We start from the raw sequence: 72,089 nt of genomic DNA, 5'->3' as shown, positions 1-72,089 counted from the left end.
CCCCATGACCACCCAGGCAATGCATGAAGAGGCCGTAGGCTTCTCCAGGATTGCGGGCTTCCCAAAGGTGCAGGGTTGCATTGATTGTACCCACATTGCCTTGCGGGCATCTTTGGAGGATTCCGAGATGTACAGGAACAGAAAAGGCTTCCACTCCATTAATGTGCAAATCCTGTGTGACGACATGCATTGCATCATATCAGTTGATGGGGGGGGGGGGGTGCGGCTGGGAGGCGTGGCAGTGGGAGTGGCAGTTGATTCTGTCAATAGGCGCGGGGTCTGGGCGTGTTAACTTATTGCAGCAGCTAACTCTGACATTGCCTCCTTCATGTGCCCTGACAGTGTCTTAGCTACCTGAAACATTCCCTTCCTCATGTTCACTGACAGCACATCAGCTGCCTGAGACATTCCCTCCCTCATGTTCCTGGGCAATGTTCCCATTTCTCGTGAGCGTGTTGTTACTTCTCCCGGCAGTCCCGATACCTCATCACCCACCCCAATGATGGTATCCAGCAGTGCTGCCCCCTGAGCCACAGCTGACACTGTGGGACAGTTTATTTGAATACTCTGTCCTTTGAATGATGAAGGAGACGAGCTTGGATGCATGTCAGGACAGGTTGTACAAGGTTAATACATGGAGGAGGTAAAGGAAGGGTGGATTTATATAGCATTGTATCATGTCTCTTGTATATCCCAGGGCAGTTCCCATACAATCAGTTACTTGACGCAAACAGCAAAGAGATACTCTGCAGTCATTGCCATCATCTGAACCACATCTGTTAGATCCTGAACCTCAGGAGAGTGCTATCAAGCTCTCCTTCCTCTTCTTACCCTGTGTGGCTTGCTGCATCCCACTGGGACCCGCAGCCTCTTATGGTGGGGCCTTGGGTGTGCCTCGCTGCACCCCACTGAGCCCTGCAGCCTCGGTCAGCGGAACCCTAGGTGTGCCTCGCTGCACCCCACTGGAATCCCCAGCCTCGGACTGTAGGAAACCATGCAATGTCCCAGCAACACTCGTTCCTCTCAGGAAGACAGAACCAAAGTATTTGTTCAATTGGTCTGCCATTTCTTTGTTCCCCATTATTAATTCACCTGAGTCCTACTGCAAGAGACCTACGTTCATCTTCACTAATCTTTTTCTCTTCACATATCGATAGAAGCTTTTGCAGACAGTTTTTATGCTCCCGGCAAGCTTCCTCTCGTACTCTATTTTCTCCCTCCTAATTAAATCCTTTGTCCTCCTCTGCTGTATTCCAACTTTCTCCCAGTCCTCAGGTTTGCTGCTTTTTCTGGCCAATTTATATGCCTCTTCTTTGGATCTAACACTATCCTTAATTTCCCTTGTTAGCCACGGTTGAGCCATCTTCCCTGTTTTATTTTTTACTGCAGACAGGGATGTACAACTGTTGAAGTTCATCCATGTGATCTATAAATGTTTGCCATTGCCTATCCACCGTCAACCCTTTAAGTAACATTTGCCAGTCTATCCTAGCCAATTTGCGCCTCATGCTGTCGAAGTTAGCTTTCCTTAAGTTTAGGACCCTAGTTTCTGAATTAACTGTGTCACTCTCCATCTTAATAAAGAATTCTACCATATTATGGTCACTCTTTCCCAAGGAGCCTCGCACAACAAGATTGCTAATTAGTCCCTTCTCATCACACATCACCCAGTCTAGGATGGCCAGCTCTCTAGTTGGTTCCTCGACATATTGGTCAAGAAAACCATCTCTAATACACTCCAGGAAATACTCCTCCACCGCATTGCTGCCAGTTTGGTTAGCCCAATCTATATGTAAATTAAAGTCGCCCATGATAACTGCCGTACCTTTATTGCACACATCCCTTATTTCTTGTTTGATGCTGTCCCCAACCTCTCTACTACTATTTGGTGGCCTGTACACAACTCCCACCAGCGTTTTCAGCCCTTTGGTATTCCACAGCTCCACCCATACCGATTCCACATCATCCAAGCCAAAGTCTTTCCTTACTATTGCATTAATTTCCTCTTTAACCAGCATTGTGTCCCTTTTATTGTGTGTCACCTTCCTTTGCAAAGATGAAAATATAACTTTTTAGAGAGGGTGACTTTCTACTGGGTGGGAAATATACAGATGGTCACATTTACAATTGAATTCCATTGAATAAATGAAAATATTACTTACATTAACTACTTGACCAAGGTCCTGCCAATTCTTTTTGCACTGACCTCCAGACCTCAGGGTGGTCACCATTGCACAGTAATCTTCTGCAAGTTGGTTCCCGCGTTTCTTCATTTCTTTTGGTGAAACTTTTATGTGCCTTCTGGTGGTGTCCAGCTCGTGCCATCTGGCCTTAATTACAGTAACCAGTGCCTCCACTTCATCCTGCAAGAAATTCTTGGTCCTTGAGCCGCGTTGCATCTTGTATTGCAGCTCCGATTTTTCCAATGAGAATTAAAGTTCTCACACACAACTGGCTCTTTAAACATGACCGAATGCAGACCGGGAGCTGCACTGGGCATGTGTGCCCATAGCAATCACATCAAAAACGTCTTTTTTTTCACATATGCGCCGAAGCGGGGGGCCGTCATTTTTTCAGCGCAGACATTAGGCTTCACCCACCGGAGCCACAGGACAGGCTGCGTGGCGTCAATTTCAAAAAATAGAATGGGGAAACTTGCTACTTATATTTTTGGAGTAGTTGTGGTCAAAGAATACTGGCGTAACTCTGGCAATACTCCAAAAAATGGCACTAGGGAAAATTGAGCCCTATAACTTGGAACTTGGAGCACCACAGATGAGTTTTTTCCACATGTCTTCCAATGCTGCTCGATGGCCGGATATGGCTGAATAGAAGGTGCACCAGAGCAGCTCAGCATGACACACCTTGAGATTTGCTTCCCTCTCTGGGTGGGTGCGAGGTAGAGGGAGGTGACACATGGCTTGTATTGGTACATTATCCACCCCCTCTTTACACAACTACTTTATCCAACTGCGACTTAAGGATGTTGGAGCGGATTTTTGGACATATATTTGATTGTATACGGGACCAAACATTTATTTTATTTTCCCCTTTAAATGAATTTTGTAAGGGACAATACTGATGCATTATGCTTTAAACAGTTAGACTTTAAGGCATGCTGGCCTTGAGTTAATGGAGATTGGAAAGTGAGATAATGAACACTGGAGAGTTAAGTACTAGGTATGTTTGTTTATACCGGTGTCAAAAGCCTGCACTTGTTTATACTGCCCTGACACAATGCAGGATGGGTTATATATCAAAAGCTTAGCCTTCGATAAGTCAAAGCTTTGTAGTGCTAAAGCATGTGTTGTAAAGTGACGTAATTTGTAAGATAAAAGGACTTCACTGCAGATACCAATTTGAGAAGATGGTTCAAAGACAGGGGTCTTTAACACTTCTCCCAAAGCTTTGTCTCCGATTTAATAAACCTCTCTTTATATATATTATACAGTCTCGGAAATATTTTTCCACAACAAAATGGCGTAGTCGGCAGGATACTGTCTGATCAGACATGATTACTTAAGACAGTATCTGGAATCTGGTGTTAGAGACTGAAAAGAGAGGTGTACGGGCACGACGGGATAGTGTATAAGATACGAATAAACAGATAGCGGGAAGAAGCTGACTAACCAATTTGAGTTGTTCCTTTAGTAAATAAGGTTGGTGCGGAAGGGAACTGATCGATCCAACCTAGAGCCGAAACTCCGGTGGTAAGGAAACACGCTAGCTTTGTTGCGAAGACAAAGGGTCTCCACAGAGTAGTCGTGGCCATGAGTATTACAGAAACAAAGGGAAACGTCCGAGACTGGCGAACATGGAAGGTAAGGAAGGGAATGTAAAACGCGGGCTGCCCGGGTCATTAATTAATTCCTATCATTAATTGTAACTTGTGTAATTACGTAATGCCATAAAAAAAGCTGATAGTGACTATCTTAAGTGACATATGGATCCAGACATAAGCTTTGTTGAATGAAGAGAGACTTTTGAGTGTCTATTTTGAATGAAGAGAGTACTCGAGTAATTTTGACTGTGGAATGAATGAAAGCCTGTTTTAAGAAGGTGTGGAGTTGCCTGCCTGTTTTAGCTCCACCCACTCTTTCCAAACAGAGTGAAATGTTTTTTTTTTAACCCTTCGTCGTGTTGTCCTGTATGTGGGAAGTTTAAGAAACTGTGAACCTTATGGTATTACATTTTAAGTTAGAAACGAAGGTGTGGATATATTTGGATGATAAGTTACGGAGCTAGGAAATGCACAAAGGATAGGTTTGTTGAGTAAAAGATAAAAATACATGGTCCCGGTAGTAAAAAAAAAGACACGCTCACTTACTTGTCGAAAGAAAACATGCACTTGGGTTGAAAGACATAAATTTAGTTCAGGAATGAGATAAAGAATGCCTTTTAAAACGCTCCCATTTTCCTTTGTGCAAAAGCTTGACACGAAAGCTTCTAGCTCAGTAAAAAAAAAGTTTTAAATTTAGAAATACCTTCAGGGATTAGGTCAAACTCCTGGGCGAGTGGTGAGCTATCTGTGAAGATGTAAAAGTGACTTTTGAAAAAGGCTAAAACAGTAAGCTTTAGCAGTTTAGAAAAGAAAAAGATAAAGCAGGAAAAGGTCTCTGCCACGGGAACAGGAGGAGGGCAGAAAAGGGGGACTTGCCACAATACCCTATAAAACCTGAAGCTAGAACAGCGGTTGTAGAAATAGTAAAAGGGTTAGTGGAAAAGAGTATCTCAAAAGAAACAGTTAGCACCATTAACTCCCCAAAAAGGCCCAGGTAGGGAAATCCCAGGTCCTGTACCTAGGGTACTGCCTCTCAAGGGGCTGAAAGAAATGCTCTTGGATAGGAAAAAGGCTGTCAAGGACATGCCTAGACCAGTAACGGTAAGGCGGGTGAGGAAGGTACTGGGCCTCTTTAATTACAGCCAGAACTTTATCCCTGATAAAAGGAGACCTATAGCCTATTACTCTACCACTGAAAGCTCGGTGGTGACTGGGTTATCCAGATGTATAGCCGCGCTAGATTGCGCAGCTTGGGTGGTAAAAATTAAACGAGCCTGTGGTGATGACTGGAAACATCATTCTCCACACTAAACACACATTGGTAGAAATGTTAAACACAGGAAAACTGAGAACCGTATCTAATATGAGACGGGCAAAGTGGGAAGCAGTCTCTTAACACCCAACAAAGCGGTAACCATAATTAGGGATGTAGGAAACAACCCTGCAGAAGGTATGATGGGTGAAGGGGAACCCCACTTTTGCGAAGAGGTATGTGAGGATATGGAAGAGGATAGAATAAAAGACGCCCCCCTTCAAACCGCAGAACAAACCTTGTTTGTGGACGGCTCACGAAAATACGTAGAGGGACTACCCCGTACCGGATGGGCCGTAGTTAACCAGGATCTAGAGACAGTTGAATCAGGGCGAATTAATGGGGGGTCGTCAGCTCAAGTGGCAGAACTGGTAGCCCTCACCCGGGCACTGGAATTATCGGAAAATATGATTGTTAATATCTATACGGACAGTAGATATGCATTCGGGATAGTACACGATTATATGACAGCATGGGGGAGAAGAGGTGTTTGCGATTGAAAAAAAAAAGAATTTGAAGAGGTAAAAAAAACCACTCTCCATTGATAATGATTTTAAATTATTAAAATTAAGTCAGTGCCGCTGGGGCCCGAGACGAACTGATAAGTATTGAGAAACTACACCAGGACACTTCTGAGGAAGAAATAGGTATGTGGACAAAGCAGGGCGCAACGCAAGGGAAGGATAACGTTTGGAGACGAAACGACAAGGTAATGGTGCCTGAATGCATACAGAATACATTATTGGAGTTGCATCATGGCCTGTCTCATTCAGGATGAGAGGCCATGACCGGGAGTCTTGGGAGAGATTGGTGGTGGAAAGGGATGGGGAGAGATATAATCCAGGCAGGCCCATTAAAATTAAAATGGGACACCAGCCCCGTCCACGGGGGCCATGGAAACACGTACAAATTGATTTCACAGGTCCTTTGCCCCCATCCCATGGAAAAAGATATTGCCCAGTGATTATAGATCAATTTACCCGGTGGGTGGAAGCTTTCCCCGCACGTGATTGCACTGCCTCAACAGTGGCAAGGATATTGACTGAGCAGGTGATTCCCCGATGGGGAGTACCTCTTCAAATAGATTCCGACCAAGGCACCCACTTCACGGAAAAAAATTGTAAAAACAATATGCCAGCTGATGGGCATAAAACAAAAATTCCACATCCCCTATCACCCGCAGAGTTCTGGGATCGTAGAGCGCATGAACCGTACCCTTAAGAACGCCCTGGCAAAGGCCATGCAAACGTCAGGAAAAACGTGGACAGAAGTATTACCCATTATATTGATGAAGTTAAGAGCCACGACAAACCGGACAACCGGATTAACTCCTTGTGAACTAATTACCAGAGAACATCATAATAGGGGGGGCCGATGTAGGCCCATTAAAAGACAAAATAAAACGGTATGTTTTGGAACTAAGAACTCAATTAAAAGGGATGCGTAAATTAGTTAGGGACAATCAGGAAGAAAGAGACGCGGAAGCAGAGCTTACAAAGCTCCCTGAAGTCCCGTTGGCGGGAAGTCGAGTTATGGTAAGGGTCCTCCCGGGAAAACCGGGGTTTGCCCCAAAAAGGACCGTATGAGGTTATAATCAGCAAGGACACTTGTGCCTGCATCGATGTTAAAGGGAACGGACAATGGAAGCATCGGACCCAGCTTAAGGTTTTTGAACCAGCCGTTTAGCACACGTATTAGTTGTTGTTGTTTGTCTATTTACAGATTGACAGCGAGAGATTCTTCAAACAAGCCATACGGCCATTTTGCCTTTGACTATTTGTTAATTATAGAGTAATAAGATGAAACTATATATTGCGATCGGTGCGATTATCATAGTTCGTGTTAGGTCCGGCCTGCTAGCTAGACCGAAACGAGAGTTACATGTAAATACCTTTTGTACATCTCCCTTAACATCTCGGAAGTAGCAGAGTGGGTAACGTGACAAAACGGTACAGGGGAAGTAAATGATACTTGGAACCAGAGTGGGGATAAAGAACCGTGGAGATTGGGGGGGTTACCTTTTGGATGCATTGACGGATGGTACCAGCCGGAATACAATAGGTCAGTACGACCCCCGTTCCTGGTTTTGACCAACACCTCAGAAGTTGGAAGGCCCACCACTGACATTTGTTTCACTAGAAACCTGACCGGTGAGGAAACAGGTTTTGTAGCAGGATACTTTAACCGCGCCAGGTGGAACATAATAGCCAGCGAAACAACAAACCAGGGGTTCTTTGAAATAGAGGGTTTGAAGAATCAGACACGTAGCCAGGACTGGGACCCTAAGATTAGGTGGTGACGGGGGCTGAGAGAGAGATTGGGATCGAATCTAACAGCATACAATGGCACTTATTTTGTGTGCGGGCATAAGGCCTACCCCTGGTTGCCTCAGAACTGGAGGGGGTCCTGTTATTTGGGATATGTGGTCCCTTTTGTCAGACGGGTACGTACTTTAGCAGAAGTACAGACACCAGGTCGATTAAGACGAGATCTTACCCCGGTAGAGAGGCTATTTGGGGTCATGATGCTCCCATTCGGGATAGGACGCACCATGGATGAATTACGTAACCTCGAGAGGGTACTGGAACAGATAGTTAACGACACTGCTGAAGCAATGGAGGGCATAACGGCTGAAATGGTAGCCATACGCACAATGTGCCTTAATTGGAGCTGAATGTTGCACTTACATTCCCGATAATTCAGAAAACATAACCAACCTCGCTGATCACATAAGAAGGGAGGTAAAGAAGTTATCCATAACAGCAGGAGGATCTGGCTGGTTTGACTGGCTGTTAGGGGGATCCTGGGGGTCCTATCTTATGCATGGCGTAATTATTCTGGTTGTAATAATACTTACTTGCTGTCTGATTATCGGGTGTTTTAATATCTGCTGTTAAGTTATGATGGCTCGACTGATGCCAGTAGCCAGTGTAATCGCCGAAGAAGAAGCACACCTGATGGAAATACCTGAAGACACCAAGGATGAAGAAACAGACGACAATGACACCGACCACTATCTTTGAAGGGTAGCCTAGAGCTACAGGCAAGGTGGACATACGGAACATCAGGGAAGTAACATACCCCAAAGGACGAATATATGCTCCTATCATTGTGGTCATCTGGATTTCGTAAACATCCTCCAGGACCAAAAGGGGGAATATTGTTGGAGCGGATTTTTGGACATATATTTGATTGTATACGGGACCAAACATTTGTTTTATTTTCCCCTTTAAATTAATTTTGTAAGGGACAATACTGATGCATTATGCTTTAAACAGTTAGACTTTAAGGCATGCTGGCCTTGAGTTAATGGAGATTGGAAAGTGAGATAATGAACACTGGAGAGTTAAGTACTAGGTATGTTTGTTTATACCGGTGTCAAAAGCCTGCACTTGTTTATACTGCTCTGTCAAAATGCAGGATGGGTTATATATCAAAAGCTTAGCCTTCGATAAGTCAAAGCTTTGTAGTGCTAAAGCATGTGTTGTAAAGTGACGTAATTTGTAAGATAAAAGGACTTCACTGCAGATACCAATTTGAGAAGATGGTTCAAAGACAGGGGTCTTTAACACTTCTCCCAAAGCTTTGTCTCCAATTTAATAAACCTCTCTTTATATATATTATACAGTCTCGGAAATATTTTTCCATAACAAGGATATCTGAAGATTGAACTAATTAGGCAACATTCATAACTTTAGACGCTTCAAGATTGCACTTGAGCAAACTATTAGCAAACGTTTTCCTGCTTAGTAAGATAAGGGTATTTAACTTCCAGTGGTTCAGTAAACCAATCTTATCTTAGTCACACAACTCTGGAAAGTGACTTAGAAGGACAGAGGCCATTCAGAGTGTTTCAGATTCTGTTGCACCTTTCTTTTTTATTGAGCCTTGGAACTTGCACCATTGGCACAACGTATGATTAAATTGAATTATCAGGTTGCCAGATGATGGGCTTATTCCAAAAAAGTGCTCACCAAAAGCATTTTAAAACTAAGATGATGTCATAATTTATGTGTAAAGACTCAACAGTTTTAAAAGAAATCAGAAACATTTACACAAACATCATACCCGGATGTCTTTATCTCCTGAATTGCAAAAACGTCAAGATAGCAAGTATAGTAAACAATGCTCCAAAAATGACAGACTGTTGGGAGAACCTTATTCATTTTCTCTTCAGTTGGGCGATGATAATTAGGTACATCCAAGACTGGAACTGAACATTTGGGGAAATGAAACTTAATTTTAAATTCCAGCTTCAACCTTTATATGCACAATAATGTCATTCATTTCTATTCTCTACGACTGCATTAATTAGCAATAGATATGTTGAAGTTCAAACAACACTGTGAGGAAAATGACTGCAACAGTTTAAAAATAGGCTTCACACCCTTCTCAGGGCAAATAGTTATGAGTATTAATTACGGCCTTGCAACATTGCCCACATCTTGTGAACAAATAGAAACAAAACCAATTTTTTAAACAGCCATTTTCTGAGATTGTTTTGAATAAATACTATGAACTTACTTGGAAAGTGTTTCTGCACCTCATATTTCTGCTCTTCCTCATTCCACACGGCACAAGTATAATAACCTTCCAGAGCACTTTCTGCTATTCTGATTGGAAGAGTGCTAGTGATCTTGAACAGCTCCTGTGGTGTTGTCACATTATTAGTTTCAGCCTCCAATGTGAGATTCTTTTTATCATAGACAAACCAGTGAATCTGAGCTAGTGGGTATCCAGTCGTTTCACAAGAGAGGTTTGTTCTCCTCATTGTTCTTGTGAGATTTGGGAATAAGGTCACTTCTGGCAGCTAAAAAAAAAAAATTATATTATTAATAATATAATGTGAGCTGCAGAATAACATAGGGGCAGCTTTAACACTGCTGTGTCCCACCCAGTAAAAAATAACACCACTTCTTGGTAAACAATAATTCCCATATTTATGACGTTAGTCTGGTTATATTTAGGTTAGCTTAGGTTAGGGCTGTGTTAGAGGAAAACATATCATGGTACCAATTTGCCATTTTGATTTGATTTCTGAATACCTGAATTTGAAACTGTTCAGGGAGCTTCAGATTCTGCTGCACCTTTCTTTTTATTTTTTTTGTCTAATTTAGAAAGTAGCTTGTACATACATCTTGCATATTTTTCTGGAGTACATCTGTGCCCTCTGCCAATCTAGTGCTTGATTTACACTAATCTTATTGCTTATTTAGTATGGATAGGTAAGGAATGAAGCAGGATTTTATAAATACCCAAATCTACCGCAATCTAATCTGGTTCACTCTAATGCCCACGTTAACTGACACCATTGCAATGTTTGAACAACTTTAAAAATGGAGAATAAGAAATTGACTTCTTAAACTGCAGTGCCCAGAGTAACAACAATTCATCAAAAATATACTATATAATCAGTTTCCATAGCACTGTTTAGCACCATTAAAAATCTCATATGATTGAAAGGGAGTTTATCACATTTTTATGTTGCTGCTGATTGAAAATATATAAAAGTGTTAGTTTGGCTCAGTTCAGACCAAGCCCACTTCTGAGTGGGTTCAAGTCCCACAATGCACTGAGACCGTCTTATCACCAGGCACTTCAATGCAGCAATAAAGGATCATGTTTTGTTGGAAATGTCGTCTTTCAAATGAGACATTAAATTGAGACACCTATCTACCTGCTCAGGTGGATAGGAACATGGCATTTTTCAGGGTGTTCTCCAGGTATCTTGGCCAACATTTGTTGTTCAAGCATCACCTGTTGTTCAAAAAACAAGTGAGCTGATCATTCATTCAGTTATTTGATGATTGTGAAACTTTTCTATATGCAAGTTGGCTGTTGTAATTGATTACAGAAGAGCATTGGCTGCACTTCAAAGTAATCAGTGGATGTAATAGGTTTTGGGATGTTCTGAGGATGTGAAAGGTGCTATATAAATGTATGATCATTATTTTTATCCTCCCTAAACATGATCCACATTATAACATGCCGTTGCCAAACTCACACATCAAGGTTTTATAGGATTAGAATAAAACTGGAATTTGTTGACAATTAGAGGCAACCGATATTCTAGAATGAAGAATAGCAGAGAAAATATAATTTTACCCACCTTTAACCTTCAGTTTGATGTACTGACTGCAAAGACCGGCAGAGGTTTCCGAATAATATTGATAGGTCCCACTATCTGACAGTTGTGTTTTCTGAATTACAGTGATATGTCGTGTGAATCTTGATGAAGTAATTTAATTCGACCCTGAGCTCCTCTGAAACTTTCATCTGAGTTAAAAACAAGTGTTGTTTCTCCACCTTCTGCATATTTACTCAGTGCGATGAGACTAAATGTTTTCCCCTTTATTGATTCGAATATGCATGGTAGTGTAGTGTCTTCATTAAATATTCCTGTCACTGAATGGTTACACTTTAAAGTCACAAACTCTGAAAATCAATAATTTTCATTAACTCAGATTACCTCAATGACAATCAGTGATGAATGAGTTATATACTGAGAAGCATTTCAGTACTTACTTTGTGCAGAGGATGTGCTTGTGTATAAGATGACATAAAGCAGACTTATTCTATGGTATCAACCCATTTCCGGACCTCAGTTCACCTGGTCATACAAGGACAATACAGAAAATTCATTAAACACTCAGGGATCTAACCAAACCTGATTTCACTTTTCTTGTGTATCCTAGGTTTTGTCAGGAATCCCAAGTAACCATATATCACTGAACTAAAAATCACATAAGATACATTTGCATTGCTAGAAATCTTTTAATTATCAGAATTATTTTACAAGTTACTGTTAAAACTAACATACATTTTATAGTGTTTTCCTACAATTCTCACAGCAAGATACCCAGAATCTGTGAACTGACAACAGTATAAAAACAAAATCATAATAATGCCTTACTTCATTTATTATTAGGACTTCTTTTCTTGCTAATGTTCTCCCCTGCCCCTCTCCTCTGTAGCCATTGGCTTATCGAGAGACAGAGAGAAAGAGAGAGAGAGAGAGGATACAGTTCTCCTGGTACAGATTTGTTTCTGACACTTCATGCAAATGGCCTTTATTCATGGTGCGAGCCCTGATGTAAAATGGCAGAATTTCCATGGATATTTCCCAATCCCTGACTGTAACTTCCGTGGAAGTTCTGTGGAAATCCGGGAGAAACAGTGTAAATTCCAGGATTGAGTTATTCCATCAGAGGGTTCATCACAACTAACTTGTCAGGACAATTCTAGTGCTCCATAATCAGGGATTAAACCCCAGACTTTCCTTGTCTCTCTACAGCTCAGCAAGTACTGGATAAACACATTGAACAATCAAGAAAGACATATTTAATTATCCTAATACTTTTCTTGTTTATCTCGAATGTTTCCACGCATACAACATTTTCCTTTCGTCCATTCTTTCAGCATGATAACCACAATTTACACTGACACGATGTCTAATGTTCCACATACTAGCATAGCAATCTTGAAAATGGGTTAATGCTCCAGGCAATTTTTAAAAATCCTTCCCAGAAAGTTTTGCTTTCGTTTGGCAATCTCCTCCAAAATCAGAAATTACAAACAATTCAGGTAAAGAATTAAAATTACATATCTTTGGAAGTAACTTAAATATATTTTTATATTATATTGTGTGGCTAGATCGCAGTATAATAGGAGGTTTCTGTTTCCTTACAATTGTAGAATCATAGGACTCTATTTTCCTCTTTGCCGATTTTTGGCGCCCAGGAGGATGTACAGATGATTATTTTGTGCCCGTTTGCACAATTTTCGCCAAAGTAAAATTTAATTTGGATGCTGCGGTACCTAAATTTAAATCTGGAGGTGGAGCTTCAAGTGTGCGCCAAAAAGTCAGTGAACATGCGCCGGAAAGAAAAACTTATTCCATGTGGCGGGTGTGTCCATGCATCCGCAGTAAACTTCCTGGTCTGGATCAAGAGCTTGTGAGAACACATCGGGATCACAGCTCGATCTGGACATTTAAATTTTTGCTGCAAAAGATGTGCAGACTATAGATATACTCTCTGTGTAGTCACTCTATAGTTGCATAAGATGGAGACTTGTTTACCTGATGTAGTATCAATAAGGTTTACACTGTGTATATACTATGCTGGCACCACTAGAGGGTGCAACTGGTAGAGACTGGGGTTTCCTGCCCTGGTGGCAGGGGTTGTATAAAAGGTAGCCACCATGCAGCTGCCTCACTCTGGAGTTACGAATAAAGGACCAAGGTCACTACAGTTTGAGTACAACACACTGCCTCGTGGAGTCATTCATAGGTACATTACAGACATAACAACTGACGACGAGAATACGGACTTTCACGCGATTATAGCTACCTTTGGCACATGATTGGGATGCCTTCAGGGAAAGGCTCGAGCTATATTTTGTGGCAAACGATCTGGCAGGGGAGATGGATGCATCAGTGGGGAAACGCAAGGCTATATTGCTGACCAGTTGTGGGCCCGAGATCTACCGCCTCATCAGGGACTTGCTAGCACCCATGAAGGCCAAGGATAGGACATACGATGAGCTGACTGAACTAATCCACGACCAACTAAAACTAAAAAAGAGCATCCTCATGGCGAGGCACAGATTCTACACAGACCTGAGAACCAGGAGATTGCAAAATATGCTGCCGACCTCAGGAGACTTGCGGCACCGTGTGATTTTGGCACGCATCTCAACGAAGCATTGCGAGATATCTTCGTTGTGGGAATTGGCCAAGAGGGCCTCCTTCACAAGCTATTATTTGCCGACACCACAGTCAACCTGCAGAAGGCCATCAGCATCAGTCAGGCGTTCATGATCTCGATCTGCAGCACCAAACAAATTCTTCATCCTGTGGACTCAAACCCGGCAAATACTGTACACAGAATGGTGCCTTTCACAGGCAAGACTGTAGAACGTGGCTCTGCCCAGGGCAGAGAGCACAGACCTCAGGGTTCCAGAACTCAGAGTTTGCCGAGGGGTGCTAATCGAGTAGCACTATGCTGGCATTGCAGAGGAAACCATCGGGCTCACCAGTGTCGGTTTGCTGAGTATGTATGCAAAGCCTGTAACATGAAGGGCCACCCCCAGCATATGTTTAAAAGAAATACGACTCACCGTCCAGCAGAGGAGTTGGTAGATGACTTTGAATCCAGCGGGGAGTATGATGAATAGGCCAGAGAGGCAGCTCAACCCCAAGAAGAAGTGTATGGAGTGTATACCTGCACCACCGATTGTCCTCCAGTGAAGATGGAAGTCGAGATAAATGACGTTCCAATCTTCATGGAAGTGGACATGGGAGCGTGCCAGTCAGTGATGAGCCAGGATGCCGTTGAGAGGATATGGAACAAAAAACGACCCGAGCTGATTCCAGTACAGGAAAAGTTGCGCACCTACACCAAGGAGCTGATCCCAGTCCTTGGTAGTGCGGATGTAAGTGTAATCCATAATGGCATGGTGCACAAGTTATCTCTGTGGATTGTTGCAGGTGATGATCCAACGCTACTCGGAAGAAAGTGGATGGGGAAGAGCCAGTGGAAATGGGAAGACCTCTTCACTCCAGCAATCGATGTCCCCCGTGCTCAGAGGCAGAGCTAAACCTCACCTTCACTTGGGCCAGACACCAGAGAACAAACCGGCGCAGCACCTGAGGCACAGACCGTTCATCGTGACTGCATGGCAATGATCCGACCGGAATGACCTAAAATGACCTTCTCGGCTCCTGTGGCAGGACTCCTGGGGAGGAAGATCGAATTCACAGGCACTCTTCCAGCTTTTGTGGCAGAATCACGGGAGAGAAGGATCAAGGCAGTTGACCTTGAGGACAGAGGCAAGATGCAGCGTGGGGTGGCACAGTTCTCTTAAAGGAGACCTGCAACCAACTGAACTTAAAGAGACATTGTATGCATGGCAATCAATGTAACGAACCAATTAAGAATGTAAAGAACAAAATGTTGCGAGATGTCGGGAATAGAGTGTCCCCAAAAGTAGCAAGCCAGCGAATTAGAGAGGGTAAAGGCACAGATCCTGATACCCTGCTCAAGGTCTATCCCACGCCACAGGCACCCGATAGAAATGAAAACAGCAGCAATACGCGCAGTCGGCCACCGTTGCCCACCCCCCGGGTGAAGATGGTGCAGCCCCCAGACCCAGTCGCTACCTCGGCCATGTCCAGGAGCGAAAGGTCAGAACCAACGAGTTTCCCAAACGGGACCTGGAACAGCCAGGTTCCCAGCACTGTTAGCGAGCAGGCAGAAGATTCTGCAGTCCTCAAAGGAGGACAGGGAGGCCACACACATCTGTGGCTCTGCCCACCACTATGCAACGGTAAATGCCCTGAGTCCTGGCAAGGTGAGCAAATCAAGCCCACCCCGCTAGCAGGGGACGCAGTGCCGCCGTCAAACGACGAGGACCCCATCCGGTTGCTCTGGAACTAGCATCCTTGCATACCTGTACTGCTACCTCAGTACTGACCATGACTGAACCATGAATGCAATGTACCCAATCCTGGCGCACGACCATAAAACATAATGAATGTAAGTCACTGAACCAAGATATCACAGTACAAACTGTAAAAACATTTTTTTTTCTTCCTTTCTTTGCACTTGCACTGTGTCTGATCCTCTATGTTAATGTAACGGGCCAGCTACATGATCTCGTTGTGGGGGGGGGGGATGGGGAATGGATGTATGTAGCCATGGACACACACATGGATCACACTCAGAACCCACTGGAACCTTCACTGCATCATCGAACCATCCAAACTGGTAACCACTACCCAACGTTGTGGCAAAAGGACTTGGGGGTTAACAGGGAGAAAGCCAAGCCAAAGCACAGCCAAGATGCAAGGGCTATTGGCACTAAAGTCTGGGGAGAGCTAAGCCAGAGCACATGGGAGAGTGATGTTATATATGCAGACTATAGATATACTCTCTGTGTAGTTACTATAAGTTGCATAAGATGGAGACTTGTTTACCTGATGTACTTCAATAAGGTTTACACTGTGTATATACATGCTGGCACCACTAGAGGGTGCAACTGGTGGAGATTGGGGTTTCCTGCCCTGGTGTCAAGGGCTGTATAAAAGGTAGCCACCATACGGCTGCTCACTCTGGAGTTTGGAATAAAGGACCAGGTCACTGCAGTTTGAGTACAACACATTGCCTCGTTGAGTCATTCATAAGTACACTACAGACATAATAGTAATGCCATGGCATTTTTTATATCTACCTGTACCAGCAAGGCGAGTTCTCTTGTTGTCCAAGAGGACAGCACCACTGACAGTGCAACACTCTCTCAGCACTGCACCGAATTAGCAGCCCAGATTATGTGCTCCTATCCTGGACTGGGGTTGACCCCACACTTCTGACTCAGAGGCAAATGTATTACTGCCTGTGGCAAGCTGACGAACTATGGGCCGGGTATTGCTCTAAAAATAATGGTGAGGCTAACAGCGCTGACCATTATTTCCATGGGAATTGGACAGTAACTTCCATCGACCGCACAGTCACAGTTAAATGCGGAAATCAGGAAGTTGCTGTCCGAGATGCCCTGGACCTTCAAATGCTGCGCGAAAATGGCACCTATGTCACCTGATTCACCATTCAAATGTACTAAATGGCGTGAAGTTGCTATATTTACCTCATAGATACGGACTAAACTCACCAAAATGTTAGGGCTTGTCCATTCCAATCTAAGTACGCAAGTCTTAATTACTGCTAGGCAACCTCTTTGGCACTAAAAATTAACTTATACAAGTGTGGAGTCTTATTCCTTCAGCTTTTAATAATTGTTGGGAATTTAAATAAAAAATCTCTGCCATGGTCCCTTTAAGGAAATCAACTGATGACACATAATCAGATGATGTCTTCAAACCCACTTCCTGTTAATTGGTTGGAAACCTCGCAGGACAAGCCCAATCAAGGGAAGATTGTGTTGAGAGGGCGGATGAAGCTGGGAGCGCATTCCCCGCATGCCACCAATGCCAGCCACACCGGTCTCACCATTGTTGGCAAAATCGCGGCCTTTAAGTGAGGAGGCTCATGTCTACATTGCAGCAATTCAAGTGGTAACTGGGACATAAATCTGTTGCTGTTTCTGGCATAAGCAGCAATACAGATTTCTATGTAACTACTTCTTCTTAGGCAGTCCCACGGAGTCGAGGATGACTTGCTTCCACACTAAAAATGAGTTCTCAGGTGACTGAAGAGTCCAATACGGGACCTACAGTCTCTGTCACAGGTGGGGCAGACGGTGGTTGAAGGAACGGGTGGGTGGGGTGCCTGGGTTGCCGTGCGCTCCTTCCACTGTCGACAATTGGCTTCAGCTTGCTCTCGGTGAAGAGACTCGAGGTGCTCGGCGCCTTCCCAGATGTTTTTCCTCCACTTTGAGCGGTCTTGGGCCAGGGATTCCCAGGTGTCGGTGGGGATGTTGCATTTTTCAAAGAGGCTTTGAGGGTGTCCTTGAAGTGTTTCCTCTGCCCACCTGGGGCTCGCTTGCCCTGTTGGAGCTCCGAGTAGAGCGTTTGTTTTGAGAGCACTTCGAAGATCTCCTTAACTACTGCCCTCGAATGGATCCACAGAAACCAATGGACTGCACTAAAGTGGTTTCTTTTCTTTACTTTTTAGCAATCCATTTTCCAGTAAGAGTTAATTGATAGAGACCAGCAGTGAGAGCTCTGGCTGCTTTTTCTCCTTTCTAGTTCCAGGAATACCGAAGCCAATTGTACTGAAAACTTAAAAGCCATTTGCTGCATTTATTTCTGCTTAACTAATATTTCCGTGCCACATCACTTAATCTCAATCTTTGTCTTGACAAAATGCCCCATAATAGGCTTGTCAGCAAAATTGAAGCCGAGGAAATAAAAGGGACAGTGGCAGCATGGATATGAAATTGGCTAAGTGACAGGAAACGGAGAAAAGTGGTGAACAGTTATTTTTCGGACCGGAAGAAGGTATACAGTGGTGTTCCCCAGGGGTCGGTACTAGGACCACTGCTTTTCTTGATATATATTAATAGTTTGGAAGTGGGTGTACAGGGCACAATTTCAAAAATTACAGATGACACAAAACGTGGAAGTATAGTGAATATTGAGAAGGAGATTGATAGACTTCAGGAAGACATAGGCAGGCAGGTGGAAGGAAATGTAATGCATAAAAGTATGAAGTGATACATTTTGGTAGAACATGTAAACTAAATGGTACAATCCTAAAGAGGGTGCATGAACTGAGGGACCTGGGCGTATCTGTGCATAAATCGTTGAAGGTGGCAGGGCAGGTTTAGAAAGCAGTTAAAAAGGCTTTCAGGATCCTGGGCTTCATAAGTAAAGATACGCAGTACAAAGTGTGGAAATTATGATGAACCTGTAAAAAAAATTGGTTCAGTCCCAACTGGAGTATTGTGTCCAATTCTGGGCACCGCACTTCAGGAAAGATGTGAAGGCCTTAGAGAGGGTGCACGGATGAGAGACTTCCGTTGTTGATAGACTGGAGAAGCTGGGGTTGTTCTCCTTGGAGCAGAGAAGATTGAGAGAAGATTTGATAGAGGTGTTCAAAATGGTGAGTGGTGTGGACAGAGAAGATAGAGAGAAACTGTTCCCATTGGCAGGAGGGTTCAGATCCAGAGGATACAGATTTAAGGTGATTGGTAAAAGAACCAAAGGTCAGGTAAGAATTTTTTTTAACCCAGTTTCGATCTGTAATGCACTTTCTGAAAGTGTGGTGGAGGCAGACTCAATTTTATCTTTCAAAAGGAAGTTTGATATGTATCTGAAGGAAAAATAATTGCAGGTCGACGAAAGGGCAGGGAGTGGGACGATGGGAAAGTAATTTAAGGAGCTAGGAGCTAAATTAAAAAGTAGGACCTCAAAAGTAGTAATCTCGGGATTGCTACCAGTGCCACGTGCTAGTCAGAGTAGGAATCGCAGGATAGCTCAGATGAATACGTGGCTTGAGCAATGGTGCAGCAGGGAGGGATTCAAATTCCTGGGGCATTGGAACCGGTTCTGGGGGAGGTGGGACCAGTACAATCCGGACGGTCTGCACCTGGGCAGAATCGGAACCAATGTCCTCGGGGGAGTGTTTGCTAGTGCTGTTGTGGAGGAGTTAAACTAATATGGCAGGGGGATGGGAACCAATGCAGGGAGATAGAGGGAAACAAAAAGGAGGCAAAAACAAAAGACAGAAAGGAGATGAGGAAAAGTGGAGGGCAGAGAAACCCAAGGCAAAGAACAAAAAGGGCCATTGTACAGCAAAATTCTAAAAGGACAGAGGGTGTTAAAAAAACAAGCCTAAAGGCTTTGTGTCTTAATGCAAGGAGTATCTGCAATAAGGTGGATGAATTAACTGTGCAAATAGATGTTAACAAATATGATGTGATTGGGATTACGGAGACGTGGCTCCAGGATGATCAGGGCTGGGAACTCAACATCCAGGGGTATTCAACATTCAGGAAGGATAGAATAAAAGGAAAAGGAGGTGGGGTAGCATTGCTGGTTAAAGAGGAGATTAAGGCAATAGTTAGGAAGGACATTAGCTTGGATGATGTGGAATCTATATGGGTAGAGCTGCAGAACACCAACGGGCAAAAAACGTTAGTGGGAGTTGTGTACAGACCTCCAAACAGTAGTAGTGATGTTGGGGAGGGCATCAAACATGAAATTAGGGGTGCGTGCAATAAAGGTGCAGCAGTTATAATGGGTGACTTTAATATGCACATAGATTGGGCTAACCAAACTGGAAGCAATACGGTGGAGGAGGATTTTCTGGAGTGCATAAGGGATGGTTTTTTAGACCAATATGTCGAGGAACCAACTAGTGGGGAGGCCATCTTAGACTGGGTGTTATGTAATGAGAGAGGATTAATTAGCAATCTCGTTGTGCGAGGCCCCTTGGGGAAGAGTGACCATAATATGGTGGAATTCTGCATTGGGATGGAGAATGAAACAGTTAATTCAGAGACCATGGTCCAGAACTTAAAGAAGGCTAACTTTGAAGGTATGAGGCGTGAATTGGCTGGGATGGATTGGCGAATGATACTTAAGGGGTTGACTGTGGATGGGCAATGGCAGACATTTAGAGACCGCATGGATGAACTACAACAATTGTACATTCCTGTCTGGCATAAAAATAAAAAAGGGAAGGTGGCTCAACCGTGGATATCAAGGGAAATCAGGGATAGTATTAAAGCCAAGGAAGTGGCATACAAATTGGCCAGAAATAGCAGCGAACCTGGGGACTGGGAGAAATTTAGAACTCAGCAGAGGAGGACAAAGGGTTTGATTAGGACAGGGAAAATGGAGTATGAGAAGAAGCTTGCAGGGAACATTAAGACGGATTGCAAAAGTTTCTATAGATATGTAAAGAGAAAAAGGTTAGTAAAGACAAACGTAGGTCCGCTGCAGTCAGAATCAGGGGAAGTCATAACGGGGAACAAAGAAATGGCGGACCAATTGAACAAGTAATTTGGTTCGGTATTCACGAAGGAGGACACGAACAACCTTCCGGTTATAAAAGGGGTCGGGGGGTCTAGTAAGGAGGAGGAACTGAGGGAAATCCTTATTAGCCGGGAAATTGTGTTGGGGAAATTGATGGGATTGAAGGCCGATAAATCCCCAGGGCCTGATGGACTGCATCCCAGAGTACTTAAGGAGGTGGCCTTGGAAATAGTGGATGCGTTGACAGTCATTTTCCAACATTCCATTGACTCTGGATCAGTTCCTATGGAGTGGAGGGTAGCCAATGTAACCCCACTTTTTAAAAAAGGAGGGAGAGAGAAAACAGGGAATTATAGACCGGTCAGCCTGACATCGGTAGTGGGTAAAATGATGGAATCAATTTTTAAGGATGTCATAGCAGTGCATTTGGAAAGAGGTGACATGATAGGTCCAAGTCAGCATGGATTTGTGAAAGGGAAATCATGCTTGACAAATCTTCTGGAATTTTTTGAGGATGTTTCCAGTAGAGTGGATAAGGGAGAACCAGTTGATGTGGTATATTTGGACTTTCAGAAGGCGTTCGACAAGGTCCCACACAAGAGATTGATGTGCAAAGTTAGAGCACATGGGATTGGGGGTAGTGTACTAACATGGATTGAGAACTGGTTGTCAGACAGGAAGCAAAGAGTAGGAGTAAATGGGTACTTTTCAGAATGGCAGGCAGTGACTAGTGGGGTACCGCAAGGTTCTGTGCTGGGGCCCCAGCTGTTTACACTGTACATTAATGATTTAGATGAGGGGATTAAATGTAGTATCTCCAAATTTGCGGATGACACTAAGTTGGGTGGCAGTGTGAGCTGCGAGGAGGATGCTGTGAGGCTGCAGAGCGACTTGGATAGGTTAGGTGAGTGGGCAAATGCATGGCAGATGAAGTATAATGTGGATAAATGTGAGGTCAAGGAAACATTTCTCAAGTCAGATTGTATCTTAATTCCAACCAAAATGCGGAGATCTAATCAGCTCAACAAGAAACGGTTTCAAATTGACCCGAAAAAAGTCACTGTTCAAATCCCGAGAACGTGACAATTGTTGGGAATGATTCCGGGATTTCGGCACGGTGCAGCTGCTCAGGTGAACCCGGAACCGAGTGCTGGGACCCGCGGGGAGCGAGTGGGACTGTCGGCTCGACCCACTCTCCAGTCTGGGAAAGCGCCACCTGTGACCCTGTGTCAGTACACACACTGAGCCAAGTAATCGAGAGCTTCTCCACTGTCGCTCTGCACAATGGTGCTGTTGAAATGGAGCACAGCGAACTGCTCTCTCTCTCTCCCGCTTTCCCTCTTTCCTTGTCTTTAAACTTTCTGTTTCGATATGAATGAATAGCAGCTGAATTGGCAACGAGTTTTGATCAAAAAGAACCCAAATGTGTCTGAGCTGTCACCGAACTTTCCCCACCAGCAGCGCTGTTAAACTTGCAGTTAATAGACAGTTAATCCTCAAACTCCTTCTTAACAGAGTTTTCCAGGAAGTAATGGATCCAGACCGGTTGAACTGCGATACATAAAGCACAGGAAACTGAAAGCAACTCGTTTGGATAATACCAGGTTCTGTGTGATATCATAGAAACATAGAAAATAGGTGCAGGAGTAGGCCATTCGGCCCTTCGAGCCTGCACCGCCATTCAATGAGTTCATGGCTGAACATGCAACTTCAGTACCCCATTCCTGCTTTCTTGCCATACCCCTACTACTAAGTAGTCCTACTAAGGACTACATCTAACTCCTTTTTGAATATATTTAGTGAATTGGCCTCAACAACTTTCTATGGTGGAGAATTCTACAGGTTCAACACTCTCTGGGTGAAGAAGTTTCTCCTCATCTCGGTCCTAAATGGCTTACCCCTTATCCTTAGACTGTGACCCCTGGTTCTGGACTTCCCCAACATTGGGAACATTCTTCCTGCATCTAACCTGTCTAAACCCATCAGAATTTTAAACGTTTCTATAAAAGGTCCCCTCTCATTCTTCTGAACTCCAGTGAATATAAGCCTAGTTGATCCAATCTTTCTTGATATCCCGCCATCCCGGGAATCAGTCTGGTGAACCTTCGCTGTACTCCCTCAATAGCAAGAATGTCCTTCCTCAAGTTAGGAGACCAAAACTGTACACAATACTCCAGGTGTGGCCTCACCAAGGCCCTGTACAACTGCAGTAACACCTCCCTGCCCCTGTAATCAAATCCCCTCGCTATGAAGGCCAACATGCCATTTGCTTTCTTAACCGCCTGCTGTACCTGCATGCCAACCTTCAATGACTGATGTACCATGACACCCAGGTCTTGTTGCACCTCCCCTTTTCCTAATCTGTCACCATTCAGATAATAGTCTGTCTCTCTGTTTTTACCACCAAAGTGGATAACCTCACATTTATCCACATTATACTTCATCTGCCATTCATTTGCCCACTCACCTAATCTATCCAAGTCAGTCTGCAACCTCATAGCATCCTCCTTGCAGCTCACACTGCCACCCAACTTAGTGTCATCCTCAAATTTGGAGATACTACATTTAATCACTCATCTAACCTATCTAACCTATCGTTCAAGATCTAACTCCAACAGATACTTTGCACCTATATACTTAGTATTTTCTGCGAAATCTAAATAAACTATCAGTTAACTTTCTACATTAGAAGTAAGTGGAGCCCACAGAACAATACTTTGGTGTACTCTGCACTGTACTGTAATAAAAGGCGAGCTAGTCATTATTTTCCATTCAATACCTCGAACACTTTCATGAGCAGGTCAGTTTCTAAGCTCTTGCTTCCCATCATAGAAATGATTCAATGAGTCCTGATTCTAGGATTTCTTTCACTTCTTCAGGTTGTTTAATTTGGTGAATTGGATGGAGTACCACACAACAATCTATGCTTTTATAGAAAGTGTATTCTCCTGAACTGGCACTTCGTAAGTTTTCTCAATATTTAATGTGGCATCTTTGATACATAGTTCTAAAAAGGATATCTATGAGTGATGGTCATTCTCCTGAGGAATGTCCCTTTCAATAGCAAATTTGTGCAGAATAAAGTGGACTATAACAATACAGAACACATCAGCTGTAGCATAATTCACAACCCTTTTGACCAAACTAGGCAGCAAACAATACCCTTTTTCAATGAGTAGAGCCCTGCTCCTCATTGCACTGTTTCTGGGCTGCTTTCCACACAGCTGTTAGTGGTATGAACAGGAGCTAAGGCTCATCATGGTTGACATGGTTGTTTTACATAAGAACATAACATAAGAAATAGTGGCAGGAGTAGGCCATACGGCCCCTTGAGCCTGCTCCACCATTTATTACGATCACGGCTGATCTGATCATGGACTCAGGTCCACTTCCCCACCCGTTCCTCATAACCCCTTATTCCCTTATCGGCTAAGAAACTGTCTATCTCTGCCTTAAATTTATTCAATGACCCAGCTTCCACAGTTCTCTGAGGCAGCGAATTTCACAGATTTACAACCCTCTGAGAGAAGAAATTCCTCCTCATCTCAGTTTTAAATGGGCGGCCCCTGATTCTAAGATTCTGTCCCCAAGTTCTACTCTTCCCTATCAGTGGTGTGAACATGAGCTAAGGCTTGTCACCCACTGACATGATTGTTTTCCCTTGAAGGGCTCAGGGAGGGTTGCATTCCAAAGGATGAATGTACTGTGTCACCTTGCAGAACAGCTGATATTGACACGCAGGATCCTTCACATGTTGTCACACAGATTCTGTATATTCAGGGATTGGAAGTCCTTTCAGTTGTCTGTCGGAATTTGTAAAGCAACATGAGCGCAAACCAGTAAAATTGGAGGCCCTGTCTCGCTGCTTTGACGCCAAACTCGATGAATTCCCCAGCAATATTCCTAAAAGACACAATGACTACGAATAGAAAGAAGGGATTTCAGTCAGGGTGATCAAGCAGTAGAAACAGTAGGGGAAAATTAAGGAGCAACAAGGGATTCAAGACTCGGGTAGTAGGATTGTCCTGCAACCCTGCTGGTAGTAGTGACGTAGTGGGGGATATATAACTACAGAGATCAGGGAATCATGTAGCAAAAGCAAAGTGTTTATAATGGGAGATTTTCATTTTCACGTCGATTGGGAGTAACAGAGGCCAATTAGTAAAGGTTACTATTTCTAGAATATATTTGGGACAGTTTTCTTAAACAATGGAGCGGAGCATCTCACAGCCTGCCTGGTTAGTTAGACATTTTCCTGCACCCTTCAGCTCAAATTCTTTTTTGCCCACAAAGTTTCCTGGAAGTGCGAGCTGATAACGATTTCCCAGGACGGTGCATTCCAACTTCATTCAAAGCAGCTCTTTCATATCTCAGTATTCCAAGCTGACTGTAAAGGCTTTGGCAACAATAACTAAATCTGAGGATATTTCATGTATTATTGTTTTGTTAATTCAGCATCTATTTTATTCTGGGAGATAACCATGTCAGTCTGTGCTTCAGGCTGCAGCTTAAAGGAGTCCTACCTATCACTTTGACCAAGCTTTTGGTCAGTGCTATAATTTCTCCTTGTATGGTTCGGTGTCAAATTTTTTGTCTTGCAATAGTCCTGTGAAGCGCCTTGGGATGTTTTACTACCTTAAAGGTGCTATATAAATGCAAATTGTTGTTGTAACTAATGATCGCCGATCTCACCTTGGGTCTGTCAATTACAATCGTCACCCACAAAACAGCAACTCCATTTGTGATTGGAGACTAACTTCCTCAGGACCAAGGGATAGATTTTACACTTTTGTGCAGATCGCCCAAAAATGGGCGTTATTTCTGGTGTGGGTGGTAAAAATGGTTTTTGAGATCGCCGGCTTGTTGCCCATTCTCAAAGTCTCTAGTCTCCATTTTTGAAATTGGGCGTTACTGCGAGCGATATGAAATGGGCGTTAGCGTTAAGTCTCTCTGACCTTCTGCCGTAAAGTGTCGCCATCCTTAGCAACGGCATGGCAACGCTCGATTCCCGCGATTCAGGAGGTCAATGGTCATCATGACATGTGCATAAGAGGAGACAGAGAGAGGGAGCTGAGAGAGAGTGAAGGTGTATGTGGGTTTGGTGTGGCTGCTTTGGGAGGAAGGAAGGAGAGTTTCGAGCTTTAGAGCAAATTGGGAAAAAAAATTAGCTGTTACCAGCCAGATATTTGCCCGAATTTGGTGCCTATAATGGAGGGAGAGGAGGAGGCGACACAGCATGCTGTGGAGACTGATGCTGGCGAGAGTAGTGAGCTGGGAGAGGAGCACATTGGAGGGCGCAAAAGAGCGAGGAGGTTCTCGGACGAGGCAAATGTATCCCTCCTGCAGGAGATCAAGTTATGCTGGGGTGATTTGACCCAGGGAGGGCATGGGAAGCCCACCCCAAAGGCCTACCAGAAGATATGGCCAAAATAGCAGAGGTGGTCTCGTTAGCGACCAACGAGGAGCATGAGGGCAACCGATGCCACAAACAATGGAACAACTTTGTCAGATATGCAAGAATAAGTATTACATTTATTTACATATACTTATGTATTTATATAATTTGATTTGTAAGAGTCATGAGTGACTATAATCAGATGTGAATTGGCTAGAATAGACTGGCAAATGATATTTAAAAGTTGACAGCAGATAGGCAATAGCAAACATTTAAAGATCATATGGATGAACTTCAACAATTGTACATCCCTCTCTGGAGTAAAAACAAAATGGGGAAGGTGGCTCAACCGTGGCTAACAAGAGAAATTAAGGATAGTGTTAAATCCAAGGAAGAGGCATATAAATTGGCCAGAAAAAGCAGCAAACCTGAGGACTGGGAGAAATTTAGAATTCAGCAGAGGAGGACAAAGGGTTTAATTAGGAGGGGGAAAATAGAGTATGAGAGGAAGCTTGCTGGGAACATAAAAACTGACTGCAAAAGTTTCTATAGATATGTGAAGAGAAAAGGATTAATGAAGACAAACGTAGGTCCCTTGCAGTCAGAGTCAGATGAATTTAAAATGGGGAACAAAGAAATGGCAGACCAATTGAACAAATACTTTGGTTCTATCTTCATGAAGGAAGACACTAATAACCTTCCGGAAATACTAGGGGACCAAGGGTCTAGCGAGAAGGAAGAACTGAAGGAAATCCTTATTAGTCAGGAAATTGTGTTAGGGAAATTGATGGGATTGAAGGCCGATAAATCCCCAGGGCCTGATAGTCTGCATCCCAGAGTACTTAAGGAAGTGGCCCTAGAAATAGTGGATGCATTGGTGTTCATTTTCCCACAGTCTATCGACTCTGGATCAGTTCTTATGGACTGGAGGGTAACTAATGTAACCCCACTTTTTTAAAAAGGAGGGAGAGAGAAAACCGGAAATTATAGACCGGTTAGCCTGACATCAGTAGTGGGGAAAATGTTGGAATCAATTATTAAAGATGAAATAGCAACGCATTTGGAAAGCAGTGACAGAATTGGTCCAAGACAGCATGGATTTATGAAAGGGAAATCATGCTTGACAAATCTTCTAGAATTTTTTGAGGATGTAATTAGTAGAGTGGACAAGTGGATGTGGTATATTTGAACTTTCAAAGGCTTTTGACAAGGCCCCACACAAGAGATTGGTGTACAAAATTAAAGCACATGATATTGGGGGTATTGCATTGACGTGGATAGAGAACTGGTTGGCAGACAGGAAGCAGGGAGTTGGGATAAACGGGTCCTTTTCAGAATGGCAGGCAGTGACTAGTGTGGTGCCGCAGGGCTCAGTGCTGGGACCTCAGCTATTTACAGTATACATCAATGATGTAGATGAAGGAATTGAGTGTAATATCTCCAAGTTTGCAGATGACACTAAGCTGGGTGGCGGTGTGAGCTGTGAGGAGGATGCTAAGAGGCTGCAGGGTGACTTGGATAGGTTAGGTGAGTGGGCAAATGCTTGGCAGATGCAGTATAATGTGGATATATGTGAGGATATCCACTTTGGTGGCAAAAACATGAAGGCAGTATATTATCTGAATGGCGGCAGATTAGGAAAAGGGGAGGTGCAATGAGACCTGGGTGTCATGGTACATCAGTCATTGAAAGTTGGCATGCAGGTGCAGCAGGTGTTGAAGAAACAAATGACATGTTGGCCCTCATAGCTAGGGGATTTGAGTATTGGAGCAGGAAGGTCTTACTGCAGTTGTACAGGGCCTTGGTGAGGCCTCACCTGGAATATTGTGTTCAGTTTTGGTCTCCTAATCTGAGGAAGGAGGGGAGGGGTGAAGGAAAGTGAGATGCATGTCTGCAGGTGATGGCTGTGTTGCATCTCCATCTCGGTGTATGCAATTTGTTGCATTGTATGGGGGGAGGGGGGCCACCCTCCTGTTTTGCATTTATCTTCTGTGTTGCTGGATATGTTGACCATTTGATTGATGTCAGTGGTCGAAAAAGTGGGGTGGTGTGTTTTTGCCTGTGATACTTATGATTTCAGACAAATGGTCATGTAAAATGTTTTTTATTCAACATAACCTTGTTGCGCATTGTCTCAGATAGCTGGACCGTTACACACTGGTGATTCCTTAACATGAAAGGGTTAAATCAAACTTAACTTCTATCATCGTAAACTTTAACTGGCACCAAGGTGATGCCCACCATTGATGTCTGAGCTGCACACACACAGCAGTGTTTCAGCTTTGTCAATGACAGCAACGTTCTTTCAGGCAAATTGCTCATTTATGAGCTCCTGACATAAGAGTCTTGCAGCTATGTAGCCACCACGGGCTCTTTCCTGTGGTCTGGAGGGTGGCGTGGGCATGGTTGCACAGTCAGCCTCATTGTCTGGCCCTAGGTCAGCGTCCAGCCCCTTGTCCTCCTCTTCCGCTCTCTCCTGAGGTGGACCATCAGTCCCTTCAGGCAATTCTTGTCCCCTCCTGATAGCCAGGTTGTGCAGCATGGAGCACACGATCACGAATTTAGCTACTTGCTCAGGGTTGTATTGTTGCTCCCCTCCTGAGTGCTCCATGTCATGTATTCAACCAGCATTGTAACCTATGTATAATCTGACCTAAGTTGTACACTGTGAGAACAATGACCACTAGGTGGTGAACTTGTGGGAGACACTCCTAACCTGGACCTTCAGGTATAAAAGGGGAATCTCCACCCACTTCCATCACTTGAGTGCTAAGGAATAAAGGATAGGTCAAAGGCTGACCTTCTCTCAAGCATGGGCCTCGTGTGCATTTATACTGAATAATAAGGACGTATCACTCCAGGCATCTAAAGCTTAAACACAGTTAATGTTTTCTAGACCACGTTGCGTGTGTCTCTGTGGCTCTGGTTGTATTGCTTCTCGGCCTTGGATTGGGTGTCACGCGGGGGGTCATCAGCCAGGTGATTAGGCCATATCGGTTGTCACCAAGTATCCAGCATTGTCCTTGTGGCTGACTCTTAAACATGTTAGGGACAGCGCTCTCACGCAGGTTGTGAGCCTCATCAAAGCTGCCTGGACATTTGCATTCATTGCCATTATTATCTGGTTGTGGTTGACAACTAGTTGGACCTTCAGGGGGTGAAATCCTTTTCTGTTACGAAAAAGCTTTGGGTCCTGAGAAGGTGCCCACATGGCGATGTGCGTGCACTGTATTGCTCCCTGCACCCTGGGGAACTTAGCAATGCGGTAGAATGCCCCAGCCCTGTCAGTCTGAGCCTCCGTGCTCATGGGGAAGCTGGAAAATTCCATCTTACGCATGTACAGGACCTCCATGACTTGTCAAATGCAGCGATGTGTGTCATGGTGAGACAGAGGGGAAATCTCGACTGCAGAGGCCCGAAAGGAATTGGATGCATAGAAAGATAGTGCCATGGTAACCTTGACCTCGACTGACAGTGATGCCCTGATGGCACGCTGCATATCTGGTCTGATGAGCTTGCATATTTCAGTGATCGCCACCTTATGGAAGCGCAGTCTCCGAAGGCAGGTGTGCTCAGACACGTCGAGGTAAGACCCCTTCTCCCTGTGGTGTGTATGGTCTGGACCGCGTGCTCATTCTGGCACATTTTAGATTGGGCACATAATGATGTGCTTTAGATGTTGTGCCATTTGCACTCTGCAGCATCTGTGTATTAATCGATGCAGGCTGAGAAATGGCTGGCCCCATTCCAATGAAAGTATAATAGCGATTGATCAGAAGCAATAATTCCCACACTAAAAGACACCTATAGTAAAACCCAATCATCCAAAGTCTGAAACGATGTCTGTTGAGATGGTCACTTCACCTGAGAAGAACTCCAGAGTCAATCCAAACTCCCCAAAGTTGAAGCAGCATTTTCAATGAAGCGACCTGCGATTTGAAAAATGTCACCCACACCACTGCGATTAGTTCAGATCAGTTCTACTTTTTCAGAGCGGTGTTTTGGGCGAGCGATATTGTGGACGAGATGTGTGTAAGGTGGTGAAAGTGATGCTGGGTGATCTCCTGGGCGTTAGTTTCGGCAAATGTGATCTTTACGACAAAAAAAAGTGGGCAGTCAGTATTAGTAAATCTCGGCGTTAATTACGTGCCGAAAGTAACGCTGGGCAATATTATGGCCATTGGTTTCGCCCATTCTGATGATTCCACCCCCAAAAAATGGCCGGGTGGTATTATTTTTTCCCGGTGTTACGTACATGCTAAAAGTAACGCTCGGCGATATGTGTCCGAAAAATGGGTGTCAGTTTCCAATGTGTGGCTAAATGGGCGCTATCTGGGCGTTATACCTCATTTCAGCGGTAAAATGGATGTTAAGTGGGCATTATACATGCAAAAATAATGGAAAATCTAACCCCAAGTCTCTTATCTGTCCAATTTGTCAGGGAAACCTAAATGTGGAGAGGTGGGGAGGGGAAGGAGGATATTTTTAGTAGATGAGCTAAAATGTGATTGCAGTGCATGAGTGTGTACAGGTATTACACTATTTTGAAGGTAATGACATTTATATTGGTTTGGACCGAGGAATGGAATAACTTATTTGGCAATTCAGTAAGACAGGTTTAAGGGCTGTCTATTTGTCAACATTATTACAAGCCTTATTTCTTACCCAGCTTTCTCTCATAGAGCATACTGTAAAATTATATTTGCAATCACGGGGCGGTGTGGAAAGAGAGAGAAGCACAGGGCAGCAACAGCCCAGCTCATTTTTGTCTGGCCTGGAAGAGCACACCTGCTTCTCATTGCCGCACAAAATTCATTCAAAAATTACCTTTTTCAAACCTCTTCAGCTGTACTGGCAGTAAAATGTGCGCACGTAGGCTCAACCAGTTTTGTCTTAAATTGGCAATCGGGGTCTGATGCCTGTCAATTTTAAAACCCTTTCAGACTCAGTAAGTTAAAATTGGCCTTTAAGTGCCAGGCTTGGTTGTAAAGCATCCCATTGTTAAAGAGCCTGCTAACATTCATTGCCAAAGCTGACACGAGTAATACAGCATGTTGGCAAGTTATCAGAGATGGATGGATATCCATGGAACAATAATGCAACAAAGAATCAATGCCTTCCCGAGAGGGAGTGGTAGAATATGTAAAAAGGAAAGCTATTAACATCATACAAATGACACTATATATGAAATGAACTATCCAAGTGTTTGTATTAAGATAATGAGCATCAAAGCAAACATTTTCCAAAGGCAGGATGCAAAATTTGCATGACCTTGAACTGAGTTTATGGAATTCTTATTTGACAAGCTCTGAATAATGAATCTCCTCTTCAGGAACATCTGGAAAGCAGTGATGATTGCGAATGTTGGGTATTTATCTCATCTTATCCAGTATAAATGCTCCTACTTTATTGAGACCCAGCACCAGACTGGCCTAACAGAGGCAAGGAGGAGTGTGTTAAACAATCTCACAGTTAAGGGTCATTACTTCCAACACTATGTGGGCTCAAGGACACCGTGAGAACAGTAATATCCCCTATCTGGGGACCAAATATTAAATTGTTTTTTGGAACAGGGAGATGGAACAGGGGCTTGCTCCGTCCACTCCACGCATCGACCTGGTATTGCAGTGTTTCCAGGAACAGTGCAGCTTCCCCTCTCGGCCTTTTGGCTAAGATCAAGTGTAGTAGCGCAAAGTGATCTTTGGCGCTGGAGTTGATCTGACAAGAATGAACAAAAAAAAAGTGTCAGGTTCCAATAGACTGCAACTGATTCATTGTAGCTCATTATAATAGTTATGGGACCATCAAAATTAGTTTATATTGAGACCAAAGCTGGGCTCAGACTCCTCCATAATTTGTGGAGTTTTAACTTAAATCAGAGACTCTGTTATTTTGAAAATCTCTTTGTGATAAGGTTTTTCTAGAGATTCTTACACAGCATATGCTGTAAGAAGACAGATACATCTATTGCATGAAAATAGCCTAGAATTTTGGCAAATAAACAATGCAGACAAACAAGAGAACTTTTTTTATTAAACATTACCAAATACATCATCTTTGCACATAACCTATTTATAGAAAATGGTAAAAAAGGAAAAAATATTCATGCTTTAAAAAAAAATGTATTTACATGTTATTCACCTAAAAATGAAATACAGCATCTTGGCCAAATCAGATTTTACAATAAAATTGTACATTTATTTGCTTGTATCAAATGGCTTCAACTGTGTTATATTACAAAGTAGTAAATCAATGTGTTGGAGATGCCGGGCGGGTGGGCCCCACCGCTGCTGAGGTAAGCAGTGTCAGGCCACTCGGCCGGAGATAGGGGCGACATCCCTTCGGCCTGGGATAGGGCCGTCGCCTGGAGACAGGACGTGCTGGGAGGGCCAGGAGCTACTGCGCACGCGCGCAGCGCGCAGCTGCCGGCACTGTTTTTGGCGCAGGGCTGTAGCTCCGCCTCCAGCAGTTCCTGCTGCGCCGAGCTAGAAATGGGCTTACAGCTATCGGAGAATCGCAAGGTAAGTATTCGGCGCAATTTTTGTTCCACAAATTAGGTGGGCCTCTCCGATGTGCGCCGTTCTAGCGGGGGTCCGAAACTTGAGCCCATTGTCTCTTTATAGACAAAACAAATAGTGAAGTGTTTAGCAAAGCACCACAGATCAATCAGGATTACTATCCTGGACAGTAACTGCATTCTGAAAAATAGTTGAGTTTCCAGGTACTCATTGGAAAGGAAAGTGACAGTGCTTGAAATAATCGGTGTAATGTAAATTCACATTTCATTATTCACATGATACAAAAGAACATGGCTGGGCTGTACATTTGAAGCATCATGTCAAAAATTGTTTTTAAATCAGTCCATGACATTGATGTCAGTGCATTCTTCACAAGTAGAAATAAAAATTATTCCGTTCGATCGCTATTAACATTCAGCCATCTTGGTATCTGTTAAAAAAAATAATAAACTATGAAAACAGTGGCATAACTGCTTCAAAAAATAAACTTATGTTTGAAATCACACCTACCATTGTGAATTCGGGTCGTGATCTCCTATCTGCGAAAATAAAAGCAAAAAAAAATTACTATTATTTCTGGTCCATAAAATTTAATTTAACTTAACATTTCCAGCTGTGAAAAATTGCAGTTCATTATTTCTTATAGTTCCAAAACTTCTAATCATGTATAAGAAATTCAGTACTTTCTGTACAATTGTGATAATATTGACAGTTATAAACAATGCTTACATTTTCCCTAATTAACATTCAAATAATTTCTCCTACTCCTTTCTCCAACCATAGAAAATGATTTTAGAACCAATGGGATCCAAAATAAATGTAACCATCCATCCTATATATAAGATTTCAGTTCTCTTGACTAGCAGGGTATGGTATTGTCACGATTATGTTACCGCTCTACTAATCCAAAAGCCTGCACTAGTAATCCAGAAGATATGAGTTCAAATCCCATCTATTACATTGTGAGAATTTGAATTCAGTTCAGAAAAAAAAGATGGCACCAGTAAAGGTCACCATGAAGATTCAGTCACTTTGAGAACATTGTCATAAAAACCCAACTAGTTCACTAATGTCCTTTAGGGAAGGAAACCTGCTGTCCTTACCCAGTGTAGGCTTATATATGACTCGAGTCCCACACCAACATGGTTGACTCTTAACTATCCTCTGAATTAGCCGAGCAAGCCACACAGCTGTATCAAACTTAAAGGGAGAAGACTCACCAGCACCTTCGCACAGCAACTAGGGATGGGTAATAAGTGCCAGCGTTGTCTGTAGCACCCACAACTGGAGGCTGATTTTTTTTTTTAATTCTATTTCCTACTTAAAAGAATGTTTCCTTCCATCCCTTTCCATCTACAGTACTAAATGCCATAACTTGGAGCTTGTAACATGGAACACCATCGTCGACATATTCCCACATCTCTTCCAATGCTGCTCAATGGCCAGATATGGCTCAATAGAAGCAGCTGCACTAGAGTAGCTCAGTGTGACTTCTCTTGGAGTGAGAGGGAGTAGGTGGGAGGATGGAAAGGGTGGGTGGGTGGGTGGGGAGGGGTGGAGAGGGAGGGAAAATATGGCTTGTATTGGTACATTACCCATCCCGTCTTCACCCAACGACTTTAGTCAACTACGACAGAAGGAAATCGGAAGATTGTAACTAATTACACAACATTCATAGCTTTAGATGCCTCTCGATTTCACTTGAGCAAACTATTCAACAAATGTTTTCCTGCTCAGTAAGATCAGGGTACTTGACTTCCAATGGTTCATCCAAGAGCTTATCTAAGTCAGACAACTCTGGGAAGTGAATAATAAGGGATAGATAAAATATGAAGGCATTCAGAATATTTCAGATTCTGCTGCATCTTTCTTTTTATTAAGCCTTGGAAGATGCATGGTTGGCATTTAATTTAAACTGAATTATCAGGTTGCCAGATTATGGGCCCAAAATTCCACATGGACTTTTTTTGGCGTAGTTGTAGAGGTATATCCGATTTTTTAGTGGCCCGACTGCGCCCCCAAAAAAAGTTCCAAGTTTCGCCGGCTTCACCTTTCATTTTGGAACAGCACAGATATCCTTAAGCTCTGTGGGTGTAGCTTGAGGTCTGTGCCGAAAAACTGAGGTTGCCAGCGTAACGAGAGACGCTCTGAAGGGCTGATGCACAAATAAAGCATTTCCCCTTTGTAAAATAGATCACTAAGTGAGACTTGGGACAACAGACTGAAATCTCAACCATGAAACAATATGAAATTCCTTTATTCCTTTTTAGCATTTATAGATTTTTTTTCACCTCTACAGTGCCAGTGCTACTGCAATCCCGGGTCAACAGGCCCCCCCACACCGGCCCGCTGCCATCCCAGGCCGAAAGGATTCCCGCCCTCCCCCTCCACCGCCATGCATCTGTCCACACCTATCCCAGACCACACCAGCCTGCTGCCATCCTGGGCCAAAAGTACCCTCCCCCCCACACCAATATGTCGAGGAACCAACTAGGGGGGAGGCCATCTTAGACTGGGTGTTGTGTAATGAGAGAGGATTAATTAGCAATCTCGTTGTGCGAGGCCCCTTGGGGAAGAGTGACCATAATATGGTGGAATTCTGCATTAGGATGGAGAATGAAACAGTTAATTCAGAGACCATGGTCCAGAACTTAAAGAAGGGTAACTTTGAAGGTATGAGGCGTGAATTGGCTAGGATAGATTGGTGAATGATACTGAAGGGGTTGACTGTGGATGGGCAATGGCAGACATTTAGAGACCGCATGGATGAACTACAACAATTGTACATTCCTGTCTGTCGTAAAAATAAAAAAGGGAAGGTGGCTCAACCATGGCTATCAAGGGAAATCAGGGATAGCATTAAAGCCAAGGAAGTGGCATACAAATTGGCCAGAAATAGCAGAGAACCCGGGGACTGGGAGAAATTTAGAACTCAGCAGAGGAGGACAAAGGGTTTGATTAGGGCAGGGAAAATGGAGTACGAGAAGAAGCTTGCAGGGAACATTAAGACGGATTGCAAAAGTTTCTATAGATATGTAAAGAGAAAAAGGTTAGTAAAGACAAACGTAGGACCCTGCAGTCAGAATCAGGGGAAGTCATAACCGGGAACAAAGAAATGGTGGACCAATTGAACAAGTACTTTGGTTCGGTATTCACTGAGGAGGACACAAACAACCTTCCGGATATAAAAGGGGTCGGAGGGTCTAGTAAGGAGGAGGAACTGAGGGAAATCCTTATTAGTCGGGAAATTGTGTTGGGGAAATTGATGGGATTGAAGGCCGATAAATCCCCAGGGCCTGATGGACTGCATCCCAGAGTACTTACGGAGGTGGCCTTGGAAATAGTGGATGCATTGACAGTCATTTTCCAACATTCCATTGACTCTGGATCAGTTCCTATGGAGTGGAGGGTAGCCAATGTAACCTCACTTTTTAAAAAAGGAGGGAGAGAGAAAACAGGGAATTACAGACCGGTCAGCCTGACATCGGTAGTGGGTAAAATGATGGAATCAATTATTAAGGATGTCATAGCAGTGCATTTGGAAAGAGGTAATATGATAGGTCCAAGTCAGCATGGATTTGTGAAAGGGAAATCATGCTTGACAAATCTTCTGGAATTTTTTGAGGATGTTTCCAGTAGAGTGGACAAGGGAGAACCAGTTGATGTGGTATATTTGGACTTTCAGAAGGCTTTCGACAAGGTCTCACACAAGAGATTAATGTGCAAAGTTAAAGCACATGGGATTGGGGGTAGTGTGCTGACATGGATTGAGAACTGGTTGTCAGACAGGAAGCAAAGAGTAGGAGTAAATGGGGACTTTTCAGAATGGCAGGCATTCCAGTGGGGTACCGCAAGGTTCTGTGCTGGGGTCCCAGCTGTTTACACTGTACATTAATGATTTAGACGAGGGGATTAAATGTAGTATCTCCAAATTTGCGGATGACACTAAGTTGGGTGGCAGTGTGAGCTGCAAGGAGGATTCTATGAGGCTGCAGAGCGACTTGGATAGGTTAGGTGAGTGGGCAAATGCATGGCAGATGAAGTATATTGTGGATAAATGTGAGGTTATCCACTTTGGTGGTAAAAACAGAGAGACAGACTATTATCTGAATGGTGACAGATTAGGAAAAGGGCAGGTGCAAAGAGACCTGGGTGTCATGGTACATCAGTCATTGAAGGTTGGCATGCAGGTACAGCAGGCGGTTAAGAAAGCAAATGGCATGTTGGCCTTCATAGCGAGGGGATTTGAGTACAAGGGCAGGGAGGTGTTGCTACAATTGTACAGGGCCTTGATGAGGCCACACCTGGAGTATTGTGTACAGTTTTGGTCTCCTAACCTGAGGAAGGACATTCTTGCTATTGAGGGAGTGCAGCGAAGGTTCACCAGACTGATTCCCGGGATGGCGGGACTGACCTATCAAGAAAGACTGGATCAACTGGGCTTGTATTCACTGGAGTTCAGAAGAATGAGAGGGGACCTCATAGAAACGTTTAAAATTCTGATGGGGTTAGACAGGTTAGATGCAGGAAGAATGTTCCCAATGTTGGGGAAGTCCAGAACCAGGGGACACAGTCTAAGGATAAGGGGGAAGCCATTTAGGACCGAGATGAGGAGGAATTTCTTCACCCAGAGAGTGGTGAACCTGTGGAATTCTCTACCACAGAAAGTTGTTGAGGCCAATTCACTAAATATATTCAAAAAGGAGTTAGATGAAGTCCTTACTACTAGGGGAATCAAGGGGTATGGTGAGAAAGCAGGAATGGGGTACTGAAGTTGCATGTTCAGCCATGAACTCATTGAATGGCGGTGCAGGCTAGAAGGGCCGAATGGCCTACTCCTGCACCTATTTTCTATGTTTCTATGTTTTTATGTCATCAGTTCTGCTGAAACAATGGCGTCTTCCCTCCGCCAATTTTCTCTTCTCTGCGCCGATTTCCTTAAGTGCAGGGAAGGTTTTTCAGTAGAGTGCAGTGCGACGTTTTAGAAAAATATTGTACTTGGCCAAAAACTCACTTCAATGGCCAGAAATAGCACACCCGGCAGGTTCCGCCCCCAATGACGTAAAAAAATTGGGAACTAAAAAATCGGACGTACCTACTTTAGAATGGCGCAGAAACTTAGGTGAAACTTGCAGATCTTAGTCTGCTCAAAAAAATGTGCAGGCCAATAAAACAGAATGGTGGTGAAAATTTAGCCCGAAGTAAGGCCTAACCAAAAGTATTTTAAAATATATGATTATGTCATAATTTATGTACCAAAGACTGAATAGTTTAAACAACACCAGAAAACACTTTAACTTTACACAAACATCATACCTGAATGCCTTATTCTCCTGAATCGCAAAACCACCAAGATGGCTAATACAAAAAAAAGTGCTCCAATAATGACAAAGACTGCTATGAGGACCATATTCCTTTTACTTTGTTGATCATGATTAGGTAGATCCAAGACTGAAAGTTGGGGGAAAAAAACATAATTAATTGTAAATTCCAGATTCAACCTTTGAATGCAAAATAATGTTATTTATTTCAATTCTCTTTGACTGTTTTAATTAGCAATAGATATGTTGAAGTTTAAACAACACTGAGAAAAATGACTAACAGTTTAAACAGGAGCCCTCCAACCTTCTCAGGGCAAATAGTTATGAGTATTAATTACGGCCTTGCAGCATTGACCACATCTTGAGAACAAATAGAAACAAAACCAATTTTTTAAACAGCTCTTTTCTGAGATTGTTTTGAATAAATACTAATGAACTTACTTTGGAAGTGTTTGAACTTACTTTGGAAGTGTTTCTGCACCTTGTATTTCTCCTCTTCCTCATTCCACACGGCACAAGTATAATTACTTTTCAGGGCAATCTCTGCTACCTTGATTGGAAGAGTGCTGGTGATCTTGAACAGCCCCTGTGTGGTTTTCACATTATTAGTTTTAGCTTTGAGTGTGAGGTTCCTTTCATCATCAACAAACCAGTGAATCTGAGTCGGTCGGTATGCAATTGTTTCACAAGTAAGGTTTGTTGTATCCATTGTTCGTGTGAGATTTAGGAATACGGTCTCTTCTGGCAAACTGTATGGGGCTAAAAAAAAACAATTACATTATTAATAATATAATGAGAGAGAGCTGTAGAATAATATAGAGGCAGCTTTTAAACTGCCCTGTCCCACCCAGCAAAAAATAACAACATTTCTTGGTAAACAATCATTCCCAGATTTATGACATTAGTCTTGTTACATTTAGGTTACCTTAGGTTAGGGCTGTCTAATTTAGTTTGCACATACATCTCACATATTTTTATGGTGTCCTCTGTAAATTTAGTGATGGATTTGCGCTGATATTATTGCTTAATTGCTTAAGGTAACAAATGAAGCAGGATTTTATAAACTCTACCATAAATGAAGTGGTACAGTCTAACCCCCATGTTAACTAACACACTTGCAGGCTGGAATTTTCATCAGGGGGTGGGGGGTAGCCACTGAGGTGGGCGGGAAACCCAGGAAGCCAAGTTTCCCACAGGCCCTGCTGACTTTAAGAGCAGGACCTGATTTGAATGTGAGGCCTCAGACTGCTGCCAAATTGTGGGGCTGGCTGCGGGCAGGTAGGCCTCAGATGTGGAGATGGAGTGAAGGGTCGGTCCGGGGGAGGGATCGAGCAGCGGGGGGGAGGTTAGGAATCGGCTGACTCAGTCATTGATTGGCAGGGGATGGGGGGGTCAGAGATCAGCGGGGGAGGATCGTGGATCACAGGAGGGCAGGATCGGGGATCGGGCAGCTCGGGGATCGGCAGGGGCAGGTTTTGGAGGATCAATGGGGGTGGTGGGGGGGGGGGGTTTGGAGGTTCAGGGTTCAGTGTGGTCGGGAAGGGCTCGGAGGTTGCGGGGGCTTGACAAGGAGGTCAACCGGAGTTCGGGAATTGGAGTCGGCCAGGGATCAGGAGGAGAATCGGAGGATCAGGTGTTGATGGGGACGGGGGGTGGGATGGGGCGTAGGGGCGTGGGTTGGCTGGGGATCAGCGGGAGTGGGGGGGGTGGGAGGAGAGAGAGGTTCAAGGCTAGTCACCAGAGGATTATGGCCGGCCTCAATATCATCCATGGGGTGGGTGGGGGAGGCCCCATGGTGGGAATTGGAGGTCTGGGAAGATGATCGGAGGCCTCATGAGGGGGTCGCCAATCGTGTGGGGGTGGGGGGGGGGGTTAGCTAGGTTCCCTGGATAAAGAAGGTCCCTGGATCCAGCAGTCCCCACCTCGGTTTAACCGTCGTGATTCACGAATTGTGTGAAACAAGTCCACATGCAGTTAAATTCAACATGGAGGTGAAAAAAAGAGGCTACCAGCCTCATTATAATATTTAAATTGATGTACTGCCCCTGGGGGCAGACTGGTCGCCTGCCCCGCCCCATTCCTCCTCCATCAAAACTGGAGGTGAGAGGGTGGGAGGCGGGGTCAGGTCGGTAATCCCATTTGAAACACTTTAACTGCCCCCATGCTCCAAATCCACCCGTTTCTTTCGGGAAAAATTCTGGCTTCAATGTTTGAACAATATGTAAAACAGAGAATAAACATTGATTGCAATGCCCAGAGTAACAACAATTCATCCAAAAAAAATAATTATAGGAATCCCTCTCCACATTACAAAATCATGTGATTGAACAGGAAGTTATCGCTCTTTTATGTTGCTGCTGATTGAAAATTGATAAAATATTAGTTGGGTCCAATCCAAGTTCTGCCTCAGGAGATTCAAGTCCTACTAAGCACTTGAGAACATCATCTTGCCTGGCACTTCAATGCAGTATTGAGAGAGCGTGCATTTTTGAAAATGTCATCTTTAAGATGAGTTATTAAACTGTGCCCCCCCCCTTAGCCCCCCATCCCCCACTCCCCATCATCTACCTGCTCACGTGGATAGAAAAGATCACGTGGCACTATTGAAACATGAGCACTGGTTTCTCCAGGTATCCTCCCAATATTTGCTGTTCAACCATTACCAACAAAAAACAGATGAGCTGACGATTCATTCAGTCACTAGCTATTTTTGGAACTTTTCTATATGCAAGTTGGATGTTGAGACTGATTACATAACAGCATTGGTTGCACTTCAAAGCAATCAGTTGCTGTAATATGTTTTGGGATGTTCTGAGGATGTGAAAGGTGCTATATAAATACACAACCATTATTTATTTCCTCTCTAAACATGACCCTCATTATAAGATGCTGTCTACCAAACTCATACGTCAAGCTTTTAAGGATTAACAGAGAGAGTGAGTCTGAGGTTAAAAAGTGCGAGAAGACAACAAATAAAAGCAGGTCAATCAGCGGCAGAGAGTCAGTGAGAGCACAAGAGGAACCCGAGAATCTGAGAAAAGTGACATCACTGCTGCGGAGGGAGAGGATTGGTGGGGAAGATATCAAGTACTTAGACTATAAAGCAGCGGGGGAGAGGGCCCATGAATGTCAGGCAGAGAGATTAAAAAGCACAAAATTACGTCAGAACAAGGAAAGGAGCTGACAGTAGCTAGTGAGTTTTTCTGGTCCAAATTAGGGACAAATCGAAGTTTATTTTTGAGAAATAGTCTATTAAATAAAGGCATGGCAGGGCACCTCAGACCCATTGAACACTTCCCGTGTCCTGGACATTCACATGTGCAGGAAGTATTATCAGCTGGAGGAGCTCGAGCTCCAGGTTTCAGAGCTTAGGCAGCAGCTGGCATCACTGCAGTGCATCCACGAGGCTGAGAGCTATATGGATAGCACATTTCAGGAGGTGGTCACCCCACAGCTAAAGCGGGTGCAGGCAGAGAGGGAATGGGTGACCGCCAGACAGACAAGGAGGACCAGGCAGGTAGTACAGGAGTCCCTGAGTATATATTGCTCCCTAACTAGTATAATGGTTCCTCTGGGGAGTACAGCCTGTGTGCTTCTTGACTTGCAGGGGAGGGAGGAGGAGCAATATTGATAGAGGATTCAATAGTTAAGAGAACAGACAGGCATTTCTGCAGCCACAGTCATGACTCCAGGATGATATGTTGCCTCTGATGCCAGTATCAAGACTGTCACTAAGCAGCTGAAGGACATTTTGAGGGGGGAGAGTGAACAGCCAGAGGTCGTGGTACAAACAATATAGATAGAAAGAGAGATGGGGTCCTGCAGGCAGATTTTAGGGAGCGAGGAAAGAGATTAATAAGTAAGACCTCAAAGGTAGTAATTTCTGGATTACTCCCAATGCCACGTGCTCATGAGTATAGAAATAGGAGGGTAGAGCAGATGAATGCGTGGCTGGACAGATGGTGCAGGAGGGTGGGCATTAAATTCCTGAGGCATTGGGACTGGCTTTGGGGGAGGTGGGACCTGTACAAGCCAGATGGGTCACACCTCAACAGGGCTGGGACCAATATCCTCATGGGGGCGGCGGTTAGCTAGTGCTGTTGGGGAAGGTTTAAACTAGTTTGGCAGGGGGATGGGAACCTGAGAGTAAATTCAGAAAGGAGAGAAGCAAAACTGAAAATGGAAGGCAGAAAATTAGTAAGTGAGTTTGGAAGGCAGAGGAAACATAGGCTAGAAAATAGACAATGAAGCAGTTTGGCAGTGCTTAATGGTATATACTTCAATGTAAGGAGTTTAATGAACAAGGCAGATGAGCTCTGGGCACAGATAGATATATGAAAGTATGATAGCATAGCTATTACTGAAACATGGCTTAAAGTAGGGGAGGAATGGCAGCTCAACATTCCTGGTTACAGGGTTTCCAGACAAGATAGAGAGAGGAATAAAAAAAGGTGGGGTTGCAATATTGGTTAAAAAATCATTTACACCTGTCAGAGAGGATGATATGTTAGAAGAATGATTAAACGAGGCCATATGGGTTGAACTGAAGAACAAAAAAGAGGCAATCACACTGCTGAGAGTGTACTATAGATCCCAAACAGCCAGAGGGAGATAGAAGAGCAAATAAGTAGGCAAATTTCTGAGAAGTAAAAAAACAATAGGGCAGTAATAATAGGATATTACAACTACTCGAATATTAACTTGGATAGAATCAGTGTAAAAGATAGAGAGGCGCAGAATTCCTAAAATGCATTCAGGATAACCTTTTTAATCAGTATGTAGCAAGCCCAACAAGAGAGGGGGCAGTTCTAGACTTAGTTTAAGGGAATGAAGCTGAGCAGGTGGAAGGGGTATACTTGGGGGAGCATTTTGTGCTCGTGATCATAATTCAGTTAGATTTAATATAGTTGTGGAAAACAACATAGATAGACCAGGAGTAAAAGTTCTCAATTGGGGAAAGGCCAATTTTACTAAGCTGCGATGTGATTTAGCAAAAGTGGACTTGAAACAGCGACTTGAAGTTAAATTGGTGTCAGAGCGGTGGGAGGCATTCAAGGAGGAGATTGTGAGGGTTCAGTGCAAATATGTTCCCACAAACAAAAAGGGTTGGACTCCCAAATCTAGAGCCCCCAGCAAGACAAGAAGTACACAGGGTAGGATAAGGAAAAAAAGGGAAGCTTTCATCAGATACCAAGAGATCAATACTGCAGAAAGTCTAGAGGAATATAGAAAGTACAGGGTTAAATTAAAAAGAAAATTCGGAAAGCAAAGAGAGGGCATGAAAAAATATTGGCAAGTAAAATCAAACAAAACTCAAAGATGTTTTATAGATAGAAAAAGAGCAAGAAGATAACTGAGGAAAGAGTAGGGTCTATTAGAGTCCAAAAAGATAAGCTGTTTGTGGAGACAAAAGATGTGGGTATGGTTCTTAGTGAATACTTTGCGTCTGTCTTCACAAAAGAGAGGGACGATGCAGACATTGTAATTAAGGAGGAGGAATGTGAACTATTAGATGGAATAAACATAGTAAAAGAGAAAATATTAAGGGGTTTAGCATATTTGGAAGTAGATAAATCACCAGTACCGGATGAAATGTAACCCAGGCTGTTAAGAGAAGCAAAGGAGGAACTGGTGGAGGCTCTGACCATTGTTTTTCAACCCTCAATGGCTTCAGGCATGGTGCAGGAAGACTGGAAGACTGTGAATGCTATATTGTTGTTTAAATAGGAAGAAAGGGATAAACCGAGTAATTACATGCCAGTCAGCCTAACCTTGTGGTGGGCAAATTATTGGAAAAATTCTGAGAGGCAATATGAATCGTTATTTAGAAAGGCATGGCTTAATCAAAGTCAGTCTGCATGGATTTGATAAGGGAAGGTCATGTCTGACTAACTTGATTGAAGGAGGTAACAAGGAGGGTCGTTGAAGGTAGCGCATTTGATATAGTCTACATGGATTTTAGCAAGGTTTTTGACAATGTCAGACATGTCAGAAAAATAAAAGCCCAAGAGATCCAAGATAAAGTGGCAAGTTGGATCCAAAATTGGCTCAGTGGCAGGAAGTAAAGGGTAATGGTCGACGGGTGTTTTTGTGACTGGAAGGCTGTTTCAGTGGAGTTCCGCAGGGCTCAGTACTAGAACCCTTGCTTTTTGTAGTATATATCAATTATTTAGACTTCAGTGTAGGGGGCATAATTAGAATTTTGCAGATGATACAATAATTGGCCGTGTGGTTGATATTGAGAAAGAAAGCTATAGACTGCAAGAGGATATCAATGAACTGGTCAGGTGGGCAGAAAAGTGGCAAATGGAATTCAATCCGGAGAAGTGTGAGGTAATGCATTTAGGAAGGGCTAACAAGGCAAGGGAATATACAATAAATGATAAGATACTGAGAAGTATTGAGGAACAGAGGGACCTTAGAGTGCATGCTCACAGATCCTTGAAGGTAGCAGGACAGGTTAAAAAAGCATACGGGATACCTTCCTTTATTAGCCTGGGCATAGAATATGAGCAGGGAGATCATGCCAGAACTGTATAAAATACTAGTTAGGCCACAGCTGGAGTAATGGTTACCATATTACAGGAAAGATGTGATTGCACCAGAGAAGGTACTGAGGAGATTTACAAGGAATTTGCCAGAACTGGAGAATTTTAGACATGAGGAAAGACTAGATAGGCTGGGGTTGTTTTCTTTGGAACAGAAGAGGCTAATGGGAGATTTAATTGAGGTGTATAAAATTATGAGGGAGTAGATAAAGTGAATAGGAAGGACCTATTTGCCGCAGCCGGAGCATAGATATAAAGTAATTGATAAAAGGGAGATAAGGAGAATTTTCTTTCACTCAGATGGTGTTGGGGTCTAGAACTCACTGCCTGAAAGCGTGGTAGAGGTAGAAACCCTCATTACATTTAAAAAGTATTTGGATATGCACTTGAAATGCCGCAACCTACAAAGCTACGAACCAAGAACTGGAAAGTGAGATTAGATTCGATAGCTGTTTTCTGGCCGGCACGGAGACAATGAGCCTTTATCATCTTTGATTCTATGATTAGAATAAAACTGGAATTTGTTGCTAATTAGAGGCAACCAATATTCTACAAAGGAGAATACCAGGAAAAATACACTTTTACCCACCTTTAACCTTCAGTGTGATGTTTTGATGGACGTGACCGGCATTAGTTTCCAAATAATATTGATAGGTCCCACTATCTGACAGTTGTGTTTTCTCGATTACCAGTGATATGTCTTGTGAACTTTGACAACGTAATTTAATTCGCCCCTGAGCTCCTGTGACATTTTCCTTTGAGTTAAAGACAGATTTTGTTCTATTACCTTCTCCATATTTACTCAGTTCGACGAGACTAATTGTTTTCACTGTTGTTGATTCGAATGTGCATAGGAGTTCAGTGTCTTCATTAAATATTCCTGTCACTGAATGGTTACACTTTAAAGTCACGAAATCTGAAAAGCAATAATTTTCATTAACTTAGATTACCTCAATGACAATCGATGATGAATGGGTTATATACTGAGAAGCACTTCAGTACTTACTTTGTGCAGAGACTGCGCTTGTGTATAAAATGACATAAAGCAGACTTATTGTACGGTATGAATCCATTTCCAGACTGCAGTTCACCTGCTGATATAAAGACAACACAGAAAAATCATTAAACACTCAGCAATCTAATCAAAGCTGATTTCACTTTTCTTGTGTATCATAAGTTAGGTTTTGTCAGGAATTTCAAATAACTATGTATCAAACAACTAAAATTCACATCAGATACAATTGCATTGCTAGAAATTTTTGAACAATCCAAAAACTACCAAGTGCATTTTGTAGAGTTTTCCTTCAATTTTCACAGCAAGAAGCTCAGAATCTGTGAACTGACAACAGTATACAAATGAAATATGTAATAGCTCCATACTTCAATTATTATTAGTACTTCTTTTCATGCTAATGTTTTTCCCTACCCTCCTCCTCTATAGTCATTAATTTTGATCAAGAGAGAGAGAGGATACAGTTCCACTGGCACTGGTTTGTTTCTGATACTTCACCCAAATGGCCATTATTCATTGTGCGAGCCCTGATATAAAAGGACAGAATTTTCATGGAGGTTCCCTGATCTCCCACCGTAACATCAGTGGAAGATCTGTGGAAACCCTGGAGAAACAGTGTAAATTCCAGGATTAAGTTATTCTATCACAGGGTGCAGCACAATTCTAATGCTCCACAACCAGGGATTATACCCCAGACCATCCTGGTCCCTCTACAACTCAGCTACTTACTGGATAAACACAATGAACAATCAGGAAAGACACATTCAAGTGTACTTTATACTTTACACCTTATGCTTTTATAGTTTATCTCTGCATGTAACAATCTCTGAACACTTCCCTGCAGTTCCATCAGCTGTCTGAGTGTATAATTTAAGGTTTAAAATGTGGGGCATCTATAGTCCAAGCAGTGCATGGTGCTAATAATGCAAGGCTACATTTTTTGGGCTATATCCCCAAGAAATGGTCCCAAACTGCAAGGTGAAGCCAGTTCAGCAGTTTTATTGCACGTCCTAAGTCAATGGGGAGGCTAATGTCCACATTGCACCAACACAAGAGGTAACTGGAGCATAAATCTGTTGCTGTTTCTGGCATAAGCAGCAATACAGATTTCTATGTTACTAGAGCCCTCTAATGGAGCCACAGAAAGGAATGAACTGCATTTACGTGTTTTTTTTCTCTATTAGCATTTCACTTTTTACCCTGTTCATTCTTTCCTGAAAAGTATAGCGTGACAGTTCTGGTATCATCCTTGTAAATCTTTTTTGCACCTCTCCACTGTCTCGAAATCTTTTTTATAATATGGTGATCAGAACTGCATGCAGTATTCCACATGTGGTGTAATCAAGGTTTGATACAAGTTCAGCGTAACTTCTCTACTTTTCAATTCTATCCCTCTAGAAATAAACCCAAGTGTTTGGTTTGCATTTATTATGGCCTGATTGATCTGTGTTGCAACTTTTAACGATTTGTGTATTTGCACTCCCAAATCCCTTTGCTCCTCTACCGCATTTAGATTCTTATTTTCTAAATAATGCGTGATTTCCATATTTTTGTTACCAAAATGTAATTCCTCACACTTAACTATGTTGCAATTCATTTGCCAATTTTATGCCCCTTCTGCAAAATTATTAACTTCTTCTTGTAATTCCTTTACCTAATTTTCCCAGCATGCCCCAGCATCGAAGCACTGACCATACTCGATCAGCTCTGTTGGGCGGGCCACATTGTTCGCATGCCTGACATGGCAAGCGAGCTCCAGGTGGGCAGAGGAAACATTTCAAGGACACCCTCAAAGCCTCCTCGATAAAATGCAACATCTCCACTGACACCTGGGAGTCCCTGGCCACCCTAAGTGGAGAAAGTGCATCTGGGAGGGAGCTAAGCACCTCGAGTCTCGTCGCCGAGAGCATGCAGAAAACAAGCGCGGGCAGCGGAAAGAGCATGCGGCAAATCTGTCCCACCCACCATTTCCTTCAATGACTGTCTGTCCCACCTGTGTCAGAGACTGTGGTTCCCGTATTGGATTGTTCAGTCACCTAAGAACTCACTTTTAGAGTGGAAGCAAGTCTTCCTTGATATTGAGGGATTGCCTATGATGATGATGACATAAAAATATAGAAACATAGAAAATAGATGCAGGAGTAGGCCATTCGGCCCTTCAAGTCAGCACCACCATTCAACAAGATCATGGCTGATCATTCCCTCAGTACTCCTTTCCTGCATTCTCTCCATACCCCTTGATCCTTTTAGCTGTAAGGACCATATCTAAGTCCCTCTTGAATATATCCAATGAACTGGCATCAACAACTCTCTGCGGTAGGGAATTCCACAGGGTAACAACTCTCTGAGTGAAGAAGTTTCTCTTCATCTCAGTCCTAAATGGACTACCCCTTATCCTAAGACTGTGTCCCTTGGTTCTGGACTTCCCCAAAATCGGGAACATTCTTCCCGCATCTAACCTGTCCAGTCCCGTCGGAATCTTATATGTTTCCATGAGAACCCCTCTCATCCTTCTAAACTCCAATGTATAAAGGCCCACTTGATCCAGTCTCTCCTCATATGTCAGTCCTGCCATCCCAGGAATCAGTCTGGTGAACCTTTGCTGCACTCCCTCAAGAGCAGGAATGTCCTTCCTCAGATTAGACCAAAACTGAACACAATATTCCAGGTGAGGCCTCACCAAGGCCCTGTACAATTGCAGTAAGACCTCCCTGCTCCTATACTCAAATCTCTTAGCTATCAAGGCCAACAAACCATTTGCCTTCTTCACCGCCTGCTGCACGTGCATGCCAACTTTCAACGACTGATGAACCATGACACCCAGGTCTCATTGCACCTCCTCATTTCCTAATCTGCCGCCATTCAGATAATATTCTGCCTTTGTGTTTTTGCCACCAAAGTGGATAACCTCACATTTATCCACATTATACTGCATCTGCCATGCATGTGCCTACTCACCTAACCTGTCCAAGTCACCCTGCAGCATCTTAGCGTCCTGCTCACAGCTCACACCACCACCCAGTTTAGTGTCATCTGCAAACTTGGAGATTTTACACTCAATTCCTTCATCTAAATCATTGATGTATATTGTAAAGAGCTGAGATCCCAACACTGAGCCCTCGGTGCCCCACTATTCACTGCCTGCCATTCTGAAAAGGACCCGTTTATCCCGACTCTCTGCTTCCTGTCTGCTAACCAGTTCTCTATCCACGTCAGTACATTACCCCCAATACCATGTGCTTTGATTTTGCACACCAATCTCTTGTGTGGGACCTTGTCAAAAGCCTTTTGAAAGTCCAAATACACCACATCCACTGGCTCTCCCTTGACCACTCTACTAGTTACATCCTCAAAAAATTCCAGAAGATTTGTCAAGCATGATTTCCCTTTCATAAATCCATGCTGACTTGGACCGACCCTATCACTGCATTCCAAATGCACTGCTATTTCATCTTTAATAATTGATTCCAACATTTTCCCCACTACTGATGTCAGGCTAACTGGTCTATAATTACCCGTTTTCTCTCAGCCTCCTTTTTTAAACAGTGGTGTTACAATAGCTACCCTCCAGTCCATAGGAACTGATCCAGAGTCGATAGACAGTTGGAAAATGATCACCAAATCATCCACATGGCCACTTCCTTAAGTACTCTAGGATGCAGACTATCAGGCTCCGCGGATTTATCGGCCTTCAATCCCATCAATTTCCCTAACACAATTGCACTTTATAAGGATATCCTTCAGTTCCTTCTTCTCACTAGACCCTCTGTCCCCTAGTATTTCCAGAAGGTTATTTGTGTCTTCCTTCGTGAAAACAGAACCAAAGTATTTGTCGATGATAATGTCCTCAATTATTTTGCGAGGGCAAGAGGCAGTTACTACTTCCAAACGTCCAGGCGTTTAAACTGTTAAAAAGTTAGAAAATTGCAACCTTTCATATAATTCAGTGAAAGTAACAATGTGTCAGAGATTACTGAGAGATAGCTTGTTCACAGATGCTCATTTGTTTGATGTGAGTTACTGTTTTAATGCCCAATATGTATTTATGACTGATTTTAGTACAGCGACCCTCGCAAACCATGCCACAGAAACCGACACCTATTCACATACACGGAGACATCCATTCACAAATACAAACACCCACAAACTTTTAAGTTTTTGAATATCAGTTTGTACCTTCGTTCCAACCAAAATGCGGAGATCCAAAACGAAAAAGGGGTTCAAATTGACCCGAGAAAAGTCACTGTTCAAATCCCGAGAACATGCCAATTGTTGGGAATGATTCCGGGATCTCGGCACGGTACAGCTGCTCAGATGAACCTGGAACCGAGCGCTGGGATCCGCGGGGAGCGAGTGGACTGCCGGCTCGACATACTTTCCAGTCTGGGAAAGCGCCTGTGACCCTGTGTCAGTACACACTGAGTCAAGTGATCGGGAGCTTCCCCGCTGTCTCTTTGCACAATGGTGCTTTTGAAATAGAGAACAGCAATTGCGGTCTCTCCTGCTTTCCCCCCTCCTCGTCTTTAAACTTTCTGTTTCAATATGAATGGATAGCAGCCGAATTGCCAAAGCTGTCACCGAATTTTGCGCACTGCTTTGTGATGAACCATGAATCATGAATCACCCAGAAGAATATGATCAATAAATCCTCCTTCTAAACACATTTCAATAACGTAATTTGATATTCCGTTTTAATTCCAGCAAGCGGGAGCTAGTTTCTCACATTGAAGAAAATCTACCTCTTCGTTCAATGAAAACACTAGATGGAGCTCAAGCCCAATCATCATCATCATAGGCAGTCCTTCGGAATCGAGGAAGACTTGCTTCCACTGTTAAAATGAGTCCTTAGGTGGCTGAACATTCCAATACGAGAATCACAGTCCCTGTCACAGGTGGGACAGATAGTCGTTGAGGGAAGGGGTGGGTGGGACTGGTTTGCCACACGCTCTTTCTGCTGCCTGTGCTTGATTTCTGCATGCTCTCGGCGATGAGACTCAAGGTGCTCAGCGCCTTCCCGGATGCACTTCCTCCACTTAGGATGGTCTTTGGCCAGAGACTCTCAGGTGTCAGTAGGGATGTTCACTTTTTCAGGGAGGCTTTGAGGGTGTCCTTATAACGTTTCCGCTTCCCACCTTTAGCTCGTTTGCCGTGAAGGAGTTCCGAGTAGAGCGCTTGCTTTGGGAGTCTCGTGTCTGGCATGCAGACCATGTGGCCTGCCCAGCAGTCATTTCATTAGCTGGAATGAGATCTATCAATATAAAAGTTAAAAGACAATGTTAGTTCTAAAATTGTAACTTGCCTACTGAAAATAATCTTCATGATGTTCTTTCTACAAGTATTTTTTGCTTAAAGAGAAAAAATAATGGTTGGTACTTTTTTTATAATCCAGAGAGTCACTCTCCGCACTACTGTGGAGTCAACTCAAGCCCCAAATCGGAATTAGAAGCTGAGTTGAAACAAGTCAAAGCAGTCCCGCAGAGCTGGAGCACAGAGTGGAGGCAGTGGAGGAGGATGGTATGGTTGATTCTGTCGAAGGTTGAAGGTCCTGAAGGTAGAATAATGTACCACAGTCACAGACAGAGATTGTTATTTGGTGATTTTATTTCCTGAAATAAAACTAGAAGATTTGATTGCTGAAGAGAAATAAAACATTTTTTTAATTCATTCACGAGATAGGGGCATCTCTGGCAAGGCAAGCATTTATTGCTCTTGAGACAGTGGTGATGAACCGCCTTCTTGAACCGCTGCAGTCTGTGTGGTGAAGGTACTCCCACAGTGCTGTTAGGGAGGGAGATCCAGGGTTTTGATGCAGTGACGATGAGGGAGCGGTGATATATTTCCAAGTCAGGATGGTGTGAGACTTGGAGGGGAACTTAGAGGTGGTGCTGTTCCCATGCACCTGCTGCCCTTGTCCTTCTAGCTGGTAAAGTTCGAGGGTTTGGGAGGTGCTGTCAAGAAACAAGTTGTAAATAGTGCACACTGCAGCCACCGTGCACCGGTGATGGAAGGTGTGAATATTTAAGGTGGTGGATGGGGTGCCAATCAAGCGGGCTGCTTTGACTTGGACGGTGTCGAGCTTCTTAAGTGGTGGTGGAACAGCAGTCATCCAGGCAAGTGGAGAGTATTCCATCACACTCCTGACTTGTGCCTTGTAGATGGTGGAAAGGCTTTGGGGAGTCAGGGGGTGAGACACTCATCGCAGAATACCCAGCCTCTGACCTGCTCTTGTATTTAAGTGGCTGGTCCAGTTAAGTTTCTGGTCAATGGTGACCCTCTAGGATGTTGATGGTGGGGGATTCGCTAATGGTAATGCCATTGAATGTCAAGCCGAGGTGGTTAGACTCTCGCTTATTGGAGATATTTACAATGTTAAGCATAAATGGGGCAGGAAGGGAGACTGGGTGATCAAGAGTTTAGTGGGAATGGAGCTAAGGGAGGGAGCAGCAGGTAGGTCTCAGCTGGAATGAGCTTGGATAGTGCAGGGGGCGGACATGAGGGAGAAAGTTTCTGCTCAGTTAGCTGTTCTCAGCTGGGGTAGGAGTGGGCAGATCACAACTGCCCTCAGCACCCCTGCACTATTGTGGTGAGAATTGGCCAGGACTGCTGCGAGAGGTGGATAAGGGCTAGAGTTGATCTATTGAGCAGTCGACCGGTGGAGCACCTGCTCCGGCAGTGAAAGATGGAGCCATTTTGAGGGACGGGCCCTCATTTAAATAGAAGCAATGTGAACAGGCTGCAGATCGCTGGATTTGGACTGGTGCTGTATCATGTGGCCCGGCCTGCAGCCAAGGTAAGCCCTGGTGGGAGAGTAATCCCGGTGTGGTGGGCGGTGTGGGTGAATAGAGTGAAACCCAGTGCACCAGTTGGCCAGATTATTATTGTCTGGCCTGGAGGGGCACTTCTGCCATATGCCATAGTAAGCTTTTCCCGTCATACGAAAGAAAGAGTATTGGACACAAAATTATTCAAAGCTTATGTTTTCAGACATTTTTGGCTGTGGAGGCAATAAAATGTGCACACGTCCACTCAATCAGTTCTGTCATAAAATGGCAATTGGTGTCCTATGCCCTTCCTGGTCATTGGATCCCGATTTATATATTATAATGAGTCAATTGTCTGAAACAGACAGGTGCTTCAGCAACCAAGGGTAGGCCCTTGTAAAAATGGCGGGGACCAAAGCATCGGTGTTAACGGGATGTTGACTACAAACCCCATGTTGAGGCCAATATAGGCCCAGTAACGCAAAGTTAAAATTGACCCTTTAGTGTCAGGCTTGGTTCTGAAACCTCCCATTGATAATTAACCTGCTAACATTCATAGTCAGGGCCGACACAGGAGTAATAGATCATGTTAGCAAGTTGCCAGAGATGGATGGATAACCATGTAACAATTACACAGCAAGGAGTCAATGCCTTCTAGAGAGGGAAGGGAGGGATATGTTAAGCTGAAGCTATTAACAACATACAAGTGACACTATGTATGAAATTAGCTATCCAAGTGTTTGTACTAAGATAATGATCTTCAAAGCATACATTTTCCAAAGGCAGGATGCAAAATTTGCATGAACTAGGACTGAGTTGATGAAATTCTTAATTGACAAGCTCTGAATAATTAATCTCCTCTTCAGGAATATCAGGAAAGCACTAATGATTGCTCATTATGATATAGTTGTGGGCCCATCAAAGTTAGCTTATATTAAGACAAAACTGGGCTCAGACTCCTCCAAGACTTTAGTGCGGTTTTCACATAAATTGGAGACTCTGTTATTTCACAAATCTCTTTGTGATAAGGTTTTACTAGAGATTCTTACACTGCATTGGCTGTAATTACTATACCAAGTAGTCATGGCCGAGTGGTTAAGGTGATGGATTAGAAACCATTGGGGTCTCCCACACAGGTTCGTCTCCTGCCGACTACAATTCCATTAGTTTTACTGTGTCAGCCGTGGCTGAGATAATAGCACCCTTGCTTCTGAGTCGGAAGGTTGTGGGTTCAAAGTATCACTCCAGATACTTGAGCACAAAAATCGAGGCTGACGCTCCAATGCAGTGTTAAAGGAGTGCTGCACTGTCGTGGGTAGCGTGTTTTGGATGAGACGTTACACCGAGGCCCCGTCTGTCCTCTCAGGCCGACATAAAAGATCCTATGGCATTATTTCGAAGAAGAGCAGTGGAGGTATCCCCGGTATCCTGGCCAATATTTATCTCATAATCAAAATCACTAAAACAGACTGGGGCCAAAATTCACCCCGACCGGAAAGGGGACGCACCTACCGTGTTTGATGTGTTTTCACCGCCATGACTCTTGCGCGAAATTCATCTCTTTGTCTTTTTTTTCAGAAGTCAGTCATAATGGGGGCAGAAGTGGGGTGGAGAGCAGAAGATCGGTCATCAGAGGGGCAGAAGTGGGGGCAGGTGGACTGTCCGCCACTGTCACTCATCAGCGTAGAACTGATGATGTCATCACGCTGGCGCGTCACTACATCTCTACCCCTCACTTAAAGGGAGGGCCGCTGTGAGCTCTGCGATTCTTTAAGTTAGGTCCACTGGGCCACCAGAGAGGGTTTCAGTCGGGCCAGCAGCCTAGCACGCAAGAGGGGGTACCAGGCTGCTTGTTGGCGGCCCGACTGAACCTGGGGGCATAATTGTCGGGCCGACCAGGCAGTTGACCGATAAAGAAAAATAAAATGGCGGCCGTGGCAGTGCGCCCTCCCCTTTAATGGGGCCGCACTGCCATTTTGCACACACTGCAAGCACAGTGCACCGACAAAGAAAATTGTCGGGGGCACCGTGCGGCAGCCACAAGATTTTGTGAGGTAAATTTTACTTTGGGGCGGGAGAGTGGCGGTGCGCGCTTTGATGACGCACTTAGTAGGTTCGGCAGCAATGGGACGTAAGTGGCGTCCACCGGAAAAACCACCAAGGTGAATTTCGCGAGCGGTGGCCATTCGACTAAAAATCGGTCGCCATTCGACACCTCCGCGTGGCCGCCGCATTCCGGCGGTAGCACGCCTTATCGGGAGGCTAAATTTCGGCCCCACTATCTGGTCATCATCACATTGCTGTTTGTGGGAACAAATCGGCTGCCGCATTTCCTACATTACAACAGTGACTGTATTTCATTGGCTGTAAAGCGCTTTGGGACATTTGGTGGTGGTGAAAGGTGTTATATAAATGCAAGTCTTTCTTTTTTTCTTTTAAGGAGACAGATATATCTATTGCAGGAAAAATAGTCTCGAACTTTAGCTAATGAACAAAGCATGAAACATGATAACCATGTTTATTAAACTTTACAAGATACGTCATTTTGTACATAATCTATTGACAAAACAGTGACAAAGTAAAAAAAATCATTAATGCTTTTGAGAAATGTATTTACTTATGTTAGTCACCAAACAATACAATGCAGCATTTTAGTCAAATCAGATTTTACAATAAAATTGGACATTTATTGACTTGTATCAAATGGCTAAAACTGTGTTATGGACAAAGTAGGAAATCAATATGTCGGAGGAAAAAGTGGAAGATCAATTTGATTTACATTAAAGTAATTTACAGGCAACACTAATGTGTAAATATAATTGTTCATTTGCAGAATTTGAAAATATGGTGATCCTCTCTCTACTTCAGTTTTGCAATGTAGCCGTCTACACCCACAGTTCCCCTTTTACTCAGAGAGAAGTACAGTTCAGCACACAAACCCTGTCACGATATTTCTGCAATCAACCAACAGGAAGCATATTTTCAAAGTACAACTGGGCCTAAGATGTTGTTCCCCTTTCACATCGTGTAGTGATGTCACACACTGATCCATTTGCTGTCCCAGCTGTAAAGTAATGATATTCCTTGAATGACACCAGCCAGGATGGAAGGTCAAGCTCTCTCATGTGCAGCCTTCTGTTTGGCGACCCAGTGATGTAGTAGACAACCAATATGTGCCATTGTTTCTTTATAGACAAAACTAACAGTGAAGAGTTCAGCGAAGCACCACAGGTCAATCAGGTTTATTATCCTGGACAGTAACTGCATTTAGTTGCTTTTCCAGCTACTCATTGGAGAGGAAAGTGACAATGCTTGAAATAATCTGTGCAGTGTAAATTCAACTTTCATTATACGAAAAGACGTGGGTGGTTTGTACATTTGAAGCATCATGTCACAAAATGTTCTTAAAGTAGTCCATGACATTGATGTCAGTACATTCTTCACAAGTAGAAATAAGAATTATTCAGTTTGACGCTATTAACATTCACCCTTTTAGTCACTTGGTACCTGTTAAAAGAAAAAAAAAATTATGAAACATATGACAACAGTGACACAAATCCTTCAAAAAATAAGCTGATGTTTGAAATCACACTTACCATTACGAATTTGGATTCTCTCCTAACTGCTGAAATAAAAGCAAAAAAAAAATTAATTATTTCTGCTACACAAAATCTAATTTGAATTCCAGCTGTGAAAAATAACAGTTCCTTATTTCTTATAATTCCAAAACTTCTAATCACGTATAAGAAAGTCAGTACTTTCTGTACAATTGTGATAATATTGACAGTTATAAACAATGCTTACATTTTCCCAAATTAAGATTCAATAATTTCTCCTACTCCTTTCTCCAAACATAAAAATGATTTAGAACCAATGGGATCCAAAATAAGTGTAGCCGCCCATCCTATATTTAAGATTTCAGTCCTCTTGATCAGCAGGGTACGGTATTGTCTTGGTTATGTTGTCGCAATACTAATCCAAAAACCTGGACTAGTAATCCAAAGAATATGAGTTCAAATCCTATCTATTACATTGTGAGAATTTGAATTCAGTTTAGAAAAAAAAGATGGTATCAGTAAAGATCACCATGAAGATTCAGTCACTTTGAGAACATTGTCATAAAAACCCAACGAGTTCACTGATGTCCTTTAGGGAAGGAAACCTGCTGTCCTTACTCAGTGTGGGCTTATATATGACTCGAGTCTCACACCAACATGGTTGACTCTTAATTACCCTCTGAATTAGCCGAGCAAGCCATACAGCTGTATCAAACTACAAAAGAGAAGGCCCGCCCATAAGCACCTTCTCAAGGCAACTAGGGATGGGCAATAAATGCCAGCATTGACAGCAGTGCCCACAACTGGAGAATTGATTTTTTAAAGTTCCAGTTTCTACTTAAAGAATGCTTCCTTCCTTCCCCTCCCCCATTTGCCTTTTTACATACCAAACACCATAACTTGGAACTTGTGACTTGGAACACACCTCTTCCAATGCTGCTCAATGGCCAGATATGGCTCAATAGAAGGTGCACCAGAGCAGCTTAGCATGAATCACCTGGGGCTTTTCTTCCTTCTCTCGGTTGGAACGATGGATAGGGAGGTGAAACATGGCTTCATTATCTACCCCCTCTGAACCCAACTAGTTTACCCAACTACGACATAAGGATATCTGAAGATTGTAACTAATTTAGGCAACATTCATAGCTTTACACGCCTCTAGATGTCACTTGAGCAAACTATTCAGTAAACGTTTTCCTGATCAGTAAGACAAGGGTATTTGACTTCCAGTGGTTCAGCCAAACCAATCTTATCTTAGTCTCGCAACTCTGGGAGGCAAATTAGAAGGACAGAAGCTGTTCAGAGTGCTTCAGATTCTCTTGCAACTTTCTTTTTATTCAGCCTTGGAACTTGTACCATTGGCACAATGTATGGTTAAACTGAATGATCAGGTTGCCAGATGATGGGCTTATTCAAAAAAAGAGCTCACCAAAAGTATTTTAAAACATAAGGCGATGTCATAATTTATGCAATAAAGACTCAAAAGTTTTAGATGAAATCAGAAACATTTACACAAGCATCGTACCTGGACGGAATCTTCTCCTGAATCGCAAAAATATCAAGATGGCTATTCCAGATAAAAGTGCTGCAACAATGACAAAGACTGCTGTGAGGACCTTATTCTTTTTCCCTTCACTTTGGCGACTTTGATTAGATGCATCCAAGACTGGAACTGAAAATTTTCGGAGAAAAACGTAATTATAAATTCCAGCTTCAACCGTTGTATGCATAATAATGTAATACATTTCTATCCTCTTTGACTGCATTAATTAGCAATAAATATGTTGAAGTTCAAACAACATTGTGAGGAAAAGGACTGCAACAGTTTAAAAAGAAGCCCCCCCAACCTTCTCGGGGCAAATAGTTAGGAGTATTAATTACGGCCTTGCAGCATTGCTCACATCTTGTGAACAAATAGAAACAAAACCAATTCTTTAAACAGCCATTTTCTGAGATTGTTTTGAATAAATACTATGAGCTTACTTGGAAAGTGTTTCTGCACCTCGTATTTCTGCTCTTCCTCATTCCACACGGCACAAGTATAATAACCTTCCAGGGCACTTTCTGCTATTCTGATTGGAAGAGTGCTCGTGATCTTGAACAGCCCCTGTGGTGTTGTCACATTATTAGTTTCAGCCTCCAATGTGAGATTCTTTTTATCATAGACAAACCAGTGAATCTGAGCTAGTGGGTATCCAGTCGTTTCACAAGTAAGGTTTGTTCTTCTCATTGTTCTTGTGAGATTTGGGAATAAGGTCACTTCTGGCAAATTGTATGGAGCTAAAAAAAAACAATTACATTATTAATAATATAATGTGAGCTGTAGAATAATATAGGGGCAGCTTTAACACTGCCCTGTCCCATCCAGCAAAAAATAACACCACTTCTTGGTAAACAATAATTCCCAAATTTATGACATTAGTCTGGTTACATTTAGGTTAGCTTCGGTTAGGGTTAGTGATAGAGGAAAACATATCATGGTACCAATTTTACATTTTGATTTGATTTCTGAATACCTGAATTTGAAACTGTTCAGGGAGCTTCAGATTCTGCTGCACCTTTCTTTTTATCTTTTTGTCTAATTTAGAAAGTAGCTTGTACATACATCTTGCATATTTTTCTGGAGTACATCTGTGTCCTCTGCCAATCTAGTGCTCGATTTACACTAATCTTATTGCTTATTTAGTATGGATAGGTAAGGAATGAAGCAGGATTTTATAAATCCCAATAGCCACCATAATATATGGCAGTCTAATGCCCATGTTAACTAACACACTTGCCGTGATAAACAATATTAAAAATGGAGAATAAGAAATTGCTTTCTTCAACTGTAATTCATAAAAAATACTGTAGTGTTCACTCGCCACTGCACCTTTCAGCAGCATGACAAAATCATGTTATTGAAAGGGAGTTTCTATTTTTTTAATGTTGCTGCTCTTTGAAAATAGATGAATGTTTTAGCTTGACTCAATTGCCATTTTAATTCTCTGTCCCACTCACACTCCGACCTTTCTGTCCTCGGCCTCCTACATGGTTCTAATGAAGCTCAATGGAAGCTCGAGGAACACCTCATTTTTCGATTAGGCACTTTACAGCCTTACGGGCTCCACACTGAGTTGAACAATTTCAGATCATAAACACAGCTGCCATTTAGTCGGACAGCAGGTGCTGGCAATGATTCTGCCATTGCCATTTACAGCTCCTCTAGAACCCTGTTTTGTTTCTTTGCTTTTCCCATTACCATTTCCTTTTGCCTCACACCATTATCCTTTTGTCATTTAATCACTGCTGCCTTCCACCCTATCACAGATCTTCTCTTTTGTTCTTTCTCCCCCCGACTTTTTCTGCCTCTGTACTTACTTAAAACCTGTTGCATCTATAAAATGTTCCAGTTCTGACGAAAGGTCATTGACCTGAAATGTTAACTCTGTTTCTCTCTCCACAGATGCTGCCTGACATGCTGAGTATGTCCAGCATCTTCTGTTTTTATTTCAAATTTCCAGCATCTGCAGTATTTTGCTTTTGCGTTGGGACCAATCACACTTCTGAGTTAGAAGGCTGTACATTCAACTCCTACTATGCACATGGGAACATCATCTAGCCTGGCACTTCAATGCAGTACTGAGAGTGCATGCATTGTTGAAAATGTCATCTTTTGAATGAGATATTAAATAGGGATCCCCATCGACCTTCTCAGGTGGATAGAAACAATCCTGTGGCACTATTGAAACATGGGCACATGTTCTCCAGGTATCCTGGCCAACGTTTGTTGTTCAACTATCACCACCAAAGAACAGGTGAGCTGATCATTCATTCAGTCATTTGCTGATTTTGGATATTTTCTCTATGCAAATTTGCTGATGAGATTGATTACTTAAGAGCATTGGCTGTACTTCAAAGCAATCAGTGGCTGGAATATGTTTTGGGATATTCTGAGGATATGAAAGGTGCTATCAATATGCATGATCATTCTTTCTTTTCTCCCTAAACATGACCCTCATTATTATATGCCTGTTTGCCTAACTCACACATCAAGGTTTTATAGGATTTGAATAAAGCTGGAATTTGTTGCCAATTTGAGGTAACCAATATTCTACAATGAAGAATAACAGAGAAAGTAAAATTTTATTCACCTTTAACCTTCAGTGCGATGTCTTGAGTTCTGTAACCAGCAGAAGTTTCCAAATAATATTGATAGGTCCCATTATCTGACAGTTGTGTTTTCTGGATTACCAGTGATATGTCTTGTGAATCTTGATGAAGTAGTTTAATTCGATCCTGAGCTTCTCTGAAACTTTCCTTTGAGTTAAAAACATGTTTTGCTTCTCCACCTTCTCTATATTTACTCAATTCGATGACATTAAATGTTTTCCCCATTATTGATTTGAATGTGCATGGTAATGTCGTGTCTTCATTCAATATTCCTGTCACTGAATGGTTACACGTTAAAGTCACGAACTCTGAAAAACAATAGTTTTCATTAACTCAGATTACCTCAATGGCAATCGGTCATGAATGAATTATATACTGAGAAGCAGTTCAGTACTTACTTTGTGCAGAGGGTGTGCTTGTGTATAAGATGACAGAAAGCAGACTTATTGTATGGTATGAACCCATTTCCAGACTTCAGTTCACCTGCTGATATAAGGACAACATAGAAAATTCATTAAACACTCAGCAATCTAATCAAATCTGATTTAACTTTTCTTGTGTATCATTAGTTAGGTTTTGGCAGGAATCTCAAATAACTATCACTGTACTAAAAATCACATCAGATACATTTGTGTTGCTAGAAAGTTTTGAACGATCCAAATTGTTTTACAAGTTACTGTTAAAACTAGCAAATTCATTTTGTAGTGATTTCCTAAATTCTCACAGCAAGAATGCCAGAATCTGTGAACTGACAAAGTATGTGAATGAAATATGTAATAACTCCATGCTTCCTTTATTATTAGCACTTCTTTTCAAGCTAGTGTTCTCCCCTGCCCTCCTCCTCTGTAGTCATTGACTCCACGAGAGAGAGTATTCAATTCCACTGGCACTAATTGGTTTTTGACACATCACCCAAATGGCCATTATTCACTGTGCATGCCCTGAAATAAAAGGGCAGATTTTTCATGGAGGTTCCCTGCTCTCCCAGTGGCAATCCTAATTGGAGGCGTGAATGTTGGCAGGTTATTCCATTGCAGGGTGTATCACAACTGAATAACCAGGATAATTCTCGAGCTCAACAACCAGGGATTAAACCTCAGACCTTCCTGTTCTCTCTACAGTTCAGCATTTACTGGATAAACACAATGAACAATCAGTAAATACTTATATAAATATGCTAATACTTTTCTAGTTTATCTCTGTGTTTAACAGCAGTTCCATTGTCTGCCTTCTCAAGGGCAATTAGGGACGGGCAATAAATGCTGGCTTTGCCAGTGACGCTCACATCCCGGAACGAATAAAAAAAAATCTATAGTGCATGCGGTGCATGGTGCTAATAATGCAGGGTTACATTTTTTGAGCTATGTCCCCAAGAAATGATCCAATACTGCAAGGCGAAGCCAGTTCAGCATTTTTACTGCACACTTTAGTCAGTCAGGTGGCTAATGTCCACATTGCACCAATTCAAAAGGTAATTAAAAGGTAAACCTGTTGCTGTTTCTGACATAAGCAGCAATACAGATTTCTATGTAACTATTGCCCTCTAATGGACCCACAGAAACCGATGGACTGCACTAAAGTAATTTATTTTCTTTTTTAGCATTTTACTTTCCAGTCCGAGTTATTTGATATAGAAACCAGCAGTGAGATCTCTGCTGCGTTTTCTCCTTTCTAGTTCCAGGAATAGTGAGGCTGGTTGTACTGACATTTTAAAACCGTTTACTGCATGTATTTCTGTCAAACTAATACGTCTCTCCCCCAATCCCTTACCCCAATTTTCCTCAATTATTTTGCAAGTGCAAGAAGCAGTTCCTCGTTCCAAACATTCGGGCTTTTTAACTACTAAATGTGAAAATAAAGTTGAGAATTAAACCCAAAGTAATAGTATATCAGAGATTACTGAGAGATAGTTTGCTCACAGATGCTTATTTGTTTGATGTTATAACGCCCAGAATATAGGGGCTCATTTACCTTTGATTTTAGTATAGCAACCCTCCCAAACCCAGCCACTGAGACCGACACACACACATACACACACACATTCATACATACACACACATAAATTCATACACACACATTCATACACACATATACAGACATGGATATATTCACCCAAACACACATACACACACACATTCATACATACACACACATAAATTCATACACACACATTCATACACACATATACAGACATAGATATATTCACCCAAACACACACACACACATACATTCATACACACATATACAGACATATATAGATATATTCACCCAAACACACACACACACACAATGATTTACAAAAGTATCAAGGTAGTAGTATGCTTTAAATTTTTGAATGTCAGATTGTACCTTAATTCCAACCAAAATGCGGAGATCCAATCAGTTCAACACGAAGAAGGGGTTCAAATTGACCCAAGAAAAGTCAGTTCAATCCCGAGGCCTTGACAATTGTTGGTGATGATTCCGGGACCTCGGCACGGTGCAGCTGCTCAGGTGAACCCGGAACCGAGCGCTGGGATCCGCGGGGAGCGAGTGGGACTGTCGGCTCTCCAGTCTGGGAAAGCACCTGTGACCCTGTGTCAGTGCACACACTAAGCCAAGTGATCGGGAACTCCTCCACTGTCTCTCTGCGCAATGGTGCTGCTGAAATGGAGCACAGCAAACTGCTTTCTCTCTCTCCCGCTTTCCCTCTTTTCTTGTCTTTAAACTTTCTGTTTCGATATAAATGAATCGCAGCCGAATTGGCAACGAGTTTCGATCAAAAAGAACCCAAATGTGTCTGAACTGTCACCGAACTTTCCCCACCAGCAGCGCTGTTAAACTTGCAGTTAATGGACAGTTAATCCACAAACTCCTTCTTAATATAATGCTCCAGGAAGTAATGTACGGTGGATCCAGACCGGTTGAACTGCGTTATACATAGCACAGGAAACTGAAAGCAACTCTGTGGGAAATACCCTGGCTTTGTGTAATATCAGAAATCCCACTCGTTCCCTGTAGGAAAATTGCACCCCTTTCACAAGTCAGTATTATATGTACTTTCCCTTTATTGCCCTTTCAGAGAGGTTATAAAGAAAAAAAGACTTACATTTATATAGCGTCTTTCACGACCACCAGACGCCTCAAAGCGCTTTACAGATAATGAAGTACTTTTTGGAATGTAATCACTGTTGTAATGTGGGAACCGCAGCAGTCAATTTGTGCACATCAAGCTCCCGCAATCAGCAATGTGATAATGACCAGATACTCTGTTTTTGTTATGTTGATTGAGGGATAAATATTGGCCAGGACACCGGGGATAACCCCGCTGCTCTTCAAAGTGGTGCGGTGGGATCTTTTACGTCCACTTGAGAGAGCAGAGGGTTTCTCAGTTTAAAGTCTCATTCAAAATACAGCATCTCCAACAATGCAGCACTCCCTCAGCTCGGCACTGTGGTTATTGTACAAATGTTGTCTCAAGTTCTTCCGAATTTTTTTTAGTTTTACTAATTCAAATATTTGTCCTATTACAAATTTGAACTAATATTCCGGGCTTATAATCTATCAACCAGTTACACATATGCCAAGCATAAACATTTCACACTGACACTTCGGTCAAGAAGTTTATCTCGGGCGGTACTGCAAAGGCCAGTATCAGATCAGCTGCCTGTTATATATTCAGCTTATTGTCTGCAATGGAACTGAATATCAGGCGCTGAGTATAATGGGCGGCCGTTGGGCACTACTGCCCGAGACGAATTTCTAGCCTTTGGGGACCTGGTCCATGTGCCAGTGTTTTTGCTGATAAACATTAGGTCAGATCAACCTTCACTCCCCCGAGCACCAAACATTCTCGAGTCCAGCTATGAATGGAAGTGGTTCTGGCTGCTGCATAAAGCAGAGTTGAAGTCTTGCAAGAAAGCATTCCGACTCTTCTTAACATCTGTGTGTATATGGATTTATATATGTGACTGATGGTATTCTTACAAAGGCAATAATGTATAAGGTAAAATAGTGCAACTTCACTGTACAAGCAGAACACCAACCAACTAACCAACAAACTGAAGTTCTGCACTATTAAATGTTGGTAAACTGTTCAGGACCTAACTCCAACAGATACTTTGCAACTATATAATTAGTATTTTTTGTGAAATCTAAATAAATTGTCAGTTACCTTTCTACATTAGAAGTAAATGGGGCCATAGAACAATACTTTGTACTTGCTCTGTACTGTAATAAAAGGTGAGATATTCATTATTTGCCATTCAATAGCTCATAACTTTCCTGAGCAGGTCAGTTTCTAAGTTCATGGTTTCTATCATAGAAACACTTCATTGAGATGAACAGACCTGATTCTAAGTAATTTAAGAGCTGCTTTTACTTGTTGAGGCTGTTCAATTTGATAAACTATTGGATAGAGTATCACACTACAAACTGTGCTTTTGTGGAAAATATATTCTCTTGAATTAGCACCTAGTCCTAAAGGAAGATTTCTCAGGATCCGCTTTTTTAATGAGCAAGCTGTTAGAGGCCTGGTCCTCATTGCTGTGCTCCTCTGCTGCTGTTCGCACAGCTCTTAGTGGTGTGAAGAGGAGCTCAGGCTCGTCATCCACAAACCGTCCACTGATGTGATTGTTTTCCCTTGAAGGGCTCAGGGAGGGTTGCATTCCAAAGGATGAGTGCATTGTGACAACTTGCAGAACAGGTGATATTGACAGGCAGGTTCCTTTACGTGTTGTCACACAGAATCTGTTTATTCAGGGATTGGAAGTCCTTTCAGTTGTCTGTCGGAGTTTGTAAAGCAACATGAACGCAAACCAGTAAAATTGGAGGCCCTGTCTCGCTGCTACTTTGTTGTGATACCAAACTGGATGAATTCCTCAGCAATATTACTAAAAGGCACAATTACTGCAATAGAAAGAAGGGATTCCAGTCAGGGTGATCACGTAGTGGAAGCAGTATGGATAGAATTAAGGAAATGGAAAAGATGCAAAACTCGAGTAGCAAATTCAGGCCCAATTACTAGATTTAGTGATAAGTAATGAACTAGAATTAGTTAACAATCTGACAAAAGGGAGCATTTTGAGAATAATATGATTGAATTTGATATTAGAATTGAACGGGAAAGGGGAGAGTCACAATCCAAGGTTTCAAATTTAAGTAAGGAAGACGTCGAAGGGATAAGAAATAAATTGACCGCAGTAAACTGGTCTGAACTGTTAATGGGCAAGCCTACAGGCATATTCAGAAGAAACTTCTTTACCCAGAGAGTGGTGAGAACATGGAACTCACTACCACAGGGAGTGGATGAAGTGAATATCATAGATGCATTTAAGGGGAGGCTAGACAAGCATATTAACGAGAAGGGGATAGAGGGTTATGCTGATAGAGTTAGATTAGGAAAGATGGGAAGAGGCTCAAGAGAGAACGAGCGAGAGAGAGAGAGAGACCGGACAACCTTTGGGCGGGGTTGAGGGTAAGTTGGTGCTATGTGCTTTTCAATTCTTTTAATGTGTTGGGAGGTGGCTGTATGCTTCACTTTGGTTACCATGGCAGCCTGATCTTTTTGGCGCATATCAAGGCTCCATTCCCAAAACTAAAGGTCGGGTTGGGCCACGCCAAAATCAAGAGATCCAACAGGGAAACTTACAACAGTTTTTTTTTTGGCGTACTTGGGCCCCAAAAAATCGGGCGCAACTCTTCAAGTACGCCAAAAAAATACTTTGGGGAAAATTGAGCCCCCTGACCTTACAATAAAGACATGCTGAAAATGGTGTGGTATTTTGATGCCATTTTATTTTATGAATCATCACATTTCCAAGAGGTGTACAATTGGCAAGGATTGCATTTTTTATTCACTTTGGCTGGATCATGACCTTCAGACTTCCAGCTCTGTTCCTGCTCTGTCTCCTCCGTGGTGCTTTCTCTTCATTTATTCTCTGTCCTTTTCACAGTTCAGTCTTTATTATATTCAGTACAACAATTTGCAGATTAGTGGACTAAATGGTGATTTGCTGGCACTGCTCAATGTAGCCAGAAATCTGTTCACAGGGGTCATTATATTGACCATTTTCATAAGATAGGCTCATACACTTTTTAGGAACAGGAGAATTTCTATTAAGTATTTAGAATGGCAGAATCTGAAATGACGCATATTCTCATTGCGATTAGGCAGGCTGAAAATTAGTGTTACGATCATGCAAGGTCATCGCACTTCAATTCCATCCTTCCTCATTCTGCATCATCTGTTGGAAAGAAGGCTCATTAGTAAAAAGTAAAATAACATTTCTTATTTCAGATTATAAAATGTATTCTTAAAAATTTAGATACCTATTAAATTAGCGGCTGTTGATTGAAATCGTGCCCGTATGTATGCTTCTGAGAAAATGAAAACATTAGCATTCAAGTAACTTTTATATTAACATTAGTTTGCATTCATAAAATCCCATGTTGAAAAACTTTCCATCAATTCTTCTTTCTGGTTATTAAATCATGAACAAGACCTTTGGGTGGAAATTCGGTCGCGCCTCAGTTGGGGAGGTGTCCCGAGCGGAGCAGTAAATTTTGCGGCAGTAAATGGTTTGCGTCTGCCGCCGCAAAATTCATCAGCTGGGCCTGGAGCGGGGCATGTGGGAGGCGTTGCACACCTTTTTTAGGGTGATAGGCCGGCTGAGCAAGGAAAATCTCACGCTAAAGAGCTGGGCACGGAGCACCATAACAGAGGCTCGGAGGAAAAAAAACGTGAAAAACCCGCACCAAAAACATTCCCAATACATAGCTCACGCCATCACAACATAAATCACAAAAAATAACTACACTTACCTCACTTCGACATTACTTACCTCACAGTGGCCGCTACAGCTTGGAACGCCTGCTTTCACAGGCGCTTGTACCAGGGCGCTCTACGGAGCACTATGGTTTGGGCGCAATCCAAAAATCGAGCCGGTGTCGCAACCTAGAGCGTTGAATACCGGCTCACTTCTCCCGGATGATACCGGCACCGAATGTCCCAACGGGGCGCTGGAAGCTGGCAGAAGACCGAATTTCCAACTCCTTATCTATTAGTTAGGAAGTGGATCAGTCTACAATGTTAAAGCTCCAAATAGTGTTATTTTAGAGGTGGTTTTCAAGTTATTGATAAGATTTTAGCTTAATGACAAAACTATGCTTTGAAAAATAAAATATGGACACAGAAAATCAGTTCTTTGTCGTCTTTCCCCCGAGCTTAGTAAGATAATTTGGCACATTTGAAGGAGCGCCCTTGATGACCCAATGCAACATCCATTGCAGTAGAACATAATATAGACCAGATGGTCCCATGTAGTGATTTGAATTAAATCAGCTGTACTCAGCCAGAGCAGCAATGGGACATTACAGTTAGACTCAGTGCCTTTCATCTAAGGTGGGCAAAAATCAATCAAAATTCCATCTGCTGATTGCTATTTACTGACTTCAGTTGGAATACCCTCTCCATCACCAAGTTCAACTATTTCCACCTTTGTAATATCACCCGTCTCTGCCCCTGTCTTAGCCCTTCTGCTGCTGAAACCCTCATCCATGTCTTTGTTACCTCCAAACTCAACAATTACAAAGCTCTCCTCACCGGCCTCCCATCTTCCACCCTACTTGAGTTCCTCCAAACTCTGCTGCCCATATCCTAACTAGCACCAAATCCTGTTCACCCAGTGCTCTGGTGCTCACTGACCCGACATTATCTCCCAGTCCACCAACACCTCAAAGTTAAAATTCTCATCCTCATGTTCAAATCCCTCCATGGCCGCGATAGTCCCTATCTCTGCAATCTCCTCCAGCCCTACAACCCTCCAAGAACTCTGCATTCCTCCAATTCTGGCCTCTTGCGCATCTCCAATTTTCATCGCTCCACCATTGGTGGCTGCGCCTTGAGCTGCCTGGGCCCTAAGTTCTGGAACTCCCTCTCTGAGCCTCGTTGCTTCTCCACCTCTCTCTCCTCCTTGAAGATACTCCTTAAAACCTACCTCTTTGACCTAGCTTTTTATCACCTGACCTAATGTCTCCTTATTTAGATCGGTCAATGTTTGTCTGATTACACTCCTGTGAAGTGCCTTGGAAGGTTCTACTATGTTAAAAGCATTGTTCTGCAAGTTGTTGCTGTTTAGAAGTGACTGTGTGTTGGCATTGGGAGAAGACTGGACTGAGCTCAGCCATGGTCGCCTTACATTTCATATAGCTGATCGTGCTTACTGTCTGGACTGATACATGAAGAGTGGCCACTTGGACAAGGCATAGAGGGTTGTGCAATTTTACACGAACAAGAGTCAGAGAGGGGGAAGAGCAAGATGGGGGGAGACCTACTTTAATATAGCTTTGGCGCAGAAAAACAGAATCTTGGAACGCTCTTATGTAACAACAGTTCTGCCATTTCCTTTATCAGTATTGATATTATACCTTGAGGTATTATATTTCTCCAGTAACAAAATCCCAAAAGTGCCAAAAGCACTATGAAGCCCAGTGATAAAAGAACACCAACAGCTGCTCTGGTTTTTCGTTCCGGTGACTGAAAGGTTTTTTCACTTTTAGAACACTCAAATCCTGAAATGACAAATATATAATTGAGATGCTTCATTACAACTTACATCTAACACCTCCAAAACTATAATTCAAACAACTTTTTTGTGGAAGGCAGTGCATTATATGAATTCATGAGATCACAGTGCCATGGGCCAAATGAATCGTGTGCCAGTGTCAGTTAACTTTGAATAGGGACTTCCTTCAGATGCTTAGCTGTTGCTCTTGGCCACATTGCCAGATGTGGCATTTAATAGGTGTGAGGTACTTAGACACAGGAAACAGGGAACAAATGACAGCGATTCAACCCTGGATTGGATTTCAACAACATGACTGGTCAGTTGGCAACAGAATTTACCCAGTAGAGGCTAGGGCTTACTGTCTGGAGTGTAATGAGGAGCAAAAATGTTACAAACTTTAACAATTTAAATCTGATTTCAAATTTAGAATAAAATACTCGGAATCTAAATCATTCTATTCATGTCCGTAGCTTAATAAGCAAAAGGAAAATGTAATTATATAATTGCAGCATAAATATGTTGATAGTTCATATTGGGCTTTGTTTGGGACAAAGCATAATAGTGGCATAATAGATGCTGGGTTCACCATTGCCATTAGATTAAAATATAACTTATTTGAGGAAGTATCTTTTTGTAATTTGAATGGCACGTGGGAACCACAAGATGATCAGTATTTTTGATCAAGTGATTACTTTAAACTGATCCCCATTCAGCAGCTGTCAGATTTCTGACTTTTCTCCCAATCCCAACTCTTTGTCCCCCCTCGACATCGCCAGCCTTCAACTTCCACCCAGCGCTGCCTTCCCTACGTCTGTCCGCACCAGATCAATAGCCACTGGGCCTCCTATTTTCCTGGCCTTTCAGCCGAGTTTCTCACTTTCCCAAGCTCAGTGCTGGACTTCCCATTCTCCAGCTACCAGGGAGATGAGGTGCTTACCATCTGGAGTGACTCAGAAATTCAGGACAGCCACCTTGATACAACAGTCCTAGTAGGGGCTTCAGAAGTACAGAAAGATGTTGGAGATAGCTGGCAACATCAAAACAAAGACACAAGCTTCCAGAGCCTTAAAAATGATAGCAGAATCTTAGATTGGTTGTTTTCTTTTAATTAATACATATATATTATTAAGAATAAAATGATGTCCATTTTGTGGCATTGTTAAAGTTATAAGCTATTGATAGCCCCATCAGCAGGAAAACATAAACCAGCTCATGTTCTGTGGACCCAATGGAAATTGAATTAAGGACCATGATAAACAATTAAGTGCCATGTGATGGTACTTAGCCTTTATTCTACTGAGAGGATTTTCTGTGTAATTTAGGGAGAGCCCAGTTTGAATTTTGTATTGCTCATGGTGAAAGTTGTTGGTGCTTGGGAATACAACATTGTTCGACTTTCTGCATGCAGTGTTAAAGTGGGCACTCCAACATCAGATACAGAACCAGTTTGTTACAAATCAACATGCTTTCTGCTCCATCTCAATGAAATTTCTTAGCTCAAACCTCAGGAGTTCATTCCTTACAGTACCGGCTGATATCCAGATTTCCCCACAGCAGCTAATATCTCTCACTTAAAGAAATAACACTAATTTGAAAAGAGTCAATCTTATAACATTCATGAGCTGCTGTCAATCTATAGAGAAGCAAACTGCTCTAATTTACCTCAGAATCTCCCAACTTGAATTAACAATATGAATATAACTTATCTCAAGATGTTGCTGTCTATAGCAACTGGCCTCGAAGGGACAAACAATGCTAAAGGAAGCTCGACTTTAAGCGTTAAATGGAATAACGCTTCTGTTCTTATAAAATTCTGTCGATCTGCCATACAGTTCAGGATCATAGGACAATAATCTCATTGCTACTATCTAATTCTTCCCTTCAGCTTCACCTAGATCATCAGCCTATCATCCTAACCCACATGTGGAAATATTTGTTGCACTACAGCCATGTATACTTTACTTTTCTACCTGAAGCCAACCATAACTCACTAATGACCTTATTGTGCCTGAGCTCTTGGGTCAGCATCACTTGTCGAAATATTTCCCACAGCTGACCGCAGGCCATATATTTTGTCTCCTGTGTGTAAGCAGTCAGTTGCACAAATAAATCATGAAAAAACTTGTGTTTCAATGAGAAGTAAATTAAACCAAAACTTACTTGCATATATACATGCATTTTCAGTGCATATAGAGCAGTTATAATTTACGGAACACCAATCTCCGACTACTGAAATGTAAGAAGTGATGTGGTACAACTTATCTTCTGTACGTATTATTGTAGAATTAGCACCCAGATCAGTTCCATTTTCTATTTGCCAGTGAAGTTGTGCCCACGGATATCCAAGTGTAGTACAAGCAAGACCTTTTTCACCATCTTGGTCCATTTTGGTTATTTGTGGCACAGTATATGGAGCTGAAAAGCATGCTTTACAAGTTTAATCTCGTGACTCAATGTGAAGTGATGTACAGCTGGATCACACAGGATTAACACCAATCTTTACAGTAGCATCACAAACACTATTTTCCCAATATTTTTATACCGACTGCAATGGCCTGCTTCCAAATTACTCACTGCATCATTTAAGTCTGAAGTTTATTATTTGAACCAAAAGAACATAGAAAACTAAACACAGTACTATGCGATTTTAGATGATTTATTTCAATTCCTTTTTCTCTTCTCTACTAACCGCAGTGACTAATGCTGGAGCATGGGGATATGTGTGCCAACAGCTCTCCATTACCTCAGCCAGGTTGGCCGTTCTTCATGTTTGAATCCAGAAAGTAAGTGGTGGCAGGAGCTTCAACCACAGGGGCCTTAAAGGCAAGTTCAATCGTCCTCATCCACTGTCCAGAAGGGATCATTTGACAACAATCAGGAATCGGAACTCTGACCGTTTGAGGGACATTACAGCCAATTCCAGAAGCGCACGGTTACCTATGATACATCATCACAAGTACTTAACCACCATCATATGTCCCAATGCCCTTAGGAACTTAGTGCTGGGCCAGAAAAGACCACTAATATAAAACGCTCCTTTACTGATGTGATATAATTACAAACACTTCAGTTTTCACCTTCAACGTCGGACCTGAAATATTGCTCTCTTTCTGTTGACAGAAAATAGATTTTGTTTGCATACCTTTAACATGAAGCTTTACTTCTGTAAAACTGTGGCCACTTGATCCACACTCTAGTAAAATCTGATATTCCCCTTTGTCTGAAATTTCCGTCTTCTCAATTATCAACGATATATTTTTAAAATCTGTATGGCACTTTCTTTGTTTCTGAGCATTTTTGTTATCTGATGCACATGGGATTTGGATCCAGTTAGTAGTATTCACTGGATTGTAATGCCAGGTAATATTACATTCCTTCTTGCTTCGTGTCATGTACTCACAGACCAAGACAGTGCTGTGGTTATATATTCCTGTGACTGGACTCTCACACTGCACAGATGTAAATTTGTCTGAAATAAATATCAGTTAACACTTACACTTCATGGTAAAGAAGCACATAACAGAAATTCTGTATAAAGCAGAATCCATGTAATACTCACCATTTGCTATAATGGTTGGGCAGAAGTAAAACACAATAAAACAAAGAATGTTTGGAAAATAATGAATGGCCATCCTTATTTTGGAGACTTTGAAAAACCTGTTTAAAACATTAGAATAATACACATCACATTACTGGAGAATAATCCATTTTGGAGACAGTTTGTTTTTGACCCTACATGCTACATTTACT

The 72,089-nt window shown here is 42.7% G+C and overlaps 2 protein-coding genes, 1 long non-coding RNA gene and 1 pseudogene across 5 annotated transcripts; 1 reads left to right on the top strand and 3 right to left on the bottom strand.

Moving 5' to 3' along the window:
* The first annotated feature begins 31,405 nt into the window (after positions 1-31,405).
* LOC139227259 (U2 spliceosomal RNA) lies at positions 31,406-31,577 on the top strand (annotated as a pseudogene).
* A 414-nt stretch (positions 31,578-31,991) lies between these two features.
* Positions 31,992-49,729, bottom strand: LOC139227125 (programmed cell death 1 ligand 2-like). The gene is made up of 7 exons (XM_070858193.1): positions 49,500-49,729; positions 45,318-45,405; positions 44,901-45,227; positions 38,226-38,522; positions 37,759-37,893; positions 32,953-32,981; positions 31,992-32,872 (listed from the first exon to the last, which is right to left on the bottom strand). The coding sequence occupies exons 2-7, from the start codon at positions 45,382-45,384 to the stop codon at positions 32,831-32,833; spliced, it is 897 nt and encodes a 298-aa protein (XP_070714294.1). The 5' UTR covers positions 45,385-45,405; positions 49,500-49,729; the 3' UTR covers positions 31,992-32,830.
* Positions 49,730-54,609: 4,880 nt separating this feature from the next.
* Positions 54,610-62,668, bottom strand: LOC139227123 (CD276 antigen homolog). 3 transcript variants are annotated; one of them, XM_070858190.1, is made up of 7 exons: positions 62,143-62,668; positions 60,192-60,279; positions 59,775-60,101; positions 57,625-57,921; positions 57,167-57,313; positions 55,681-55,709; positions 54,610-55,591 (listed from the first exon to the last, which is right to left on the bottom strand). In XM_070858190.1, exons 2-7 carry the CDS (start codon positions 60,256-60,258, stop codon positions 55,577-55,579), a joined length of 882 nt encoding a protein of 293 aa, XP_070714291.1. In that variant the 5' UTR covers positions 60,259-60,279; positions 62,143-62,668; the 3' UTR covers positions 54,610-55,576. The 3 variants fall into 3 exon arrangements, with proteins under 3 accessions (XP_070714291.1, XP_070714293.1, XP_070714292.1); XM_070858192.1 differs by having other exon boundaries at positions 55,681-55,706; XM_070858191.1 differs by having other exon boundaries at positions 60,192-60,276.
* Positions 62,669-65,565: 2,897 nt separating this feature from the next.
* LOC139227122 (uncharacterized) lies at positions 65,566-70,538 on the bottom strand. Its single transcript, XR_011587385.1, has 4 exons — positions 70,500-70,538; positions 68,200-68,343; positions 66,103-66,150; positions 65,566-66,017 (listed from the first exon to the last, which is right to left on the bottom strand). It is a non-coding gene; the product is annotated as an uncharacterized lncRNA (long non-coding RNA).
* Positions 70,539-72,089: the final 1,551 nt, after the last annotated feature.

This window comes from Pristiophorus japonicus, chromosome 16, assembly GCF_044704955.1.
Source record: "Pristiophorus japonicus isolate sPriJap1 chromosome 16, sPriJap1.hap1, whole genome shotgun sequence".
Lineage (NCBI taxonomy): Eukaryota > Metazoa > Chordata > Chondrichthyes > Pristiophoridae > Pristiophorus > Pristiophorus japonicus.
The sequence above is the reverse complement of the archived record's forward strand: the minus strand, read 5'-3'. Positions and strand labels throughout refer to the sequence as shown.

What these genes read in the sequence shown, in the direction of transcription:
- LOC139227125 (XM_070858193.1), bottom strand. Translation starts at nt 45,384, where the DNA reads ATGGATTCATACCGTACAATAAGTCTGCTTTATGTCATTTTATACACA. An exon ending in GGTGCAGAAACACTTCCAAA is followed by an intron (nt 37,894 to 38,225) that starts GTAAGTTCAAAC and finishes CCCAACTTTCAG; the next exon opens with TCTTGGATCTACCTAATCAT. An exon ending in CAGGAGAATAAGGCATTCAG is followed by an intron (nt 32,982 to 37,758) that starts GTATGATGTTTG and finishes TTATTTTCGCAG; the next exon opens with ATAGGAGATCACGACCCGAA.
- LOC139227123 (XM_070858190.1), bottom strand. Translation starts at nt 60,258, where the DNA reads ATGGGTTCATACCATACAATAAGTCTGCTTTCTGTCATCTTATACACA. An exon ending in AAGCACACCCTCTGCACAAA is followed by an intron (nt 60,102 to 60,191) that starts GTAAGTACTGAA and finishes ATTGTTTTTCAG; the next exon opens with AGTTCGTGACTTTAACGTGT. An exon ending in CAGGAGAAGATTCCGTCCAG is followed by an intron (nt 55,710 to 57,166) that starts GTACGATGCTTG and finishes CTTTTATTTCAG; the next exon opens with CAGTTAGGAGAGAATCCAAA.